Source organism: Triticum aestivum, chromosome 4B (assembly GCF_018294505.1).
Source record: "Triticum aestivum cultivar Chinese Spring chromosome 4B, IWGSC CS RefSeq v2.1, whole genome shotgun sequence".
NCBI lineage: Eukaryota > Viridiplantae > Streptophyta > Magnoliopsida > Poales > Poaceae > Triticum > Triticum aestivum.
Window position 1 is genome coordinate 355482621 of NC_057804.1, and position 72089 is coordinate 355554709.

Consider the following 72089-nt stretch of genomic DNA (forward strand, 5'->3'; position numbering starts at 1 on the left):
ATTCTTCTTCTTCCTTGACCTTCTCCCTAGATGGGAGAAGGGTTTACCCTCTGGTCCTTGGCTCCCATGGCTTGGAAGGGGCGAGAGCCCCTCTGAGATTGGATCTATCTCTCTGTTTCTGCGTTCCCAAATTTAGCCCCTTCACCGTTTCTTTCATATCCGGAGATCCCTAACTCCGATTGGATTGAAACCTTCGCCCAGATCGTTTTACAAAAAATAGGTTTCTTGCGGCCAAAGAAGGGCATCAACTGCCTTACGGCTGGCCCAGGAGAGTGCCAGGCACGGACAGGGGGGTGGGCATGCCCCTATCTCCTGGCCAAAATAATTCTCCGTCCGTTTTTATCCTGTTTGGATTCCGTTTGATATTGGGTTTCTGCAAAACATAAAACATGCAACACACAGGAACTGGCACTGGGCACCGGATCAATATGTTAGTCCCAAAAAAAGTATAAAAAGTTGCCAAAAGTATATCAAAGTTAAATAATATTGGCATGGAGCAATAAAAAATTATAGATACGACGGAGACGTATCAGTTGCCCTGACTGTGCACAGACACGAGAACAAGATTATGGCACCATGCCATGCTAGAAAACAAGAGAACAAGGTCTTTAAAGGACCTGCCTGAAGAACAAGAGGACCAAGATCAAGCCACAGGAGCAAGGCACCACCAGAAGAAAGCAACCAGCATGTCCCGGCAGGGCCTCCCAGGACTCATGGAGGCAAGAAACACCTCATCACCCACTTCCCCACAACCCTTGTAGTGGATCAGTGTGGTGTCAAGCCCGGAAAGTGATTAAGTGGAAACCATTCGCCACTTGGAAGCCTCTTTCTATAGGAAAACCTATACAGGACACCCATCCCGCGACGTGTCGAACAAGCCGACGTGGAGCTGGCAGAATAAGCCCGGCAAGGCTTGCCAAGCGAGCAACGATGTGATGTTGAGCAGTGCATTTAATGCGCCCTATCAACCTGCAGAGTTAGGTATGATAGCACTGTTTGCTATCTTATCAGTGCATAATGACTGATTTTCCATTGTGGTGACCCCTTAATCTATAAAAGGAGGCCCATGGCAACCGTGGAAAGGGTTGGTAAGGCTGGAAAGTTAGACGCCCATACACGCGTAGCCACTGCCGCCCATGCCGGGTAAGTGTACTATGCTCCACCACCATTCTTCCACCATCAAGCCACCAAAGCAGGAGTAGGGTTTTATGCCTTGTGGCAGCCCGAACCTGGATAAAATTGGTCGTGTGATCCCTACCATGCTACCCCACGCTCCTTTGCTCTCTGTGGAACGCGACATCCCGCCTGCCGAACCAGCAAGGAGCCCCTTGGTACCATATGTGGCTGTGGTTTCCCGCGACAAGGGGGAATCATGGCTTAGGGATGCGCTTGTCTGAAATGTGGGGTATGTTACGAAAGTTCCCCCACCGATTTGAACTAGGCGGTTCTTTCGGTTTAGGTGTATAACAGGAATCTCGTGTGTCGGGATTTCACAAGTGGTGGGATTTTCTGCACACATTGTAATTTTGGGATAGCAAGGCGTGGGTTGAGGTGGAGGGAGTTTTCGGAGCACAATGAGACAAAGAGATATCTTATAATTTTGGGATAACAAGGCATGAGTTGAAATTTCAGGACAAGCCTAACGTGTATCGTACCAAATCAATTCACACTTCCCTCAACAAAAAAAAACAAAAAAAATCAATTCGCACCACACAAGAGAGTCTAGTCTCATTTTACGGTATGAGTTACTACAAATGCCATTCAAAACTTTGAATCCATGTTATGTTCAGTTAAAATATTTCCTTAGTAGGTGTATAATGTATGTAACCTACTACTCAAATGAACATTTTAGTGCATTCCAAACTTCTATACTACCACTTCAATATGAACTAAATTTAAATTTGTTTCTCTATTTGAATAAGATCTACAATCATGGTTGTTATCAAGTTAAACCATCGTCTGTATATTATCTTAACAACACATCACATGACTACTGTCGAGTTAGATAAGAACTATGTGAACCCGAATGCGAATTTTGCAATCCACTTTATGCTGATTACAAATCATAGTACATTTCAAGCTCTAGCTAGATCTACATAATCTAAACCATGTCTCATATGTACAATGTGTTTATCACATAATATATGGTGCCCGCCCCCTATGCCTACCAGTATTTACCTGTGAGCTACAAATGCCACACATTATCACAAATTCAAATAAAATTTGAGATTGTTTGATATATAGTATGGTTTAAACTATTTGATATTTAGTTGTGAGCTACAAATGCCACACATTATCACATTATAGTATAGCATGTCCAAAACCATACCACGCGTATCACCACTATATTCATGCATGCATAGGTTTAAAACACTATGATCTCTTATTCAAATATATGAATCAATTTTATAACGAATTATGATCTCCGTTAGTCTTTAAGACCCACACAATCCTCTTATCTTTGTAGCTAGAACTAACTTTCTCTCATGCATGAACACGCCCTCCTCGCCCTCCCGCTCTCTCAGCATTCTATCGATCGCACACATTTGTTTATTCTCTTTAGATCATTCTCCTGCGGTCTCCACAACTCCTTCTTTCCGACACACATCGATTGATAAACCTCTCTAGCCAGGTCTGCTTATCGCATACACAAACACTTTGCATCTCCTTTCCTCGTCCATGCCCCATGTCTCTCATACAGTCCCACACACGTGTAAACTCTTGCCCCTCTTTTCATCAATCTTGCAATCGCAGACTCCTCCCCCTGTCTAGTAGGCCTCTCGCACCACCTCCTAGTTCTAACCCTCTCTCTCTATCCATCTCTTTGGTCCTTATTTGCCTATAACAAATGGATTTACACTGACCGATCTCCCTCTATACATTTAGCTAGCTAGGTCATCTATAACTCGTTTTCCCAACCTTCCAATCGATCTACCTCATTAGTTTGTCGCTCCCTTCCACACATAACAATTGATCTCTTAATCTAGTTAGGTATGCTTACCAAACACATATGGTTCGCCGTTCGTCATCCATGCATGCCTCCCAACATGTCTATCACGCACATGCACACGCTAACACAAAAATAAATCCCCTCTCTTCTTGATATTGCAGTTGTACCCTCCATTCGTCTAGTAGGCCTCTCCAACCATCCCCGAGAAGCATCTCTACCACCAGCCCACCGGCACACTACCTCTCTCTCTCTCTCTCTATCTATCTATCTTTCTCTCTCTGGCAACCTATTTCCCGTCCTACACTTATGTATGGTTTTCGATCGGTATCCCTCAAGACATAGCTAGGTCTGTCCTTGTCCACACATATACGAGTCAGTCTACCTCTCTAGTTAGGTCTCTGCCTCCCCCACTCCACACACACCGATAGATCGAGCGCTCTAGTCATGTCTCCCTGTCACACACAAACTTTCCCTCTCCCCTTTGCGTTTCGGTAGGTCAGTTGCCCTATATCTTTGACGTGCGTACATACAATTTTGCTGGCTTTCTTCATTGTTCTCACAGTCACACACTTTCTCCTCTCTTCATCTATCGATATCTCACAGCGATGATCCCTCCTTCTCTTCTCGTGGATCACCCCCTCTCTTCTCGTTGATCACCCCCTCTATATATGATATAGCTAGACCTCTATTTCACACACATTGCATGTGTCACATTTTTTGAGGTATCATCGACACATATTCCCACAAATGCACTAGCAAAATCACCCCCAAAAAACACTAACGAACGCACACGCCATCTCTCTGTATGTTTGTATCTCTCTCACATAGAACCCACATAGGTTGGGTACGTGCATGAAGAGAAGAGGTGCACGCACGACGTGCGTACTCCTTTCTCTTTCCCAAGCACACCCGCGCGGTTACATGGTGGAGCTCATTGTTGTACTAAAAGGTAGCCAACACAGTAATTTTACACATGTAGCGGTTGTCCACTTGATGGAGGATCATGTACCACACATGAACAAACAAATTGCGAATAGACGGGTTGGCGCCTTATTTTAAAAAAGGCTATTCCTCAATGGCGCGTGTACAAAATATAAACCGATTGTTATGGAGAGAAAAAAGAAAATTGCTCCACTATACTATACTATAATATAGGCAGGATCCTCAATGCTTGCTTGCTGGGGTCAGTCTCTTCTACTCTCTCACACAAGATGGCGGTGTCCACTCTCTATCTCTCACCGCTGGTCCCTGCTCCAGTGTAATCCAATCCGCCGGCGGAAAGGGAGATTGTGCAACATTGCTCTAGTCGCAGGCGTCGACATAGGAAACCCATTGCCGGTGCATCTTGGTCTGTGGTACCCTTCGTTTTCTCTATGCAAGCTTCGTTGTGGTAGTTCCTTCGTCCCTTGCTCTTTGTCGCAGTATGGGCAGATCCCGCCCGCCACCGCCCTCTTGGTTACATCCAGATGACCCTCGGGTACATCTTCCTCTGGAACCGGCCTTGCTCCATCGCCCATCTTCCCACATTGCTGCATGTGGATCTTCACTAGTTCTTTACCTAAAATGTATTGTAGCTCGTCCGGCATACTTTCCATGTTTCATCAACAGTGCGACTATTATTGAAATCACACTTATTCAATATCCTTGTCAACAGGGATGCTCAGCTCCATTTTAGTGCAACTGAACAAAATGATGGGATGGTGCATGCATCTAACTACTACATGTCTTGTCAGGCATCAACAAGTCGTGTAAAAGTGGATACCAACATTTCCACCATGACACGGAAATGAAAGCATGCTTAGGGACCTGATCGATCATTTTTTTGCTTTCTTTGTGCACCTTCTCACAACTTTGTCTTAAGTTGTGAAGTAAATATTGGGTCTGTTAAGTGAATCATTGATATGCTTTAGCATGCATGTTACTTTCCTTCGTATTTGATGGAATGTTGTAACAAGATGACCTTCAAGGCAAGATGCATGAAAGAAAAGCTGAAAGCTTCGTAGCATTGTACTAGTATAATTTTATCTCGCAGAGAAATTACATTTACTAGCACTGTATATAGAAACAAATGTTGAAAGGTCGATAGCATTGCGTGAAACCATTCGAGGAGCACATAACTTCCTTTCCTCAACATGTGGGACATCCAGCATCCGGGTGTGGCACCCCGGCTCAGAGAAAACCGGAACGCCCCGTATTGCAACCCAGAGATCGATATGAAGTCTTCTGGAATACGACACTGCTTAGCATAGAACAAACCAGCTCTTTCTTACAATCTATTTGGGTACAAAGGTTACATCGGCACGGTGACACTATGCCTGCCATGGTTGCTCTATGCAAGAAGCAGAACAACAAGATGCAGCGGAAGAACTCTAGCAGCGGAAAAACGACGACGGTGGTGAACTCCACTCCATAGGTACTCTGGCTGGAATGCTTATCCTAGCTCGCACGAACGGAAACCATGACAAGCAAGCAATCAAATCCAGCATGACCTGCAAACTGGCATGACACGCCAGGTGAATACATTGAATGTACTTGCAAGCTCATAATAACCAGAAGCATTCAAGACAAACAACATCATGGCAATTGTAGGTTAAGCAGGGATTATCATGATATCATCATAGCAATATAGCATAAACAAGATGAACATGATATGGCTAACACAACATGAACATATTAATCCGACAATACTAGCATGCAACATGATGACACTATATGCATCATTTATTCTGCTCGGGTTACCTTGTAACCAACACATGCATCACTTACCAAGCTCTGACATCACACGATCATCTCAGGATCAAATCAAGCTTGGTATAAACAATACCGTAGTAATCATTAAATGACCACAAGGAGCTTGACTTTTACCCACGACTCTCGCACAACATCACGATTATACAACAACTAGGTATCCTCAATACCATCGTGATCCTTATGGCGGTCACGACCACGACCAACACTTGGTCTCAAACCGTGATCCTTACGGCGATCACAACCCGACCAATAAATGGCCTATGATCCTTACAGCAATCACAACCCGACGAACACTTGGCCCGTGATCCTTACGATGATCACAACCAAACAAATAAATGGCCAGTGATCCTTACGGTGATCACAACCCGACCAATAAATGGCCCGTGATCCTTACGGAGATCACAACCACGGGTTGTCATTAATCAAGTTATTCTTATTACTGTTGACTCATGGTGTACCCTACTTTCGACCTGGGCCCTTATTTGCGGGCGCGGCTATCGATAGATTTAATATACACTCTGCGGAGGTTAGCACACGGTACCCACACTACGGAACCCATGGCCTCGCACTCCCATTCGGGTGGACCAACGGTGTTCCAACAAAACCGATCTACTGCCATGACACTCCCCCGGCCACTCCGACTCACTCCCCACTAGGCTAAGTCATGGGTGGCCCCCTGTCTACCTCAAGACACCTCAAACAACCGTCATGGCCCAAAACAATAAACCATCCCAAACAGGGACATGTGCACATAACAACAACAACGGGCACACAAGGATTATGTCCGCCTGTCTGATCTGGGTAGCGCGCGCCCATAACCTTCCCTCGTTGGAGGCACCAGTGAGAGGCACGACAATAGACCCAGTTAGGACCGTCCCATACCGGTAAGCATGGTTGCACTGGTCAGCATTGTTTCAGCGGCACCATGACTCAGCCAACTGTTGTTCAAGTTCAATATAATCCGGTTAACTTGAATGCATATATGCTGAGCCATGATAAAATGCATGAACATGATATCAACATAATCATGAGGGTATCACATAACTATCAGCCATATCAACAATAAATCATATCCACTGAGCATGGCATACTGACTAGCATGACCATCACCAACATCAACATGTACTACTAGCAAGCATAAACATATGAAAGGAAATACTAGCAGGTAGAACATGCTAACAGAGTACAAAACAACATAGCACAAAAGTGAACATGCAAATCTCAACATCACCAGAACAACGATAACCATCTTTCCAACAAGAAAACATTTAATAAAGATTGAAGTTGAAAACCATGGCTACTTCATGACTATCATGCAAGTGGATATTGTGGCTTGCTTGGGGAGGAAGAAATCACCGGGAGAAAGTGCGAGAAACTCGCGGAACGAATCACCGGAAAACATACTCTCTCGGAGGGGGCTGAATAAGGGCAAGGGCACAATTGTCATTTTCACAGTTTCAAACCATAGTGAAAGCATGACCAACAGAACGGGCTCGACAAAACAAAGAAGTGAGCATTGGAATCACCTCATTTGGAGCTACAGATAAAAAGTTATGGATGTTTTTCTACCAGGGACCTATCTGCAATGAAAAGATTTTCAAATAGGGGCCTGGACAAAAAAATGGAAAGCGTATTTTGGAAACTACGTTTCCACTTATGCTAACATGGCGGGGCAGGGTCAAAGTAGGGCCGGCTTGGTCAACACGTGAGGCTGACGCACGGGACCCACTGGCAGGGGAGGGGGGTCAGCGCTCATCTCTTCTTCCTCCCGTGCTCGTTCACGAGCGGAACATCGGAGGCAGGGGGCGGCCAAGGCAGGGGAGGAACGGCTAGGAGGCCGGCCAGCTCTGGCCATCCCCGGCCAGGGTGAAGCCACCGGCGGGCACGGCCCGGTGCGTTGCTCCCATCCCCGACCAGAGGGAGGCCAGGAACGGCGATGGGATGCGGTGGCAGAAGGGCACGGATGATGGTGGCCTCGGTGATGTAGGGTACTCCGAGAAGGGCAAGAGGGTTGGGGCGGCTCGTGGAGACATGGGGAGGACGATGGACAACACCAGAACATGAGAGGGAGGCTAGGACGCCAGAAACGAGGAGGAACCGAGGCGGCCGTGGCGGTCAGAGGCGAACTCCGGCCAGATGTCATTGCTCCGGTGGACTACGAGGGACGAGGAGGGGCTTTGGAGTTGCGGGAGAGTCTAGGGGTCCTTATATTCACCGAGAGGAGGCTTCTGGAGCTCACGGGCGAGCTCTCGACCAAGCATTAATGGAGGGCATAGGCTGGGCATGGCACGGGCATGGCATTTGCGATGCATTCATGGCGAACCATGATGAAGCAGCGACGCAGGGCGATGCAGAGGCTCGCGGGGCAGCTACTACAAATGGTTGGGGGTCAAGACGAGGAGGGAGGAGACGAGAATAGTGGCAAGAACTAGCCAGAGCATGAAATGTGCGTGACACCATCGTGATCACCACAGGCTCTGGTGCAAATGGCGCGTTCTGGCCGGGCCGACCATGTACAGTGGAATGACCTTAGTGACCTAAGTATAAATGAGGAAACAAATCGTTCCAGGGGAAAGAAGAGATTTGCACTTAGCTCCAAAGTAAATCAGCAGCCTAGTGTTTCAGCTGTGAAGTGGGGACTTTCATCCTGGAGGTTTTGAGGGTAAATGGATCAAGTTTTACTACAGTTGCTTCACAACTAACCAAAATGGTCCAGAAACTAGATCATGATGGTGCACTCACATGGAGTGTCAACTTGGGCTAATATTGGGCAAGGCTTGATCATTTGGTCATATGAAGATGATGTATAAAGCTCATGCCAAATGGACAAGCCAAAATGGCACTTGCTTCACAAACATCATTTCTGTCCAGAAACTTGGAATAATTATGGTGATCAAATGGATCAATGAAATGATCCCAAATTGGGTGGAGAGATGTTTTATGGCTATTAGAATGATCTCATAATTTATCAGAATTTTTGAAGCAATACAAAATGCAGTTGCTTCACAACCTGAAAATATTGCCAGAATCAAAGATTTGCTCATGTGCTCACATAGATAATTGGATGGGGCTGAAAATGGGTGGAGGGGTTTAATATGAGCACATTAAGGAGTGTGCAAAAGTTCAACTCATTTGGATACTCCTAGCTAGTACTTCCTTCACAAAGTCTTCTGTTTGACAGAAATTTTGAAAATTCACTGAGGAAGATTGTCTAGGCAAATAAAATTGAACTTGTGCATGAGGAAATTATTTGGACATAGAAACATGACCAAAAAGGTGGGGAGCCCCTAGGAAAAATATGAATGACACTTCCTTCTCAAATTGCCATTCGGGGCAGAATAGAAAAAGGAATATTGGGGAATTATTTTTGAACATGGCAATGAAAAGTTTTGCCATATTTGATCAGGATATGACCCAAAAAATTTATGAGAATTATTTGGGGATTTTAGGAGTGATGGAAATATAGGTTGCTTCACAACCTAGGGTAATTTGAGTTATTCCTTTAATAGAAAAGGAATATTCTCAATAAAAAGAATATTGGGATTTGGGCAAGGATGAAAATGACAGGGTCTAGGGAAAGATTTGGGAATGACAAGCCACTCAGGAAGCAAAGAAGAGGGCATCTTCTTCAGTTTCCAGACCACAAAGCCCCGGAAAAAGAAATCTCAGGAAAAAACCTCGGAAAACGAAAGAAAAAGAAAGGGCCAAAAATCAGGCTGTCACAAACCTTACCCCCTTAAAGAAATCTCGTCCTCGAGATTTGGTTGCTCAGGGAACAAGTATGAATGTTCTGACTTAAGGAAACCGTTTCCAACTCGGGTATCCTTTTTCCTTTATTGTTGTTCCCACTAAATCTTTATCTGACTGGCCCTGGGTGGTTTGCTTTACTGTATCCACATTCTGACAGATCTTACCTGGCTTGCTCATGCTTATATAGGCTCCAATTTCTTTTTAGATCTGCTGACTAGCTCAGTGTGATTTAATTATCACGACTGAAATATATGTCTGTCTCACAAATCCAAAAGTGATTTCCGCTGGATGTGCCACCCGGCACTGACAACCTTTCATAAAGTGATGATCAGATTTTTCTAATGAACACACCAGCTCTGACTCATTGCATTGGGTTTGTCCACTAAATGCAGGTCCTTTGGGTTCCAACCAGTGAGTTGAAACATAACCATTTCCTGACAGATTTTGACTCATCGCAGAAGTTTTTGAATCATCTTAACCGGTTCCACTATCGTGAGTAGCGGATCCGTACCAAATATTTGATTGTCTCCTGTCGCAGCCAGCATAAAGGGTTTGGCCTACAGACTTGGCTGACGGTGGTTCTGACGGAAATTTTTTGTTCACGACAGGCTATCCATGATGATTCATATAAGTGAGGACTCGGGTAACAGACTATTATTCCTCATGCCGATTACTCATGCTGTAGGAATATCCATGTGGATCAATACTGACTTAGACTGTCCGAGGATCTGCATCGTGGGGGCCGTGCAACAATTTTCATACCTGCCTCACTGGTCTTGCTCCTTCGTTATTGTTTCCTTGGTCTGGATCTTTGGCTGAAAGAGTCGGGCCATATTGTTTCTTCGTATGACCATAGGTACTGTCGGTGCACTTTTTCGGCAATTGTAGTTTATCCTCATTTTTCTGATAGGGTAACCTATAAAATGGCAGGTTCAACACCTCTCAAGTTCTGATCGTTGGGAAATGATCATCCGAAACCGTTGCAAGAAATCGAAAAATAAATCAGTAGCCACCAGAACAGTCTTTACAACTCAGATCTGGGACATTACTGGAATAACTCAACCACGACTCAGGACGGCCGAAAAGCAGCTCAAAGCATGCGACTGGGTCGATAAGAAGTAGGTGGCAGCTCCCTAAAATAGCCAAAAAGTAGCTATAGGGCTACTATCACAAAAGAAATTCAACAGTTGTACGAGACGGCCGAAAAGCAGCTCGGAACTCGTGACAGTCGTTGAGGAGAGAAACAAAAATCGGCATCCACCTCGTATAGCTAGAAACAGCTCAGATCACAGGCATGGTGCCGTCATAGGAGAAAAAGGGCACAAGGGCTCATCAGGACCATTTTCCAGGTTCACGGGTACTTGTATTGAGCTCATTGATGTCATCAATCCTCATAATCCTTTGTCACACTGCAGTGTATACTGGCTTTCTTCTCTTAATCTTCCTCGCATGGTTATCAGATCCTCATCTGAGTGACTTGTAAGATCTTGATGGTATGCTCATTGCATATATATGAGGACCTGATTCCAAGACAGGCGTGTATTCTGACTGATTCTTGATTCTGACCAAAATGTTGCGTATCTGATTCTTGGGATTCACTGCCATATGCTGTCAATTCACAGGGTACTACCTTGTACCAATGTATTACTGAGGAATATTTGCTGGCTTGTTCCTGAAACTTTCATCGGACAGCTTGCTGAAGAAGACTGGGTATCGTGCTTCAGAAGCTTACCCCCTTAAAGACTTCTCTGGGAAAAGAGTCACTACCTTATGCCGAAAGTCTTCACGGTTGCTTACTGAAGAAGACAGGGTACCTTGCACGGGAAATCATCCACGTATCATACTGGGGAAGACAGATGAATCTAGCCTTGGAAACTTCTCTGGTATTTTGCGAGGGAAGATTAGGTTACTTACACGAGAAGCTTCTTATTGTGATATGCGGACTGATTTCCACATATACATACCATTTTAATATTTCTGAGGTTGATTTCTTGTATGAAAAATGGTTTTACTTGACTATCTTCCTTTCTGAGTATATGCCATATGTTTTCTTGCTTTCAGGTACATCGAGTTCCAAAATCATCCTCGATGAAAAATTAAACTTGTATCTGAGCCATACCTTTGATAATATTCTGTCAACCTTGCACACAATTTATCTTCTTGCTGATTCAATCATTTTGTTGTGATGGGTGCATGCTAATGCAAACTTGATACTGACTGTCCACCCAGGATTTATTTTGCATTCAAACGAGATATACCAATTTTCATTGCAGTGTGCTGATAATTCCATTTTGTTTAGCTGAATTTCCAAATATATGCATTTCTTGCTGACTCTTCGGGTCCGGTGTCGGCTGATGAGCAACTTTAATAGGGTAAAAACTTTGTAACACCAAAGGCCCAAAGAAAGGAACAAAAGAAACGACTAAAACAAGAGCACACAAGCATACTACTAAGAAAATTAATCAAGCAATCATCACGTATTACTGCTATTCACACAATAATATGCATGCACACCTAAGCACACAAATCTCGCGGAAACTCCGGTATTGCGGTCTAATATGTTGTGGCAGCATGCACGAAAATTATATCCATGTTTGGATGGCGTTGGCATAACCGAAACTACACCAGGCACTAGCTGAACATTGGCTTGATCTGGATGGATACACATGTGAGAACGGACTTCACGATCAAGTAGCAAGACAAAAAATTCACGACTACCTCATCATCAAGCATACGAAGGGAATTGTACCCGTCCAAAGAATGAAATGACAAGGCAAGATAACAGTGGAAGACTGGGTCTAATGGCATCGCCCTTTTCTGTTAAAAAAGGTCAACATGGGTTGCCAAAAGAACGAGATGGAGGGCATGGATGATGATGTGGTCGCATCACACCGAACAGCAGCCATGATAAGAAGGAGGGCGTAGGTAGTGGATTAGAACCGATACCACCTACACTCACAAGATTAACTGGAAGAGACTAAATAATAATCTATATGCATGTTATGCGACAAAAAAATGCAGCAATCAAGTGCAACAAACAAACTGGGGTCTATACTACTGCTTTCTAACGTTCGCGTGGTCTAGGGCATCCTACAGCCAGACCTGCTCTGATACCAAGCATGTGCCACCCCGGCTTAGAGAAAACCGGAACGCCTTGTATTCCAGCCTAGAGATCGAGATGAAGTCTTCTGGAATACGGCACTACTTAGCATAGAACAAACTAGCTCTTTATTACAATCTATTTCGGTACAAAGGTTACATCGGCACAGCGACACTACGCCTGCCACAGTTGCTCTATGCAAGCAGCAGAACAACACGATGCAGCGGAATTACACTAGCAGCGGAACAACGATGACTGTGGTGAACTCCACTCTGCAGGGACTCTGGCTGGAACACTTATCCTAGCTCGCATGAATGGAAACCATGACAAGCAAGCAATCAAATCCGGCATGACCTGCAAACTGGCATGACACGCCAGGTTAGTACATTGAATGTACTTGCAAGCTCACAATAACCAGAAGCATTCAAGACAAACAACATCATGGCAATTATAGGTTAAGAAGTTATTATCATGATATCATCATAGCAATACAACATAAACAAGATGAACATGATACTACTAACACAACATGAACATATTAATCCTACAATACTAGCATGCAACATGATGACACTATATGCACCATGTATTCTGCTCGGGTTACCTTGTAACCAACACATGCATCACTTACCAAGCTCGGACATCACACGATCATCTCAGGATCAAATCAATCTTGGTATAAACAATACCGTAGTAATCAGTAAATGACCACAAGGAGCTTGACTTTTACCCACGACTCTCACACAACATCACGAATATACAACAACTCGGTATCCTCGATACCAGCATGATCCTTATGACAATCACAACCATGACCAACACTTGGTCTCAAACCATGATCCTTATGGCAATCACAACCTGACCAATAATAGGCCCGTGATCCTTATGGCGATCACAACCCGACCAACACTTGGCCCGTGATCGTTACGGCAATCACAACCCGACCAATAAATGGCCTCTGATCCTTACGGCGATCACAACCCGACTAGTAAATAGCCCATGATCCTTACGGCGATCACAACCATGGGTTATCATTAATCAAGCTATTCTTATTACTGTTGACTCATGGTGTACCCTAATTTCGACCTGTGCCCTTATCCGCAGGTGCGGCTATCGATAGATTTAATATACACTCTGCAGAGGTTAGCACACTGTACCCACACTACGGAACCCATGGCCTCGCACTCCCATTCGGGTGGACCAACGGCGTTCCGACAAAACCGATCTACTACCATGACACTCTCCCGGCCACTCCGACTCACTCCCCACTGGGCTAAGTCAAGGGTGTCCTCGTGTCTCCCTCAAGACACCTCTAAGCACCGTCGTGGCCCAAAACAATAAACCGTCCCAAATAGGGACATGTGCACATAACAACAACAATGGGCACACAAGGCTTATGTCCGCCTACCTGATCAGGGTAGCGCGCGCCCATAACCGTCCCTCGTTGGAGGCACCGACGAGAGGCACGACAATAGACCTAGTTAGGACCGTCCCATACCGGTAAGCGTGGTTGCACTGGTCAGCATCGTTTTAGCGGCACCATGACTCAGCCAAAAGTTGTTCAAGTTCAATTTAATCTGGTTAACTTGAATGCAAATATGATGAGTGTCAGGACCCCGACTCAATGCCACATCGATCTAGCATGTAACACCTCATATCACTTTGCGGCCTCACGCACGGTATTCCCACTGGTGTCGCCTTACCTTTGCCCGGGACCGCTTGCGCCTTTTGGCACACGTATATGACAGTGTCGCTAGCATCCATATGATAAGGAGCCCGGGCTGACATGGCTAGTCGTAAACCCAAAGTGGCACAGACTTACAGGGACAGGCATCCATGACCCAACATCGAACGTGTCGGTCATCAGCGAGTGAATCCAGGCTGTAGCACTGGGCTAGCAGGACTCCGGTGAACCGGGCTGTAGCGGGCTAACAGGACTCCGGTATTCATCGCGTGACATTTCCCCGAAGGGACAGACACAGGAACGAAGAAGGACACATGCCGGCCAGCCTAAGTGTTCCGGAGCAGTAGCAAGCTACCATGGCTCAGTGGAAACACTAGGAGACATTTCCCGGTAAGAGAGGCTACTAAGGATAAACAACTAGATAGTCAGATCCCACACATACCAAGCATTTCAATAACATACACACAATATGCTCGATATGTGCAAATACAACATGGCATCACAACATGACTCTACGACTCAAGTATTTATTCAATAGGCTCCGAGGAGCGAGATATTACAAACATGGGTCTCATGACCCAACAATCAGAGCATACAAGTCAAAGCACATGCGGAAGCTTAACATGTCTGAGTACAGACAACTATAAATGAAAAAGGCTGAGAAGCCTGACTATCTACCAGATCCTGCCGAGGGCACAAGATCGTAGCTGAGGTAACAAGCTAAACGTCGAAGTCCACGTGGAACTACTAGTGAGACTGAAGTCTCTCTGCAAAAACATAAATTAAGCAACGTGAATACAAATGTACCCAGCAAGACTTACATCAGAACTAACTACATATGCATCATTATCAACAAAGGGGATGGTGGGGTTTAACTGCAGCAAGCCAGCTTTGACTCGGTGGCTATCCTAAACTACGACTGCAAATAACTCTTTTGAGGTGGCGCACACGAGTCCACATATTCACCATATCAATACACCACTATGGATCCACTCCCGTCTCCCTACGAGAACGCCATCCATAGCACTCACGCTTATCTTGCGTATTTTAGGGTATCCACTTTCACTTGTCTATGAACTGTACAAGGGGTCCAAGTTTCCATATCCGAGGAATCCGGCTATTCGAATAGATAATGATAACCCTGCAGGGGTGTACTTCTTCACACACGCTTTCGCCACTTATCGCCCTGTACACGTCATGTACCTCGGCAACCTTCAAGCGGAAGCCGGGCGAGGGAGTCGGCCACGACCTGACTAACCGAACAAGTCTCTAGTCCAGGTTTATCGCCTATTCGGGTTCCATCCGCAAGGAGATCCGGCCGGGGTGTCGCTCACGGCCCCAAACGATGTGAGCAGGGTTCCCAAGCCCACCATCCGGGTGCCACTTGGTACACCGTGCCACTGTGCCTAGTCTGTCCCAAGCCCACCTATACCGGGTGCCACTTGGTAGACTACTAACACTACCTACAAACACCAGAAACTAGTTGCGACTCCTGGACAGAGATCAAGTTGATTAATAAGTCGAGAGGGCTTGGAGCGCCCGGAGCCCAATGTGTGGTAGTAACTGATCATGGATCACAAACACAGAACTCAGTTCCTGAGGACGGCTGCAATGAGACAACCCACCATGTACTCCTACATGGCCTCTCACCGCTACCTTTACCAAATCGTGTTCACACACTTAGCTCTCAACAGTAGGACATGTTTTACACACCTCCGATTCATTCCCGATGAATCAGACCTGACTCAACTCTAAGCAGTAGCAGGCACGACAAACAAGCATGAATGAGTAGGCACATCAGGGCTCAAACAACTCCTACTCATGCTAGTGGGTTTCATCTATTTACTGTGGCAATGACAGGTCATGCAAAGGATAAAGGGGTTCAGCTACCGCAGCAAGTAACAAATATGTCGTTGTTGTCCTAATGCAGTAAAAGAGAGCAGGAGCGAGAGAGTGGGATTTTATCGGAATGAACAAGGGGGTTTTGCTTGCCTGGCACTTCTGAAGATAATATAGCTCTTCATCGGTGTCATCGATCACATCGTCGGTATCACGTCTATCGAGAGGGGGCAATCACCGGCAACTAAGGAAAAACACAATCAATGCAATGCACAATATGATGCATGAATGAGATATGGCAATATGCTGTGGTTTGTGCTAATGCAACTAAAACCAAATTAAATGAAGTTGGTTTGAATCCAAGATTCAAACTCAAACTCCATATGTGGATATTTAAATGCCATTAGTATGATTTGTGCTAAACAGCATCTATAAGTTGTTCTAACATGCATGAAAATGGTACAGATGGATTCCTTGAATTTTTCTGATAATTTTTCATATATGATTTATTTAATTTGGAGTTACGGTTGAATTTCTATGAATTTTAGAAGTTTATACAATTTTCTGGAATTTCGTGAATTATTTTAATTCCAGAAAATATATATTGCGCCAGCATGACGTCAGCACGACGTCAGCAGTCAACTGCGGCTGACTGGGGTCAAACCTGACGGCTGGGACCCACATGTCAGTGTAACAACTAACTAACAGAGTTAGTTAGCGTTAGGTTAGCACTAACCTAGGTTAATTAGGGCCTGGGCCCACTAATCAGTGAGTCAACTAATTAACTAAGTTAATTAGTGCTAATTAAACTCACACTTAAACTAAATAGGGGCATGGCCCACGCGTCAGTGACCCTGGGGTCAAACTGGGCCCACATGGTCAGTAGTCAACGGGGTCAAACCCCTGGTCAGTAGGGTCAATCCCGCCGGCGTCTCGACGCCGGCGAGGCCCAGGACGGTGGCGGCCGTCGGAAACACGCTACAGGGCACGGGCGAGGCCGTGCTTGGGCTCGTTGGAGAGCCCTTGCTCCCGCGCGTCGAACGGTGCGGGTGCTGGGTCGTGGGGAGGCCAGAGCTGACGATGGCGAGCTCCAAAGCGGCAGCCGGAGTTCGGGCAATCTCGGGGTGGCGTTACAGAGCATGGGAGGAGGCGTTGTGGGTGTCTACGGGTTCATGCGATCGTGCTGAGCACGATGGTGGGCTCGGGAACGGGCTGCGGTGGCTGTGGCCACGGCTACACCATGGCCGGCGGCGAGATGCTTCGGTCATGGTTGGGGATCGGGGCTAGAGCTTGCGAAGGACGACGAGGGAAGGGGGAATCGGGTCAAAGGCTCACCGCGGAGCTGCAGGGATGGTTAGTGGGCTCGGGGGCGCGCCAGAGTGGCCGAATCGACGGAGAAGGCGCCGGAGCCGAAGCTCGTAGACGATGACGATGGTGGCTGCTCGGGGCCCTTCTGGTCGCGTGAGACGAGAGGAGGACGAGGGCGGAACGGCGGAGCTTGCAGACTGCACGGGGAGGCGAGAGGAGCATGGTGGGCGTGGTGGCAGCGAACGACGGCGGCGGCTCTCTGATCGGGCGAAGAACGAAGAGGGAGAGGGGAAGGAGAGCAGCGAGTGAGGGAGAGGAGAGAGGGCCACCAGGGGGGGTTCGTGGCATCGCGGTGGCGTGAGGGGGAGGCTCGGGAACGCCTCGGTGGAAGCAGGAGGTGGCCACGGCGAGCGCGCGCGCGGGCGACACGCCTCTGTCCTTCTGGCGAGGGAGGAAGACGACAGGGGGGGACGCCTGGTGGGCTGGGCCGCACCGGTGGGCTGCCAGCACAGGAGCTGGGCCGGTTGCTGGCGCCAGGTAAGTGCTCTCTGCTCTGTTTTATTGTTCTGTTTTCTTTTATTAATATCTTTTGCCATTGTTTTGAATTTAAACAAATTCAAACAATGCCAAAAACTCCTCTGAATATTTTTATTTTGCTAGATGGACTTTTCCAAAAGCTCATAAAATATTTCAGGGGTATTTGAAATTATATTCTAATTATATGAATATAATTCAAATTCAAATAGCTAATGATTTAAATTCAAAGTCCCAAAAATAAATCCTTTTAAAATGTTCATTATTTTTGGTTTGGATCAAAACCCTTGCCAAAAATATTAAACATCTAAGAAGAGCATTTTGGAACAATGAATGAGATTTTAGGGTTTTTGCCCTTCTTTTATTTAGGGTTTTGAGGCTTCCAAATTTCCTCAGTTCAAGTTTCAAAATTTAAACATGATGCGAACACTAGGCAGCACTAGAAGCTAGGGATGTGATAACTCACCCCCACTAAACAAGAATCTCGTCTCGAGATTCAAGCGTAGGGTAAGATGAAGGGGAAACGCAAACTAGTATAATCTTCACGATCTAGAGTGCACTTCATAAAAGCATTGATTCGATCACCATCTTTGTCCCGTCGTCTTGCTCTGAGAACTCCAACTAGCATGACGAGAAGAGGAAAGGAAAACTCTAGAAGAATCTATCTTCTCGAAGACCGAACAACTCAAGATCAACTCATGGGATGAGACATTGTCACATCTCTCGAGCTGAGACACGAATCACACATCTAGAGGAATGGAGTGAGCTAGATGACGAGGGTTCACTAGGTAGACAACAATTCTACCCTTAAGAGGGTGGTGAATGGTTGTCATCGTAGCGAGGAGTTGAGTTGCCATGATACCACGACGAAACATCCTGGAGGAGGGTGATTCGTAGATTATTACCTTAAGTGGCAAAAAGAATTACCTTTGATATAGAGATCATTGAGACTCTCTATATCAGCCTAAGGCAAATCACAGCAATCGATTGGCGGGGGTCGGTAAAATGGCATACTCGGACTTGGATGATGTGGATTACCTTGTTGAAGACAACGTAATGGATGAGTTTGCTTATCACCGGAAATGGAAGAGACCCATGGTGGAATGGCACATTGGCGGTGCAAGCTGGAAACAAAATGCAAATGCTGGGAATGATTCTGGTAACTGGGGAAGAACCCAACAATAGAGAGTGAATTCACTGTTTGAAAAGGTCATAGCATTGCCGAGGAAACTGAGAGGAATCCCAGTTAGTGCCGATGATAACACGTAGCACTTGTGCGTGCTCTCAAAAACTTGAGCCATTTCCACAATCATCAAGGTTTTACCAATATCCGTGTCAAGGATCCTGGCAACACAACTTACTACCATGATGAATACCGATGGAAGATGCAGATGCAAAGGAAGATGACACCTTCTCAGATTTCACCTTAGCGAGGCCAAGGAAACAAAATCTGGATGATCGACCGAGAGACATTTAGCACTCCGCTTCTAATGCTCTCCTTAATGTGCTAGCGCAACCCATTTATCGAACTGGGTTGATATCTAGGACATCAAGTAAAGGTCGGACTTCGGGAACACAAAAATCATAAGGCACAACTAGGGAGTAAATCCTACGAAGTCCTTATGGGAAGGTGGCCAACTTCTTCAATCAAGATACTACAATAATAGGTCTTTCGGCTGGGTGGTGCTGGCCACGACATCCACTTTACCAGTTATCGAGGGACCAATATTATAGTTCTTGGGGAAATGTTCCAACCATCATATCTGCCTGAGATTCAGATCTGGTTGGTGTCAGGATATTCCAGACTCATCGAGTCTAGGAAGAAAAATGAAAGTTTGCAACACAAATCGACGAAATGACGTTGCGAGATTCTCGGGAAATGAACTACGATAGCAAGCTCCAAAACATGAGCTGGTTCTGCTACACATGTGTGAACACGCTGTCTCAGACAAACATGATCACATGGTAGTCTTACAATAGAACACTACCGAGTTCTGGTAGGGAACCATCATTGAGGATATAGGAATCTTGTGCATGAACTAGTATTTGCACAGCAACTCCTTTTCCTTGAACAAATCAATCAGTGGCTTGGTGTGCTAGGGAATACATATGGAGTGGAGGTAATTAATCTACCAAACCATAGAATACATTTGCACATGCATAATTGACTTGAGATGGTACCAGAGGAAATAAAACAATCTTTCTCAAACTCATGGCGGCAACTTGCACCAAATGCACATGAATTCGAGGAAGTCACTTCTTCCATCCAACATATGCTTCATGAACGGAACATGAAGATAATGCTTATAGAAGTTTCCAACACCAGCTGGATGTTCAACATGAATCATGGGGGAGACAAAATGCTGCTGATGGGCTCAACAACAACTCATCAGAATTTCCATATCACTGGAATTCCGCCATTATGTGAACAAGGTGATAGTATTGGTCAGACCAAAAGATATAATGGTGTATGCTCGAGGGACAGCCACGAGTAAGACAACATTACGAATATCGTTGGTTCTGATTTGGTTTGACGATAACCCGTACTCAAATCAAAGTTTTTATAAGGCAATAGGTCCAATAACTGATCACAGGGACCAATCGCTGAAGATATCATCTTTCTTCAACTCACACAAACACAAGATATCCCTTTGGAACGAACTAAGTCAGGCAAGCTTTTATCTTCCAACTCTCCAAGTTGTTGTCTAGCTTAACCAACTAGCTCAGGGATATCTAACACCGATTCTTGGAGAGAGGGTGGTTCACAAGAAACCAACTTGATCACGAGCTCAACATAACAGTCAGGGGACAACCTGGTAATACTTCCGAGAAGATATTCGGAAAATCACGAACCACCGGTATGTTACTAAGCTCGAGAACAATCTCGCTTTTGAGGGCAAGACGATATGATCAAATGAGTGAGGACTTGACAAGATCCTAACTCATCAATCGAAGGGTGCACCGAAATAAGGACTAGGTAGCACGATCAGTCTTAGAAGGATGATTCAAAAACCAACACGCTAAGAATGAAATTATTGTCCTTTAACTACCAAGCAACGAGGTTGCTAGGAGTATTGATTTCACACATCACAATTCTTTTGTCGGTATTCCGGTTGCATCAACACGAAGACCGAGGAATGACTAATGATGGTGAGAAGTATCACTACGTCAAAATTCATGAGAGTTGGTGCAGTTCTCATGACAATTCTGACATAAAGGGGGTAATACTCCAAGGTAGAACAGAACCAAAAGCTGGATTGGCATTTGATCTGCGGAATACAACTGTTAAGACCCAATCCTGGGTATGGATGAGGTACTGGAGTTTGTTTCTCCTAGTCATTCCGGAATAGAATGGCTTGACGGACCACAAGAGTAATAGGAATCGATGAACGATTGCACGCATACTCTTGACTATCAATTGATAGAAGAGGGTCGGAAGACAACTAAGAGGGACAACTCAAAGGAACATATATCTTTCTGAGTCGTGGATGCATAGATTAGTATGTCGAGCAAAGCTCAACATTTCTTCCGGATAACCCATGCAGAAAGGTTGAGCTGGCAGAGTCACAATATAGCATGGAGAACTCATCGAGAGCACTCTTGTTGTCATCTTTTGGTTCAGAAGAACTCCTGCCAAGAATGGTTCATGGTAATTGGAAGAAGGATGTACCACGAACCTCGAGGACTATCGCAAAGGTTACTAATATCCTAAAGGAACTAGCAACACTATCAACATGATGTAAGTAGGGTGAATCTCGGGTTCAAAACCCAGAAGTGAAATGCCTACTGACTAAGTGGCATCACGGGATGCTTACGAGAATGATGGCCAGAATCATCACACTGGGACACAAATCATGGCTAAATTACTAGATGATCCCCTAAGACACCTAGGGTCATAATACCAGCTCCAACATATATGTCAAGGCAATAAAGTACCTCAACTCACTGATTAGTGTGATTAATCTGACCAAAGGCACATCGGAAACAGGAGGAAGGGATTTGCAAATGCATCCGACTATTTAGAAACCTGGGATGACTCGGACAGCGTAACGGCTGTAAAAGCTCAAAAGGATTGGAGACATGCTACAAAAATGGTGGCATAACCACTCAGAAGCACAATATCAAGGTTTGGAGATCTACAATTAACATACGGAAATAGTAGGAACTGACTGAGATTAGATCCATCAACCCTACAAATCTACGGATTAGTAACACGTCATCCTGATAGATAGAGGAGAAAGCCTAGTTCCTTAACCCCGTAGGAAAGATAAGATGACTCAGATCAGAAGGGCATAAGGTATAAGGAGTAAAAGAGCCTTACGTTCCATCCCACAATCAATTCCCTTATATAACTAAAGAATTTCTAGACTCAACTTCGACCAGTTTGGCTTGGTAATCCTACAGGCAGTCAAGCTCTGATACCAACGCTGTCAGGACCCCGACTCAATGCCACATCGATCTAGCATGTAACACCTCATATCACTTTGCGGCCTCACGCACGGTATTCCCACGGGTGTCGCCTTACCTTTGCCCGGGACCGTTTGCGCCTTTTGGCACACGTATATGACAGTGTCGCTAGCATCCATATGATAAGGAGCCCGGGCTGACATGGCTAGTCGTAAACCCAAAGTGGCACAGACTTACAGGGACAGGCATCCATGACCCAGCATCGAACGTGTCGGTCATCAGCGAGTGAATCCAGGCTGTAGCACTGGGCTAGCAGGACTCCGGTGAACCGGGCTGTAGCGGGCTAACAGGACTCCGGTATTCATCGCGTGACATTTCCCCGAAGGGACAGACACAGGAACGAAGAAGGACACATGCCGGCCAGCCTAAGTGTTCCGGAGCAGTAGCAAGCTACCATGGCTCAGTGGAAACACTAGGAGACATTTCCCGGTAAGAGAGGCTACTAAGGATAAACAACTAGATAGTCAGATCCCACACATACCAAGCATTTCAATAACATACACACAATATGCTCGATATGTGCAAATACAACATGGCATCACAACATGACTCTACGACTCAAGTATTTATTCAATAGGCTCCGAGGAGCGAGATATTACAAACATGGGTCTCATGACCCAACAATCAGAGCATACAAGTCAAAGCACATGCGGAAGCTTAACATGTCTGAGTACAGACAACTATAAATGAAAAAGGCTGAGAAGCCTGACTATCTACCAGATCCTGCCGAGGGCACAAGATCGTAGCTGAGGTAACAAGCTAAACGTCGAAGTCCACGTGGAACTACTAGTGAGACTGAAGTCTCTCTGCAAAAACATAAATTAAGCAACGTGAATACAAATGTACCCAGCAAGACTTACATCAGAACTAACTACATATGCATCATTATCAACAAAGGGGATGGTGGGGTTTAACTGCAGCAAGCCAGCTTTGACTCGGTGGCTATCCTAAACTACGACTGCAAATAACTCTTTTGAGGTGGCGCACACGAGTCCACATATTCACCATATCAATACACCACTATGGATCCACTCCCGTCTCCCTACGAGAACGCCATCCATAGCACTCACGCTTATCTTGCGTATTTTAGGGTATCCACTTTCACTTGTCTATGAACTGTACAAGGGGTCCAAGTTTCCATATCCGAGGAATCCGGCTATTCGAATAGATAATGATAACCCTGCAGGGGTGTACTTCTTCACACACGCTTTCGCCACTTATCGCCCTGTACACGTCATGTACCTCGGCAACCTTCAAGCGGAAGCCGGGCGAGGGAGTCGGCCACGACCTGACTAACCGAACAAGTCTCTAGTCCAGGTTTATCGCCTATTCGGGTTCCATCCGCAAGGAGATCCGGCCGGGGTGTCGCTCACGGCCCCAAACGATGTGAGCAGGGTTCCCAAGCCCACCATCCGGGTGCCACTTGGTACACCGTGCCACTGTGCCTAGTCTGTCCCAAGCCCACCTATACCGGGTGCCACTTGGTAGACTACTAACACTACCTACAAACACCAGAAACTAGTTGCGACTCCTGGACAGAGATCAAGTTGATTAATAAGTCGAGAGGGCTTGGAGCGCCCGGAGCCCAATGTGTGGTAGTAACTGATCATGGATCACAAACACAGAACTCAGTTCCTGAGGACGGCTGCAATGAGACAACCCACCATGTACTCCTACATGGCCTCTCACCGCTACCTTTACCAAATCGTGTTCACACACTTAGCTCTCAACAGTAGGACATGTTTTACACACCTCCGATTCATTCCCGATGAATCAGACCTGACTCAACTCTAAGCAGTAGCAGGCACGACAAACAAGCATGAATGAGTAGGCACATCAGGGCTCAAACAACTCCTACTCATGCTAGTGGGTTTCATCTATTTACTGTGGCAATGACAGGTCATGCAAAGGATAAAGGGGTTCAGCTACCGCAGCAAGTAACAAATATGTCGTTGTTGTCCTAATGCAGTAAAAGAGAGCAGGAGCGAGAGAGTGGGATTTTATCGGAATGAACAAGGGGGTTTTGCTTGCCTGGCACTTCTGAAGATAATATAGCTCTTCATCGGTGTCATCGATCACATCGTCGGTATCACGTCTATCGAGAGGGGGCAATCACCGGCAACTAAGGAAAAACACAATCAATGCAATGCACAATATGATGCATGAATGAGATATGGCAATATGCTGTGGTTTGTGCTAATGCAACTAAAACCAAATTAAATGAAGTTGGTTTGAATCCAAGATTCAAACTCAAACTCCATATGTGGATATTTAAATGCCATTAGTATGATTTGTGCTAAACAGCATCTATAAGTTGTTCTAACATGCATGAAAATGGTACAGATGGATTCCTTGAATTTTTCTGATAATTTTTCATATATGATTTATTTAATTTGGAGTTACGGTTGAATTTCTATAAATTTTAGAAGTTTATACAATTTTCTGGAATTTCCTGAATTATTTTAATTCCAGAAAATATATATTGCGCCAGCATGACGTCAGCACGACGTCAGCAGTCAACTGCGGCTGACTGGGGTCAAACCTGACGGCTGGGACCCACATGTCAGTGTAACAACTAACTAACAGAGTTAGTTAGCGTTAGGTTAGCACTAACCTAGGTTAATTAGGGCCTGGGCCCACTACTCAGTGAGTCAACTAATTAACTTATTAACTAAGTTAATTAGTGCTAATTAAACTCACACTTAAACTAAATAGGGGCATGGCCCACGCGTCAGTGACCCTGGGGTCAAACTGGGCCCACATGGTCAGTAGTCAACGGGGTCAAACCCCTGGTCAGTAGGGTCAATCCCGCCGGCGTCTCGACGCCGGCGAGGCCCGGGACGGTGGCGGCCGTCGGAAACACGCTACAGGGCACGGGCGAGGCCGTGCTTGGGCTCGTTGGAGAGCCCTTGCTCCCGCGCGTCGAACGGTGCGGGTGCTGGGTCGTGGGGAGGCCAGAGCTGACGACGGCGAGCTCCAAAGCGGCGGCCGGAGTTCGGGCAATCTCGGGGTGGCGTTACAGAGCATGGGAGGAGGCGTTGTGGGTGTCTACGGGTTCATGCGATCGTGCTGAGCACGATGGTGGGCTCGGGAACGGGCTGCGGTGGCTGTGGCCACGGCTACACCATGGCCGGCGGCGAGATGCTTCGGTCATGGTTGGGGATCGGGGCTAGAGCTCGCGAAGGACGACGAGGGAAGGGGGAATCGGGTCAAAGGCTCACCGCGGAGCTGCAGGGATGGTTAGTGGGCTCGGGGGCGCGCCAGAGTGGCCGAATCGACGGAGAAGGCGCCGGAGCCGAAGCTCGTAGACGATGACGATGGTGGCTGCTCGGGGCCCTTCTGGTCGCGTGAGACGAGAGGAGGACGAGGGCGGAACGGCGGAGCTTGCAGACTGCACGGGGAGGCGAGAGGAGCATGGTGGGCGTGGTGGCAGCGAACGACGGCGGCGGCTCTCTGATCGGGCGAAGAACGAAGAGGGAGAGGGGAAGGAGAGCAGCGAGTGAGGGAGAGGAGAGAGGGCCACCAGGGGGGTTCGTGGCATCGCGGTGGCGTGAGGGGGAGGCTCGGGAACGCCTCGGTGGAAGCAGGAGGTGGCCACGGCGAGCGCGCGCGCGGGCGACACGCCTCTGTCCTTCTGGCGAGGGAGGAAGACGACAGGGGGGGGACGCCTGGTGGGCTGGGCCGCACCGGTGGGCTGCCAGCACAGGAGCTGGGCCGGTTGCTGGCGCCAGGTAAGTGCTCTCTGCTCTGTTTTATTGTTCTGTTTTCTTTTATTAATATCTTTTGCCATTGTTTTGAATTTAAACAAATTCAAACAATGCCAAAAACTCCTCTGAATATTTTTATTTTGCTAGATGGACTTTTTCAAAAGCTCATAAAATATTTCAGGGGTATTTGAAATTATATTCTAATTATATGAATATAATTCAAATTCAAATAACTAATGATTTAAATTCAAAGTCCCAAAAATAAATCCTTTTAAAATGTTCATTATTTTTGGTTTGTATCAAAACCCTTGCCAAAAATATTAAACATCTAAGAAGAGCATTTTGGAACAATGAATGAGATTTTAGGGTTTTTGCCCTTCTTTTATTTAGGGTTTTGAGGCTTCCAAATTTCCTCAGTTCAAGTTTAAAAAATTTAAACATGATGCGAACACTAGGCAGCACCAGAAGCTAGGGATGTGACAATGAGCCATGATAAAATGCATGAACATGATATCAACATAATCATGAGGGTATCACATAACTATCCACCATATCAACAATAAATCATATCCACTTGGCATGGCATACTGACTAGCATGACCATCACCAACGTCAACATGTACTACTAGCGAGCATAAACATATGAAAGGAAATACTAGCAGGTAGAACATGATAACAGAGTACAAAAGAACATAGCACAAAAGTGAACATGCAAATCTCAACATCACCGAAACAACGATAACAATCTTTTCAACAAGCAAACATTTAATAAAGATTCAAGATGAAAACCATGGCTCCTGCATGACTATCATGCAAGTGGGTATTGTGGCTTGCCTGGGGATGAAGAAATCACCGGGAGAAAGTGCGAGAAACGCGCGGAACGAGTCGCTGGAAAACATACTCTCTCAGAGGGGGCTGAATAAGGGTAAGGGCATAATGGTCATTTTCACAGTGGCAAACCATAGTGAAAGCATGACCAACAGAATAGGCTCGACGAAACAAAAAAGTTAGCATTGGAATGACCTCATTTGGAGCTACGAATAAAAAGTTATGGATGTTTTTCTGCCAGGGACCTATATGCAATGAAAAGATTTTCAAGCAGGGGCCTGGACAGAAAAACGGAAAGCGTATTTTGGAAACTATGTTTCCACTTACGCTGACGTGGCGGGGCAGAATCAAAGCAGGGCCGACCTGGTCAACGCGTGGGGCTGATGCACAGGACCCACTGGCAGGGGAGGGGGGGGTCAGCGCTCCTGTCTTCTTCCTCCCGTGCTCGTTTACGAGCGGAACAGAGGAGGCAAGGGGCGGCCGAGGCAGGGGAGGAGCGGCGAGGGGGCCGGCCAACACCGGCCATCCCCGGCCAGGGCAAAGCCACTGGCGGGCGCAGCCCAGCGCAGCGCTACCATCCCCGACCAGAGGGAGGCGCGGGGAGGCCAGGAACGGCGATGGGAGGCGGCGGCAGGAGGGCACGGACGGTGGTAGCCTCGGCGATGCAAGGCACTCTGGGGAGGGCAAGAGGGTTCAGGCGGATCGTGGATACATGGGGAGGATGGTGGTCAACACCAGAGCAGGAGAGGGAGGCTAGGCTCGCCGGAAACGAGGAGGAACCGTGGCGGCCATGGTGGTCAGAGGCGAACTCCGACGAGATGTCGTTGCTCCGGTGGACTAGGAGGGACAAGGAGGGGCTTGGGAGCTGCGGGAGAGTCTAGGGGTCCTTATATAGGCCGAGGGGAGGCTTCTGGAGCTCACGGGCAAGCTCCTGACCAAGCATTAATGGAGGGCAGTGGCTGGTCATGGCACGTGCATGGCATTTGCGACGCATTCATTGCGAACCAGGACAAAGCAGCAACACAGGGCGATGCAGAGGCTCACGGGGTAGCTACTAGACATGGTTGGGGGTCAAGACGAGGAGGGAGGAGACGAGAACAGTGGTAAGAACCAGCCAGAGCATGAAATGTGCGTGACGCCATCGTGATCACCACGGGCTCTGGTGCAAATGGCGCCTTCTGGCCGGGCCGTCCATGTCCAGTGGAATGACCCTAGTGACCTAAGTATAAATGAGGAAACAAATCGTTCCAGGGGCAAAGAAGAGATTTGCACTTAGCTCCAAAGTAAGTCAGCAGCCTAGTGTTTGTGCTGTGTAGTGGGGACACCAGCTAGGTAACTCAGTAAATAGCTTGTCTGGGAGGTTTATCTATCGAAGGACTTTCATCCTGGAGGTTTTGATGGTAAATGGATCAAGTTTTACTAAAGTTGCTTCAGAACTGACCAAAATGGTCCAGAGACTAGATCATGATGGTGTACTCACATAGAGTGTCAACTTGCGCTAATATTGGGCAAGGCTTGATCATTTGGTCATATGAAGATGATGTAAAAAGCTCATGCCAAATGAACAAGCCAAAATGACACTTGCTTCACAAACATCATTTCTATCCAGAAACTTGGAACAATTATGGTGATCAAATGGATCCATGAAATGATGCCAAATTGGGTGGAGAGGTGTTTTATGGGTATAAGAATGATCTGGTAATTTATCAGGATTTTTGAAGCAATACAAAATGCACTTGCTTCACAACCTGAAAATATTGCCAGAATCAAAGATTTGCTCCTGTGCTCACATAGATAATTGGATGGGTCTGCAAATGGGTGGAGGTGCTTAATATGAGCACATTAAGGAGTGTGCAAAAGTTCAACTCATTTGGATACTCCTAGCTAGTACTTCCTTCACAAAGTCTTCTGTTTGACAGAAATTTGAAAATTCACTAAGGAAGATTGGCTAGGAAAATAAAATTGAACTTGTGCATGAGGCAATTATTTGGACATAGAAACATGACCAAAAAGGTGGGGAGCCACTAGGAAGAATATAAATGACACTTCCTTCTCAAAGTGCCATTCAGGGCAGAATAGAAAAAGGAATATTGGGGAATTAATTTTGAACATGGCAATGAAAAGTTTTGCCATATTTGATCAAGATATAACCCAAACAATTTATGAGAATTATTTGGGAATTTTTGGAGTGATGGAAATATAGGTTGCTTCAGAACCTAGGGCAATTTGAGTTATTCCTTTAATAGAAAAGGAATTGGGCTAGGATGAAATTGACAAGGTCTAGTTAAAGATATGGGAATGAAAAGCCCCTCAGGAAGCAAGGAAGAGGGCATCTTCTTCAGTTTCCAGACCACAAAGCCACGGAAAAAGAAAACTCAGGCAAAAACCTCGGAAAAACAAAAGAAAAAGAAAGGGCCAAAAATCAGGCTCTCACACCGGTCCACGTGCCATGTAGCAAATTATGAGTGCACAACCGCAAGGAATACTACTAATGAGCCATCAAATCTCGAAGCCACACCTTTCCAATAGTAAGTTAGACACACGAACAACACATCATTTCACACATCGTAGAATCATCTCATAATAATTTTCCAACAAAAACACCACATGTCAAGATTGGACAACACTGTTGCAACAATTCATATAACCCTTCTCCAAGACATCAAGTATGGCCATATGGGGATTGTTCCAGAAAATAATATTCCCTCCTTTCCGGTTTGTGGGCCTCAATTCCAAATCTAAACCAAGCAATGAACTAGTACTAGTAGATAGTGATTGTTTACTACTGTATCATGTATGTAATAATTGCAATGCATGCATGTGTTAGCATTACAATGACCACAAACGAATTTGATGGTATGATTTGTGTAAGTTGCATGTCATGTTATTGCTCTAACATGTGGTCAAAGTTGGCCTTGAATACGGAGTTTAGACCCTATATGGATTGAAGGATTACATGCATTGCCGAGTTTTCTCTTAATCCTTGCATGCAACATATTTATTGATGTTTGAAATGTGAATATGTGAATGGGAGGGACTACTACAACCCTTCTAAAAGAACTGCAATACTAATGGTGTCATACTACCTCTGTTCGCCATCACATCTTTAGTACTTTTGCGAAATATGGTAGTAACAAATTTATTCCCCACTTAGCAACTATTTTGGTTAGAGAGATTTCAATTTGAGCCATATAGACCGGAACGTTGGCACTTATGTATTGCTTTTGATGTGTCCTGTCAACTCGTAGAACGAGGAGAAGATTGCTTAGTACTCCCTCTCCGCCGCCCACGGGCGCGGTGGCTCGCAGAGTCACGGGATGAGGAGAAGCTTGATTACTATGCCTATGCCCTCTCTTTCGCCGACGCGCGCGATGGCTCACAGGATGAGGAGTAGATTTAAGTACTCCCTCCGTTAGACATATACTACTTGTCCCTACCTTGGTTAGAGAGATTATCATACTGCTTGAAATATACATCTTTTAGCAGATTTCAATATGAACTACATACTCCAAGTACTGATGTATATAGACGTATTTTAGAGTGTAGATTCACTCATTTGGTCCGTATGTAGTCCATATTGAAACAGACATAGTAGTATGCACTCTCCCTCGCCCCTCGCCCACGTGGTGGACGTGCAACAATTCATTTGGTGTTAGATAGCTAGAGCATATACTGTAGTACCATCATTGTTCAACTTCCCAAAGAGGTGAAGAGCCAAGCACAAGGTTAATATTTTTTAGATGCCAAGTGCAAGGTTTATAGGAGAACAAGTAGTAGTACTAATAGTAGAACAATATGTGGAAGAACGCAACAAGAATGTAAGTTTTGCATGATAATTTCTTCTTAAAGGACGTGCTAGACCTAGTCGACCTCATTGTTGCAATGGGAGTATCATACTAGTATGTATCATAGATGGCACGATTCAGAGTGGTGGACAACAGGTATAATATTGAGAGCTACTCAGTCTTAAACCCCATAAAGAAGTCCCATCGAAAGGAATAGCCATCCTCTACACTTGCTCCTATGTAAAATGAGTAAATGAGAGAACAAGAGAAAGAGACAAAGTAAAAGAATTCACCAGCCTTAGAGCCAGCTATCGGCGTTCTGGGAATGGGGGTCCCCAGACTTGCCTGCATGCGGCCTATAGCGTGCCTCAAGCAGTGGCCCAGTACGGCTCGTCTTCATCGACCCAAGTTCAAGACCCTCGCGAGGGGCTAAGATTCGCGGGGCGGACGACACAAGGCCTCCTCGGGGGCGGCCTCACCGGGCAGGCTCGCGAGGAGGCGGAGAGATCAAGGCAAGGGATACCTCACGACGTGCTCGTGACGCAAGCCATCACGATCAAGACCAGGTGGGCACCATCCTGAACGGTGTCCTCGTTTCCTCTTTGGTGCAAAGGGGGCAAGCGCAGGCGCGGAGTACCAAGGCATCAAGCAAAGGTTTCCATTTCGGTGCAAGGAGACCAAGACCAGTAGAGCGGCAGGACGGTGGTCACCATGGAGTCCAGACGGTGTCATCACCAGTGCTTTTGGTAGTCCAAGACCACCTTTAGTCAGGATAGCTTGTACTAGCTGTCCCCTTTCAAAATGGCCGTTGTTGGCTCCCTTCCCGCTCAATATTTGGGAAGAGGACCAGGGCCTCTATAAATAGAGATAGGCACAACAGTAGGGGGGAATCGGATCCTTCCCTAGTAGAACACCGCACCAGCTCAAGAACACCCCTCGCGAGGTTGTTCTTCCTCTGTACTGTTCATCATCATCCCAAGAGGCAATCCACCATACCTCACAAAGGAGTAGGGTACTACACCACAACGGTGGCCCGAACCTGTATAAATCTTGTGTCTCTTGTGTTATTCATCACAGTAGCTTAGATCCGCGGTGAAGTTTTGGGGCGTGAATCGGTAGGGAGAAGATCTTCGTGCGCATCCCAGAGTTCAAACCTTAAGGGTTTTGCCGGAACCCGACATCCCACATTTGGCGCGCCAGGTAGGGGTGCGTCGGAATCTTCTTTCCGGTGTTCTGTGTCGCGTCGCTTCGTCGCATCCATGGAAGACGCTCGCCGAGCTCAGGCCGAGCGCCAGGCTGCTCTCGTCGCCCGCGTCACCCAGACGGCTCCCGTTAGTGGGCCTCCTCGTCATTCTCCGTTGCCTGCCGCCCACGCCGCCACCAGCCCGGCGGGGAACGAGTAGCAAGCATCTTCGCTGCACGCGTCGGTGCGGCGGGAAGGCCGCACTGCCACACCATCACTGACTCCAGCTGGTTCATCGTCTCACGCTCGTCGCGCCCCCATGGACGCGCAGGATGCATTGCTCCTGGCATGTGAGGTCCTGCACTACCGCCCCGTCGACGACCTCTATGAGGAGTGGCTCGCGCGCATCACCGAGCTCGTCAGCGCAGCGGGGGGCTCTCCTGTGCCGTGCCTCTCGCTGCCTCGCCCTCCGTCCTGCATGGGTGATGCGGCTCAGGGGGTGCCTTGGCCACCTCCTCCCCAAGAAGGCACCCTGGCTCCAAGGCGCGCGGCCCCTGGGCGTGACCCACCGCGTCCGGTGCCCGCACGGCAAGAAAGAAGCTGCCAAGAAATCCCTCAGCCTCAAGAAGGCGCACATGTGCTCCCCGCTCCAGCACGTCAAGACCGCATCCGTGCGCCAGCATGCCAAGACCCCGCGCTGCCCCTGGCAGTGGCACGCGGGAACCATCAAGAGCAAGCACCGCGTCTGCAAAAAGCTCCGGTGGCAACCGCAGGTTATCGTGCCTTCACCACCTAGTACACAGCGTCGCCTGGCCGGGCAAGTTTATGCCGGATCAGCTTCCTCGCTAAGACGGCACTGCCAACCCTGTGGAGTTCCTGTAGCTCTACGAGCTGGGAATCGAGGCGGCCAATGGGGACGAAAAGATCATGGTGAACTGGTTTCCCATGGTGCTCAAGGATGGTGCCCGCACTTGGCTCCTGAACATGCCTCCTGGCTCGATCTCCTCTTGGGACGAGATGCGCAGCCGTTTCATTGCCAACTTCCAGGGCACTCGCGACCGCCCTCCGGCCGTGGGTGACCTGCGCCGCATCAAGCAGCAGCCTAGAGAGACCCTGCATAAGTACATACAGCATTTCAATAGCGCTCGCCTCAGGATTCCCAAGGTGACTGAGGAGGCCATCATCTCAGCGTTCTCCGATGGCATCCGCGACATCAAGATGAAGGAGGAGCTCGCTATCCATGAGAACCTGTGCACATCTCTGGAGCTGTTCAAACTGGCAACAAAGTGCGCAAGAGCTGAGGAGGGATGTCTCTCCCTCCTCGAGCTTCCAGCTGCTGACCCAGAAGAGAAGAAGGCCAAGGCCAGGGACGTGAAGCGTAAAGGAGCAGCCGCACTCGCAGCATTACTGGACATGAAGCGCGGCAGGGACCGGCCAGAGTCGTCCAGGGGTAACAGATTCTGCGCCTACCACAACCTCTAGACCCACAACACCAACAAATGCTCGGAGCTCAGAGCCGTTCGAGAATGATGCATCGGTCGACGCCCCGAGCGCAACGACCGGGGCTACGACCGAGGAGGAGGAAGAGGTGGAGGGCGATAGGACGATCGAGGCCCTCGCTAGGAGTGGCCTGACCGACCTCGCAAGGATCACTAGCAGGACCAGCCTCGCGAGGGAGCTTAGAGGGATCAGCCTCGCGAGGATCGCCCACAGGGCAACGTAGGCCTTCCTCCTCTGCCACCACAGCCAAGAAGGAATGATGACCACCACCAGGACGAGGGAGCTGGGGGCTTCCAGGAGCCACGTGCTATCGCTTGCATCTTGGGCGGCGCCCAGGCCCCAGCCTCTCAGTGCATCTTCAAGCAGTTTGCTCGCGAGGTGAATGCAGTCCTCCCCAAGCTCGAGGCCACGCGCCCACCCAGATGGTCCACGTGCGCCATCACTTTCAGCTCAACGGATCAACTCAAGTGTGCAGCCACAGCTGGCGTCCTCCCAATGCAAGTTACCAGGACCCTCATCGATGGCGGTGCAAGGCTCAACGTTCTGTCTGTCGAAATGTTCAACAACCTTCAAGTGCCATATGATCAACTTCAGCCTACCAAGCCTTTATCAGGAGTTACTGACGGCTCCACCACCCCGATAGGGCAGGTCCGCCTCCCTATCACTTTCGAGCAGCGCAACAATTACCGTACCGAGCTCATCGACTTTGACGTCGCCCACATTCTCTTGCCATACAATGCCATCCTCGGGTATCCAGCCCTGGCCAAGATCATGGATGTGACCCATTATGGTTACAACATCATCAAGATGTGAGGAAGCGGCAGAATCATCACAGTTCCTGGTGAAGAGAAGGATACGGTGTGCTCCCTCGAGCATGCCTTCCAAGTAGCATCAATCGAGGACCCAGACAGCAAGAGCGAGAACCCTCCTGGGGAAGTTCCCAAGAAGAAGAAGACATCGCCCAGCTCAAGGCCTCAGGAGGATGGCATCGCAGGAGGTGTCGCATCAGGATCCTCGCCCGTGAAAGGGGTGCCTCCCTCCATCACCTAGGAAGGCGCGCCTGGCACCCTCCACGGGCAGGGCTCAGGGGATCTCTTCTAGAGAGCCTCAGACTTTGCCAAGATCACGAGGGAGGTGCTCGGGCACCACTTTGAGGCGTGCTTCGCAACATGTTTCCCTCAGGAAGGCATGGGGCAAGGAAGGCCCAACCCTCACGAGCTTCAGGAATCAAGAGTCATATGCGGCGATCGCCGCCCGCGTGGCGTAGCTCCCCATCCAGGTGAGGATGGCGGCCTGCGCATCTCCATCGACTGCCCAGGGCTCAACCAAGCCGCGCTTCAGGAGCGCCTCTGGCCTTCGCGCGTGGGATGTTGCGAGAGTCAGCCGCACAACTACATTCGCATGCCTTTCGGCCTGCCGAACGCGGCTGCTACTCACCAGTGCCATCTGTGGAGTATTCTGGTGGCTCAGGAGGCCAGGCATCACGCGGTCCTGGCGGAGATGGAAATGGTCCTCGAGCAACCGCCCGGACCCTTAGAGCCTCCCGAGGCTCAGCGCTCCGGCGGCTCGTGAGGGTCGGCCTCATCACCGCGCACCTTCAGCTACTCCAACACCCCCTCTACAATGGTACCAGGTGACATCTTTCGAGTTCATTTCAGCTGGGAGCACCCTAAGGGCTGCATCATTCCCAGGCCGCACGGGTCCATCCCTGTGGCATGTATCCCTTTTGCTGATGTCTTTAGTTTAACTTATTGGGGGCACCCCTCGGGCTGCATCATCCCCAAGCCGCTCAGGCCTGACCCAGTGGTGTGTATCCCTCCTGCATTTGTCTAAGTTGATTTGCTTCTCATCTTAACCCGCCTGTGATAATCGCCTGCTCGATTGACACCTACCTTTGGAGCCGCTCGCGCTGGCATGGTGCTTGCGCATGGGTCCGTCCCTGCAACGTCGACAAATCTGAGTGGCCGAGCTCTGACCCGTGGCAACCCCGCAAGCGTCACCTCACCAGGCCCTCAGTGCCCTTACCCCTCTCTCTCGGAGCAACCATTGGCCGGCCGTTAATCATAATGTCAACCCCTACTCTTGTTGGATTGCAGGAAACTCCCGAGGTCTACAACGGATGGCACCACGAGCTCTCTCTTTCTTTCCCGCTCGATTTGCTTGCACGATAAAAGGGGGGCTCCTGAGCATCGCGACTCAGGAGCTCTTACTAGCTATCCAGCCTTCACCCCCTGGCCATGTCCACGGCATCGTGACCTGGCATACTAGCGGCGGCTGAGCTCGCTCGGGGGCCGGGACCTGAGGACGTAGAGCACTAAGGAGAGTGTGGGGAACAGGGGAAGCTCGCGAGGGCCTAACCCAGCTACATCCCACCTGCTGGCGCGCAAGTCCGGCTCCTCGCGAAGGAACGACTCCATGCTTTTGAGATAAGTTTTGCGCCTGGAATAGCTAATCGACGCGGCCCCAAATCTCCACTTAATGCGGCTCTGTGACGGCGACATTGCTTTCCTTTCTTGCCTTTTGGTGGCTGCTTGAGCGCTAAAGGGGACCTCCTGAGCATCGCGCCTCAGGGGCTCTTACTGGACCTCGGGTCGCTCACCTCCTGGCCTTGACCACGATATCGCGACCTGGCATACCAGCGATGGCTGAAGCCTGCCTAGGGACCGGGACCTGTCAGTGTAGAGCACCAAGTCGTCGCGAACCAAGCCGGGATAGGACGAGCATGTGCACCACTTCATAATAAGGATAGTATCGACAAAAGACATTGCAGACCCTTTTATATGCCCCCACGGGGTGTTTTCTCGATTCGTCGCAGGGAACAAAAGACGCAAATCCTAAGGAGCCCTAACTACACGTGCCTCCATGGCCGACGCTATCATCAATAGTGGGCCACGGGAGGCTGGCGCCAACCCCATCCAGATCAGCTGCGCCAGCAGCGTGGCGCAGCCGCCTTGCTCCGGGCACGACGCGAGATCGCGGGCACATAGCTGTCGTTGCTCGTTTCCGGAGTCACGAAGAGCTTGGGAGAGTCGCTGGAATCCCAAGCATCACCACTGCTGCCACAGGAGCCGTTGGGGAAGCGGGCGGCAGGCCTAGCCCTTGCCACGTTGATGTCCTGGCTGCCTCCTCTGGGGCAGCACTACAGCCGGCGGCCTTCTGTGTTGAAGACCTTGAAGAGCATCAAGGAGGCGCCATCCTATTCAAAATAAATCACGAGGGCACCTCCTCTTCGGGAGACCCGGGAGATCTCGCCCCAGCCTCAGGTCATGAAGACCTTGCCCGGAGCGACGACTTCAACCTCCGCCCTGGTTGCCGGGGCGCCGCAGTCGGTGTTCTGCAGCCAAAGCTTGAGAGGCCCCCTTGGCGGCAACTCGAAGGCAAAGAATGGAGGGAAGCGGATGCAGGTGCTTGGAGGCATCGCGGCATGGAGCATGAGCTCACGAGAGGAGTCCGCGGTGTGGACTCCAGGAGCAATGGCGCGCACTGCCAGAGCACGTCGGCCTCACCGGTGGCACGGACGGCGTCGCTTGCCGTCTCCTTCTCCAGGGCCCTCGGCCCGGGCATACAGGGATAGCGGGAACCCTGGAGGTGGCCACTTGCACCATGGGCTCGTCGTCTCTGGCCTCGCAACCTAGTCGAGGCGGTGCGGGACCGGCCGTTTCTTCAGCGGGAGCCTGTCAGGACCCTATCGGGGAGCCATTCCTTTCTCTTCGGCCGAGAACTGGCGGATTGGTGCCATTGGCGTCAAGAATGGAGGCGGAGCAAGGGAGAAGAAGCAGGCGGAGCGAGAAGAGATGGAAAACGGGGGCTCACGCCTCTCCATACTTATAGTGCAGAGGAGGCCAACCATCGGCCTCCATGATCACAGGTAATGATGACTCTTTTTGCATGCAAAAGTGACTCGTCAAATCAGGAAGTTGTCGAGGCAGCATGGGGAAGCGGATACCCCCATGTCCAATCAACCGCCACGCGGTGACCAAGGCCGCAGGCTGTTGGGGCCCGCGACACTCCGCACTTTCCCTTTGGCTTCGCTGCTAAGTCAAGTCTGAGCGCGCCTTGGGCTCGGGGGCTACTGTCGGCATTCTGGGAACGGGGGTCCCTAGGCTTGCCTGCCTGTGGCCTGCAGCGTGGCTCAAGTAGTGGCCCAGTACGACACATCTTGATCAACCCAAGTTCAAGACCCTTTCCAGGGGCCAAGCCTCGCGGGGCGGACGGCACAAGGCCTCCTCGGGGGCGGCCTCACCGGGCATGCTCGCGAGGAGGCGGAGAGATCAAGGCAAGGGGTACCTCGTGAGGTGCTCGTGACGCAAGCCATGACGATCAAGACCAGGCGGGTGCTAGGCGGGCGCCATCCTGCACGGTGTCCTCATTTCGTCTTTCGTGCAAAGGGGGAAAGCGCAGGCGCGGAGTACCGAGGCATCAAGCAAAGGTTTCCATATTGGTGCAACGAGACCAAGACCAGCAGAGCGGCAGGATGGAGGTCACCATGGAGCCCAAGACGGCGTCATCACCAATGCCTTTGGCAGTCGAAGACTACCTCTAGTCAGGATAGATTGTAATAGTTGTCTCCTTTCAAAATGGCCGTTGTTGGCTCCCTTCACGCTCAATATTTGGGAAGAGGACCAGGGCCTCTATAAATAGAGATAGCCACCACAGTAGGGGGAATCGGATCCTTCCCTAGTAGAACACCGCACCAGCTCAAGAACACCCCTCGCAGGGTTGTTCTTCCTCATCAGCCCAAGAGGCAATCCACCACACCTCACACAGGACTAGGGTATTACACCACAACGGTGGCCCGAACCTATATAAATTTTGTGTCTCTTGTGTTGTTCATTGCGCTAGCTTAGATTCTCGGTGAGGTTTTGGGGCGTGAATCAGTAGGGAGAAGATCTTCGTGCACACCCCAGAGTTTGAACCTTAAGGGTTTTGCCAGAAACCGACATCCGACACCAGCCCTGTTGTATCATTTAATGATATTTCTACGTCGTGATTGACATGACTATATTATTAACCATGTTGCGGAGGTAGCAGCGGATTTTTAGTTTTTTTTGTGGAGGTAGCAGCAGATGGATATTCAACGAGGAGTGAAATGATGGCTGCTTCCTCTGTCAAACTTAGGTAAAGGTGGGTCTCGTGATTTGACGGCTCATTAGTCATTATTACTACCTATACTCTTTGCCCATTTAATAACCACTTGGTCGAGAAGTTGGATATACTTTTAATAACCATGCTCGAAGAGAAGAGGTGCACGCACCCACGCACGTACTACTCTTTGCGTATTCACCAACCACACACGTGTGGCTACAGGTGGAGCTCATTTCTGTACGAATATGCATCCCACGTGATAATTTGACTCGTGTAGTAGTTACTCACTTAATGGAAGGTCGGGAACCGCACAAGAATGGTGCCACGTTATTTATAACTAAAGTTTTTTCAGTTGGATGTACGTAATATAAATAGGTTCATATGGAGAGAAAAAGAAACCACTCCACTATATACATAGCCAGGAGCCTACGCGGTTGCTTGCTAGGTTTCCTATCTTCACACTCTCTCGCACAAAATGGTTGTAGCCACATCTTTAGTCACACATCTTGGCAGATTACGTCCGCTGGGGGGAGGGGAGGATGTTTGTGTAGATGCGGTCATGGTCGACGAGGGTAAAAACCCACTGTTGGCGCATCCCGATCAAGGGTCCTCTCCTTCTCTCTCACAAAGCCAGCGACATTGCCTTCATTCCTTGCTCACTGTCGTGGCATGGGCAGATGTTGCCTCCCACTGTCCACCTAGCTACATCCCGACATCCCTCAGGTACAACTTCCTTTACAGCTGACTTGCACCACTGCCCCAACTCCCCACATCGCTCCATGTGGATATTTCTCTACGTCTTTGCCCCGCACATACCTCTACTGGCTTCTACTATATTTTGATGAGTTTATGTTTCATCAACAAGTGCCACTAGTCTTATTCTAATCACACTTCTTCAATTTCTTTTCCTACAGGGATGCTCAACTCAATTTCAGTGAAACTGCACAAATTGATCCGATGGTCAAAGTGTTGCAAACTTCATTCCTTCAGAAGGTTCAACCTCGCTAGCAAATTAAAACCTGGTTAGGGTTTAGGGTTCAAGGCCTAGGGACTGGATGGATCATTCTTTTCTTTAGTTGTCTTTGTTCCAAAATAATTGTCTCAACTATGGTACAACTTTGTACTAAAGTTTGAAAACTTGGTATAAAGGTGAGACACTTATTTAGAACGGAGGGAGTACATATTGGCTACGATCTATGAATCATCGAGATGCAATAGCATGCATGTTAGTCTCCTTTGTATTTCATGGAATGTTGCAACGGGGCAACCTTGGACGCAAGATACATGAAACAGAAGCTGAAAGCTTCATAGCATTGTACAATTTTATCTTGCTGAGAAATTACAATATTGTGTACTAAAGAGCTACGTGTCGCACGATGTCCAAAAAATATGGTGGTAGCGTGAGGTAGGCCATGTAATCAATTAGTTGTCGTGTTTTCACTACTTTCGCACTCCTCTGCTGTAAGAGTGGAGAATATTGTAGTTTCATCCCATAATAGAAAAATTGAAAAGAGTGGAGATGCTCTACCTGCTTTCGCGGGAATGTGGGACATCCAGCATCCGGTGCACGTGCCATGCAGCAAAGTAAAGTGTGTAGTACAACTGAGACTCAACACGGTCGTACCACCTTAGTAATAATGACCAATGAGCCATGAAATCACATAGACCTGGCAGTAAGTTGGACGGACGAAGCAACCATCACCCTTTGTTGAATTGGCTTCTCCCTTCAACATAGGCGCTAGTGAAGGTTGCGTCCGCTCTGCCTGGGCATGAATGCGGCACCGATTCTCTGGAGCGGCGCTGACCATTTGGGCGGGGCATGCGCACGGGCGACGGAGGGGTTTCGGTTGGCCAGGGCAGTCAGGAGCGGGTGTGGCAGCTGTCTGTACTAGATGCCCGGAAACGAGAGGATGCACCGACTCTCGTGGCTAAATCGTACTACTACTCCGTCTCACAATGTAAGACATTTGGAAAACATCTTACATTATGGGACGGAGGGAGTAGTACACACCATCTCTCTATAGGTAGATGTTTTGCTCTCTCTAACACACACACACACACACTATTAAAAACACACACGCGTGGAGGCACAGGCACACACAGATTCATAGAATAGGAATACTATAGGAGTGGGAAACCAAAGGAAGTGAGATAAATGGAGTACGTACAAGAGGATAAGAGGTACACGCACGTCCATCGGGGACATAGTTGCTGCCTTGCACTATAGCCTAGCCGACCACAACACGATGGTTGGATCTGTGCCTCTCTCATCCCGGCGCCAGCGGTCAACCGCTATGTACGCATCCACGGGATTTGACGCACATAGCTGCCAGATTTGGCACATTCCACGGGATTTGTACTGGGTCGCACAACAAAGCCAATGCCTCCACGTCGCGTGCAGGTACCGAATCCTCCTCTAGCCGCTCGGGTCTATCCCATCAGTGGTTCACAGGCAAAGACACGGCTGACCACTATCCGGGCTAGGCCCTGGCCCAACAGCTAGTAGGTTCACCATTGCCACTCATAAATGCGATTTATGCCCACCGAAGGTTGTCCACCATGTTTTGACCACGCCGGAACATCCCGGATGGGTGTTCATTAAGTGCAAAAAAGATAATGTGTGTAGTACTTCTTTTGATTTGGCTGCACTCCCTTATTCGGCGCATGTTTGCCATCTTATACTCAAACTTGTCTGTAGGATGGATGCAAGTTTTTGTTTTGGGAAGAAGAATACATCGATCTATTGATAGCACAAAATTTAGTAGATGCTCATGCACTCATTGCTAGAATTGAGGCTAGAGATGATATTATATGTGATGCAACATCTAGTTCTTTAGAATCGAAGAAGAAAGAAGTGTGCAGGCTCGAGAAGCCATAGATCAACAATTAGGACATAGAGAATATATTAATATAATTAGTGGGAGCAATTATGGAAATTGGATATCTTTTAAAATGTCTAATTGTGGTACTTGTTTCATTGGTCTTGATCTCCTAGCAAAGAATTGGTGAATGTACTTCCATGTATCAAAATGTTGTTGATGAAATAAAGAAATGTGCTGGAAAATAAATGTGCACATACAGCCAGTGGAGGTATTAGTTATCTTGATTTTGAAATTTTGCCACTAGTTAATTATGTTGGCAAACTTTGAATATATTTTTTGTTGGCATGTATTAGTAGCTTACTACTCCCTCCTTTCCGGTTTATTGGGATCATCTCTTTTTCTTGGTTTTACCATATTATATGTCTTATTTTCACTTCTTTCCACCACATGTTGAAGTTCCAAGGTGCGTTAAATTGATGCATGCATGGGTTAAAAGAAACCAACCAATGCATGTAGCCATTCCTACTCATTTAGTTGTCATCCGCGCTTATATTGTAACTAATGCAAATTAACATTTGAGTAATTTTTTAAACTACGAGATACATTTCTCCACTCATCATCTGCCTTAGTTGGTGAGATTTCAAATTTAAGCCCTATAAACCGGAAATGAGGGAGTAGTCTAAAATTGTGGTCAAACTTTGATAAAAAATATATGGTGTGGCATAAAAACTTACACGGAGGTAGTAGTACGAGACATGATGGCAGACTTACTTAGGCCAAATACAAGTGCCCAAAATTATTGGAAGAGAGCAAAGTGTACATACAAAATAATTAAAATTGAATTTCTCAAAAATATTTAAATTTGCAGGATGGTGCAGCCCACCTTTCCGATATTTTGACCGTGTGTGGTTTAGTTGTTGTTCACTTCGAAGGGTCATGCACCACACATGAACGATATCAGAAGGAGCAGTTGAAAGATGGTTACATGAATGCCCACAAGACAAAACTAACTTCAGCTTAGATGGACTTACAGACCTCCATCTTTGTAGTTGTGATGGGAAAGTACAATTTTGTTTTAGGATTCTTTCTGGTGAGTTCCATTTTTTTAAATGTGTGCTCTGCATGGATCATGTAGGTGCATGTTTAAACTATAATTCATAATACATTTTTCTTCATACTAATCACTTCTTTTATGTTTATGCAAACATGGCTGCTCAGCTTGATTTCAGTGGGAACTACACAAAATGTTCGTGTCCTCCATAATACTTCATCATGCACAATACAACGAATGTTCTCAAATCATTCATTTTCACCTTCAGCCACAAAATTAACTACAAGAAAGGAGGTGCCGATGTTGTTCAAGGTGTTGCAACATATAAAGGCGAAATCCTACAAGCTAAGCACTAAGATGGTTCATTTTAGTGGACCTGCACAAAAAGATTAACTAGTTTATTTAGCACGAGGTGACATGTCAATGTGCAAACTGATGGCAAACTCCGCCCATTCCACAATCATAGGCATTTGATATTTTGGAATGGGAAAACCTTCTCAAAGTATGCTCATTGATGTTCACAAAAAGACACGTATTTGTTATTTTGCAATGGGACCACCTTGTCAAATTTTGCTCAATGTTGTCAGCAAGAAGACATTTGTTTGATATTTTGTAATGGGACACCCTTTGTCGTCATCAACATCAATCAGTTTTTCTTTATTTGTGAAGTAAGTATTGTCTCTAACGTGTGAATCATTGAGATGCATAATCATTGATTGGTTTGTGAATGTTTTCTATGATTTTCCAGGCCTGTGACTTTGATTGCAATGTAGAGGCATGCTAAAAAGCTACTCAAACTTTTTTATGTGTGATACTGCAGCAAACGAGGTGACCGCCGTGTGTCCAGAGAATAATGCTACTAGGTATTGTTTTGCATGTTCATTTAACGCCACTGATACAAGAATTCAAACTAATCAGACTAAATTCATTCATACACGACCGGATTTCATATAAACAAGCCGGATTTCATTACATTTCAGATATTCTTCAACTAAAAAGTGCTGCTCTAGAGGTATAGTTAATTAACATAATCTATGATCTCTAGCGCCCATCGCCGTCCCGCTTGAGCCCCAAGAACTGAAGCTTCTTATCCATCTTCACCTCGCCGCTCTCTTGCTCGACCTCCAGATCCACAGGAAGTGAAGTTGTTCGACTCCATGTTGCCACCAAACAACTAATTTGTCGTCGATGTTCAACCCACCATGATTGGCTTCCACCGGAGTGTAGGAGCGGCGGCCTTACTTGGAGCCGAGTGGTGGTGACCTACCGTCTTCTACTCTTCCTTGTTTTCTGTCTGGCATGGCTGAGGGAGTCCTGGACTAGGGGGTGTCCGGATAGCCGAACTATCATCATCGGCCGGACTCCAAGACTATGAAGATACAAGATTGAAGACTTCGTCCCGTGTCCGGATGGGACTTTCCTTGGCGTGGAAGGCAAGCTTGGCAATGCGGATATGTAGATCTCCTACCATTGTAACCGACTCTGTGTGACCCTAGCCCTCTCCGGTGTCTATATAAACCGGATGGCTTTAGTCCATAGGACGAAAAACAATCATACCATAGGCTAGCTTCTAGGGTTTAGCCTCCTTGATCTCGTGGTAGATCTACTCTTGTAATACCCACATCATCAATATCAATCAAGCAGGACGTAGGGTTTTACCTCCATCAAGAGGGCCCGAACCTGGGTAAAACATCGTGTCCCTTGTCTCCTGTTACCATCCGCCTAGACGCACAGTTCGGGACCCCCTACCCGAGATCCGCCGGTTTTGACACCGACATTGGTGCTTTCATTGAGAGTTCCTCTGTGTCGTCACCGATAGGCTCGATGGCTTCTTCGATCATCAACAACGACGCAGTCCAGGGTGAGACCTTTCTCCCTGGACAGATCTTCGTATTCAGCGGCTTTGCACTGCGGGCCAATTCGCTTGGCCATCTGGAGCAGATCGAAAGCTACGCCCCTGGCCGTCAGGTCAGATTTGGAAGTTTGAACTTCATGGCTGACATCCGCGGGGACTTGATCTTCGATGGATTCGAGCCACAGCCGAGCGCGCCGCACTGTCATGATGGGCATGATTTAGCTCTGCAGCCGGACAGTACCCTGGAGGCCGCACACGAGTCCGCTCCGATCTTCAATTCGGAGCCGGCTGCGCAGATCGAGGACGGGTGGCTAGACACCGCCTCGGGGGGTGCAACCTCTACGGCGATAGAGCCGAACACTGACCTTGTCCCTCATGAAGCTCGTGACTCCGAGGTGCCGGACTCCTCGCCGGACTCCGAACCTCCCGCGCCCCCTCCAATTGAATCCGATTGGGCGCCGATCATGGAGTTCACCGCTGCGGACATCTTTCAACACTCACCTTTCGGCGACATCTTGAGTTCGCTAAAGTATCTCTCGTTATCAGGAGAGCCCTGGCCGGACTGCGGTCAGGACGGTTGGGATGCGGACGACGAAGAAATTCAAAGCCCACCCACCACCCACTTAGTAGCCACTGTCGACGATCTAACCGACATGCTAGACTTCGACTCCGAAGACATCGACGGTATGGACGACGATACCGGAGACGACCAAGAACCAGCGCCTACTGGGCACTGGAAAGCCACCTCATCATATGACATATACATGGTGGATATCCCAAAGGATGGGAATGGCGAAGGAACAGCGGAGGATGACCCCTCCAAGAAACAGCCCAAGCGCCGGCGTCAGCGGCGCCGCTCTAAATCCCGCCACAGCAAGAATGGAGATTCCGGCACCGGAGATAATAACACCCCAGACAGTGCCGACGACAACCCCCTCCAGCAATATTCAGCACAGGAGGACGGAGATGCCAGCCCTCATGAGAGAACGACAGACGAAGATGTAGAGGATTACATGCCTCCCTCCGGAGATGAGGCAAGCCTCGACGACGACGAATTCGTCATGCCTGAGGATCCCGTCGAACAAGAGCGTTTTAAACGCAGGCTTATGGCCACGGCAAACAGCCTCAAGAAAAAGCAGCAGCAGCTTAGAGCTGATCAAGATCTGCTAGCCGACAGATGGACTGAAGTCCTCGCGACCGAAGAGCATGAGCTCGAACGCCCCTCCGAAAGCTACCCTAAATGCAAGCTGCTCCCCCGATTAGAGGAGGAGCCATATGAACCTGCATCACCAGCAGACAATACGGCTGACCGACCACCCCGTGGCCGTGACAGAGAGGCCTGTAGGCCCTCGACTAGAACCGTACCCCGGCATCGCTCGAAAAGCACAAGGCCATAGGGGAACGCTCTGGACTTGTGAGATATATTGGAGGATAAGGCAAGACAATCAAGATCGATCTATGGATCGCATGGGCGCCCCATGATACATCACGACAACCGTCGCGCCGGACACAGTAAGTCCGGCCGGGCCGAACACAGTAGAAAAAGCTCTCTTAAACTTCGTCGTGATATCGCCCAATACAGAGGCGCCGCACACCCGCTATGCTTCATAGATGAAGTAATGGATCATCAAATCCCCGAAGGGTTTAAACCCGTGAACATTGAATCTTATGATGGCACAACAGACCCCGCGGTTTGGATCGAGGACTATCTCCTTCATATCCACATGGCCCGCGGTGATGATCTCCACGCCATCAAATACCTCCCACTCAAGCTTAAAGGACCAACCCGTCATTGGCTTAACAGCTTGCCAGCAGAGTCAATTGGGAGTTGGGAAGACCTGGAAGCCGCATTCCTCGATAACTTCCAAGGCACGTACGTGCGACCACCAGACACTGACGACCTTAGACATATAATTCAGCAGTCAGACGAATCGGCCAGACAATTCTGGACGCGGTTCCTAACTAAGAAAAATCAAATTGTCGACTGTCCCGATGCGGAGGCCCTCGCGGCCTTCAAACATAACATCTGCGACGAGTGGCTTGCCCGGCACCTGGGACAGGAAAAGCCGAAATCCATGGCAGCCCTCACATCACTCATGACCCGCTTCTGTGCGGGTGAGGACAGCTGGCTAGCACGCAGCAACAACCTCAGCAAAAATTCTGGCAGTCCGGATATCAAGGACCGCAATGGCAGGTCGCGTCACAACAAAAACAAACACCGCATTAATGGCGACAATAGTGAGGATACGACAGTCACTGCCGGATTCAGAGGCTCTAAACCCGGTCAGCGGAAAAAGCCATTCAAAAGAACTACTCCAGGTCCGTCCAATTTGGACCGAATACTCGACCGCTCGTGCCAGATACACGGCACCCCCGAAAAGCCAGCTAACCACACCAACAGGGACTGTTGGGTATTCAAGCAGGCAGGCAAGTTAATTGCCGAAAACAACGACAAGGGGCTGCATAGCGATGACGAGGAAGAGACCCGACCGCCGAACAATAGAGGACAGAAGGGTTTCCCCCCACAAGTGCGGACGGTGAACATGATATACGCAACCCACATACCCAAAAGGGAGCGGAAGCGTGCACTCAGGGATGTATACGCGATGGAGCCAGTTGCCCCGAAGTTCAATCCATGGTCCTCCTGCCCGATCACTTTTGACCGAAGGGACCACCCCACCAGCATCCGCCACGGCGGATTCGCCGCATTGGTTTTAGACCCAATCGTCGATGGATTTCACCTCACCAGAGTCCTGATGGACGGCGGCAGCAGCCTTAACCTGCTGTATCAGGATACAGTGCGCAAAATGGGCATAGACCCCTCAAGGATTAAACCTACCAAGACGACCTTTAAAGGCGTCATACCAGGTGTAGAAGCCAATTGTACAGGCTCAGTTACACTGGCAGTGGTCTTCGGATCCCCGGATAACTTCTGAAGCGAGGAGTTAATCTTTGACATAGTTCCGTTCCGCAGCGGCTATCATGCTCTTCTCGGACGTATCGCGTTTGCAAATTTCAACGCGGTGCCGCACTACGCATACCTCAAGCTCAAGATGACAGGCCCTCGAGGACTCATCACGGTCAACGAAACACTGAACACTCTCTCCGAACGGAGGAACATACAGCGGCTCTCGCGGCAGAAGTACAGTGCAGCCTCCTAAGGCAATTCTCGAGTCCGGCCGTTAAGCGACCGGACACGGCTAAACACGCCCGGAGTAACCTACAACAAGACCACCTGGCACGTTCCGAGCACGCGTAGCAGTGCGGCCCCAACCCCAGCCCCTGCAAAATTTCAAGATAGGTCCTTCGCATACATCATTACGCTCTGGAGATACCATGGGTATGGGGGGAGGGGCACGACCACGATAGGTTCAGAATGCGGCTTAACCACACCAGGTTTTCTGAAGTGTGTCGTTCTTTTTTTTCTTTCTCTCTTTTTCTTATTTTTACCCACAGGACTCCGTTCATCAGAGGCCCTGTCCGGCAGCAGACCTGCCGAACTCACGATGCAACAACTAGGGAAGGAGAAAGGCTACGACAAATATCCAGGTGGTCTCCATTACGAGCATTAAATCTGTTTTATACACCATTCCGCAGCCTACCCCTGGAGGGGGACATGTTTAATAGTCCCATCCCTTGCTTATCGCACCATTTGTATCATTCTGCATTCACAGCAGTATTTCTTGAATAAACAATGCAGCACCTTTTTGCTCATAATTGCATTTCTTTCTTATACATATGTTCATTTATGACATGTTGCATCCGTACACTTTGGTACGGCTAAATACACCAGGGGCTTATGTTTCCGCATCATGGTGTGATAAGTCCGAACACTTTCACAAGTGCGGCACCCCGAACTTATAGCATTATATGCATCGGCTCCGAATCATGTCTTGGGTCAATAGTTGGGTTTGCCCGGCTCCCATGTTTTGGTACCTTATGTTCCGTTGTATCGGCTAAGGTAGCACTAGGAGAACCACTGCGATTGCGCCCCAGTTGAGCTGGGCGAGCGCCTCAGTGGAGAAAGCTAAAACTGACCGTCATGATGAGGCGAGAGCCGGTCGCTGTTCGAGAGGTTTTTTGCGAGTCCCTAAAGACTTATGCCGCTTAGAGCGAGGAGCCGGCTTTGTCCGGCCCAGGCGTGGATAGCGCCCCAAATTCGGCCTTCCGAACACTAGGGGCTTCGCCGAAATTTAAAATTATAGAATTCTATGGCTAAGTGAGAGTGTTCAAGCATTATAAGTCCGGTTGCCTTGTTCGTTGTGTTGAGCGCCTCCCTAGATGGACCCAAAAATGGGAACAAGAGTGCTCAAATTTATCCCGAACACCCCAGCACTCGTGGCATGGGGGCTGAAGCCGACGACTTGCCATCTCTCAGATTTGATAAACAGCCGCACAGAAGGTAATATTTTAAATTAACAAGCGTTGCTTAGCGCATATGAACAAAGTTTTCAGCGCACAGGATAACAAAATGCGAGTCTACTCAAATATTACATCTTTGGAGCACTCACCCGCAATAATGTGGGCACCCTTCAGGACACTCTTATAATACATCTCGGGCGTGTGATACTCCTTGCCCAGCGGTGGCGCGTCTGTCACAAGCTTCTGAGCATCCATCTTGCCCCAGTGCACCGCGTGGGCAAGGTCCTGACGGGCACCTTCAATGCAGGCAGAGTGCTTGATGACTTCAACCCATGGACACGCATCCACCAGCCGCCGCACCAGGCCGAAGTAGCTCCTAGGCATGGCCTCCTTAGGCCACAGCCGAACTATGAGGCCCTTCATGGCCTGTTCGGCCACCTTGTGGAGCTCGACCAGCTGCTTCAGCTGGTCGCTAAGGGGCACCGGATGTCCGGCCTCAGCATACTGAGACCAGAAGACCTTCTCCGTCGAGCTCCCCTCCTCGGCCCTATAGAAAGCAGCAGCATCGGACACGCTGCGGGGCAGATCTGCGAACGCTCCTGGAGAGCTCCGAATTTGGGTAAGTGATAGGTAATTCACACGAACATGCTTACTTTGCATGAAAAATGCCCTACCCGCTGCTATTTTCTTCAACGCCTCGATTTCTTGGAGGGCCTTGTAGGCTTCGGCCTCAGCAGCTTTGGCACTCTCAAGAGCCGATGCAAGCTCGGACTCTCGAGTCTTCGAGTCGCGCTCCAGACTCTCATGTTTTTCCACGAGAGCCTGGAGCTCTTGCTGTACCTCTGCCACCCGCGCCTCCTGCTTCTCCCACTTGGTGCGCTCCGCGGCTGCATTACGGTCGGCAGCGGACACCGCCTCCTTCAGGGTCGCCACCTCGTTCGTGGCCCCTGCAATACCCATGTTATCCTTGTCATTCTTCTTGCAACCAAATCCTTTTCTGTAAGGTACAATTTTAATAAGGTGTTACTCACCTTCCTTGTCCTCGAGCTGCTTCTTGGGACGACCGAGCTCGTTCTCGGACCGCTCGAGGCTTTGCTTCAAAGTATTGACCTCCGCAGTCAGTGCGGCAGAGGTCAGCAGCACAGCCTGCAATCCCATATTGACATATTTTTTATGACTCCTGCGTATATCTTTTTAGATCCTCAGTCCGGCTTTTCTTTCCAAATACCGAACCGAGCATCAGGGGCTACTATCTATGCGGTACTATTTTACATATATCAAAATTCTTACCTCAAAGCCTGTTAGAAGGCTGCTACAAGCTTCGGTCAGCCCGCTCTTGGCAAGCTAAACCTTCTGAATCACCACACTCATGACGGTGCGGTGTTCCTCTTTGATGGAGGCGCCCTCGAGCGCCTCCAGCAAGCTATCCGGCGCCTCCGGTTGGACGGAGCCTGCCGGCGTCATGGTCTTGCCCTTCTTACGAAGGGGCCGCCCGCCGGACTCCGGAGCCACTACGGGTTCCGGAGCTGAGTCCGGTGCAAAGTCTGGGAGGTTGCCCTGCGGCACCTCTGGGGCCTCCTCCTCCTGGCGGGTCCCTTCCCGGGATCCAACCTCGGCATCATCCGTATCACGGGGGGTGGAGGCGGTCGGAAGGGAATCCATATCCGACGCACCCAAGGACCCGCTCGATGAAGCGGGAAAGTCATCCTTGGGCAGACTGCAGGGTTGTATGCGGCATTAGAAGGACACCGTACCATGTGACGAAAAAGAAAAATCATAAAGTTATTCGGGAATCCGGATACTTACGATCTCGCCAGGGGCTTGGCCCTTGGGGGCCAATCCTCGTCGTCATCGCCGGCATTGGTAGAGCAGTCCGGGGGAAGAATCCTTCCCTTCTTGGACCCTTCGGCCTCCCTCGTTGGGGAGGCCTTCCTTTTCTTCCCTCCCCCCGCTGGGGGAGAGGCCTTCTTCTCCTCCTCGCCTTTGTGGGAGGAGTCTTCCTCGGAGTCATCATCCGATGACACCTGAAAACGGGAACTCTTCCGAGTGCCCGTGGCCTTCTTCTTGGCCTTCTTCTCCGGCACCACGTGGGGTGCCGGAGCCAGCAGCCCCGTTAAGCGGGCGTCCACTAGGTCCTCTGGCAATGGGGCTGGACAGATAGTCTATTCAGCCTTCTTCAGCCAGTCCTGTCAAAGGAGGGGGAGTTTAGATCCCGCATAGAGTCAAACTATGGAAAACAAGTGTCCCGTAAAGGGCAAAATCGCTTACCTCGCTAGCCGGACGCTGCGAGCTGAATCCGCGATCTTCGGTAGCGGATGCGGGGGCCTCCGCGCCCTTAAACGGCACCCTCCAGGCATCTTCGTACGTAGTGTCGAAGAGCCCGCTCAAAGTCTGGTGCTGCGCCGAATCGAACTCCCACATATTGAAGCCCCGTCGTTGGCACGGGAGAATCCAGCGGATGAGCATGACCTGGACTATGTTCACAAGCTTGAGCTTCTTGCTCACTAGCTTTTGGATGCAGGCTTGGAGTCCGGTTAGCTCGTCCGAATCACCTCATGTACGGCCGCTCTCTTTCCAGGAGGTGAGCCGTATGGGGATGCTAGATCTGAATTCGGGGGTAGCTTCCCATTCAGGGTCACGTGGCTCGGTGATGTAGAACCACCCCGATTGCCACCCCTTAATGGTTTCCACGAAAGTGCCCTCAAGCCAAGTAACGTTGGGCATCTTGCCCACCATGGAACCTCCGCATTCCGCTTGGCTGCCCTTCACAACCTTCGGCTTGATACTGAAGGTCTTGAACCACAAGTCGAAGTGGGGCTGGATGCAGAGGAAGGCCTCACACACGAAGATAAACACCGAGATGTTGAGAATGAAATTCGGGGCTAGATCATGGAAATCCAGGCCGTAGTAGAACATGAGCCCCCAGACAAAGGGGTGGATTGGGAAGCCCAGTCCGCGGAGGAAATGGGAAAGAAATACTACCCTCTCATGGGGCCTGGGGGTGGGGATGAGCTCCCCCTCGTCGGGGAGCCGGTGCGCAATGTCGCTGGACAGATATCCGGCGCTGCACAGCTTCTGGATGTGCCCCTCCGTAGGCTAGCTTCTAGGGTTTAGCCTCCTTGATCTCATGGTAGATCTACTCTTGTAATACCCACATCATCAATATAAATCAAGCAGGACGTAGGGTTTTACCTCCATCAAGAGGGCTCGAACATGGGTAAAACATCGTGTCCCTTGTCTCCTATTACCATCTGCCTAGACGCACAGTTCGGGACCCCCTACCCGAGATCCACCGGTTTTGACACCAACAATGGCCTTGTTATCGGCGGGGCAGGGCCTCAACGGATCCAGCAATGTCATCTGCCTCGCTGTTGGTGGGGCGGCGCCTTGGTAGGGCAGGGGAAATCCCCCCCCCCTCGTTGTCGGCAAGGCAGGGCCTCGACGGAGCCTGTGATGTCGTTGTCGGCGGGGCGGACTCTCAGTGGAGTAGGGCCTTACCATAGCCGGCGAGGTCCTTCGCCTTGGTGCCAGCGGGGCGGGGCCTCGACAGAGTCGGCAGTGTCCTCTGCCTCGTAGTCGGTCTCGCCAAACAGCGCCTCGCCCACTTCATCGCCCTCTTTATGGGAAGACACAACCTCCGCCACCCGGATGCGGTACCGCCAGCGTGCGAGGCGGCTTTCGCGGGTAGAGTGGTACGACTCGAGTAACACCTCCTACTACGCCCACTCTACGATGATCTGCTCCTTGATACGTCTCCAACTTATCTATAATTTTTTATTGTTCCATGCTATGATATTATCTGTTTTGGATGTTTTATATGCATTAATATGCTATTTTATATTTTTTTTGGGACTAACCTATTAATCTAGAGCCCAGTGCCAGTTCCTGTTTTTTGCATGTTTTTTAGTTTAGTGGAAAAGGAATACCAAATGGAGTCCAAACAGAATTAAACTTTCGCGATGATCTTTCTAGGACCAGAAGCCAACCAGGGGACTTTGAGATGAAGTCGTAGGATCCATGAGGCGGCCACAAGGGTGGAGTGCATAACCAAGGGGGTAGGGTGCGCCCCTGTATTGTGGGCCCCTCGTGGGTCTCCTAACCTAATCCTTTCGCCCATATATACTCTTATACCCCAAAACCATCAGAGGGAGCCATGGAAAAAGTGTTTACACCACCGCAACCTTCTGTACCCGTGAGATCCCATCTAGGGACCTTTTCTGACGTCTTGCCGGAGGGGGATTCGATCACGAACGGTTTCTACATCAACACCATTACCCTTCCGATGAAGCGTGAGTAGTTTACCACAGACCTGCGGGTCTATAGCTAGTAGCTAGATGGCTTCTTCTCTCTCTTTGATTCTCAATACCATGTTCTCCCCGATGTTCTTGGAGACCTATACGATGTAATACTCTCTGGTGGTGTGTTTGCCGAGATCCGATGAATTGTGGTTTTGTGATCAGATTATCTATGGATATTATTTGAATCTTCTCTGAATTCTTTTATGCATGATTTGATATCTTTGCAAGTCTCTTCGAGTTAACGGTTTAGTTTGGCCTACTAGATTGGTTTTTCTTGCAGTGGGAGAAGTGCTTAGCTTTAGGTTCAATCATGTTTGTCCTTTCCCAGTGACAGTAGGGGCAGCAAGGCACATATTGTATTGTTGCCATCAAGGATAAAAATATGGGGTTTTCATCATATTACTTGAGTTAATTCTACATCATGTCATCTTACTTAATGCATTACTCCATTCTTTATGAACTCAATACTCTAGACGCATGTTGGATAGCGGTCGATGTGTGGAGTAATAGTAGTAGATGCAGAATCGTTTCGGTCTCCTTGACACGGACGTGATGCCTATGTTCATGATCATTTCCTTACATATCATCATAATTATGCGCTCTTCTATCAGTTGCTCGGCAGTAATTTGTTCACCCACTGTATTATTTGCTATCTTGAGAGAATCCATTAGTGAAACCTATGGCCCCCGGGTCTCTTTTCCATCATCTAAGTTCTCTTTTCCATCGTATAAGTTTCTGATCTAATATTTTGCAATCTTTTACTTTCCAATCTATAAACCAGAATACCAACAATATTTACTTTACCGTTTATCTATGTCTATCAGATCTAACTTTTGCAAGTAAACCTAAAGGGATTGACAACCCCTTTATCGCTTTGGGTGCAAGTTTGTTTGATTGTTTGTGCAGGTATTCGGTGACTTGTGCCTTATGTCCTACTGGACTGATACCTTGGTTCTCAAACTGATGGAAATACTTACTCTACTTTGCTGCATCACCCTTTGCTCTTCAAGGGAAAAACCAACGCAAGATCAGGAGGTACCAGGAAGAATTTATGGCACCATTGCCGGGAAGGTCTATGCCAAGTCAAGGCATACCAAGTACCCATCATAAACTCTCATCTCTTGCATTACTTTATTCAGCATTCACCTCTCGCTTTCCTCTCCCCCACCTCTAAAACGATTTTTGAAAAGATTCACCTTTTCTTCGCCCCTCTTACGTTCGTCTTCTTCACTTGCTTTTTCTGTGCTCGTGCATCGGATTGCTTTCTTTATCATGATGGCTCAAGATAATAGCAAATTGTGTGACTTTTCCAACACCAATAACAATGATTTTATTAGTACTCTGATTGCTCCCGCTACTAATGCGAAATCTTGTGAAATTAATGCCACTTTGCTGAATCTTGTTATGTAAGATCAATTTTCTGGCCTTCCTAGTGAAGATGTCGCATCCCATCTAAGCAGTTTTGTTGATTTTTGTGATATGCAAAAGAAGAAAGATGTGGACAATGGTATTGTTAAATTGAAGCTATTTCTATTTTCACTTAGAGATCATGCTAAAACTTGGTTTTCATCTTTGCCTAAAAGTAGTATTGATTCATGGAACAAGTGTAAAGTTGCTTTCATCTCTAAGTATTTTCCTCCCGCTAAGATCATCTCCCTTAGTAACGATATTATGAATTTTAAGCAACTTGATCATGAGCATGTTGTGCAATCTTGGGAGAGGATGAAATTGATGATAAGAAATTGACCTACTCATGGTTTGAACTTGTGGATGATTATAGAATTTTTTTATGTTGGATTGGAATTTGATTCTAGAAATCTTTTAGATTTGGCCGCGGGAGGTACTTTTCTGGAAATCACTTTAGGAGAAGCTACTAAACTCCTAGATAATATTATGGCCAATTATTCTCAATGGCACACCGAAAGATCCACTAGTAAAAAAGTGCATGCGATTGAAGAGATTAATGTTTTGAGTGGAAACATAGATGAACATATGAAATTATTTGTTAGTAAGAGTACTTCTTTTGATCCTAATGATATTCCTTTATCTGCTTTGATTGAGAATAGTAATGAATCTATGGATATGAATTTTGTTGCTAGGAACAATTTTGGTGATAACGTGTATAGAGGTAATTTTAATCTGAGGCCGTTACCTAGTAATTCCTCTAATAACTATGGTAATTCCTACAACAATCTTATGGAAATTTCAATAAGATGCCCTCTGATTTTGAGGTTAGTGCTAAAGAATTTATGAGTTCACGAAAGAATTTCAATGCTTCTATTTATGAAAAAAAATTCAAGATTGATGATTTGGCTAGGAACATGGATAGAATTTCTCTTGATGTTGATTCTTTGAAACTTAGATCTATTCCACCTAAGCATGATATCAATGAGTCTCTCAAAGCCTTGAGAATTTACATTGTTGAGTGCAAAGAAAGAACCGCTAAGATGCGTGCTAAAAAGGATCGGTCTATAAAATCGTGTTCTTCTAGTTTTCATGAAAATAATGATGAAGATCTAAAAGTGATTGATGTGACTGCTATTGAATCTTTGTTTTCCAATATAAATCTTGATAAAGATGGGGCTGGAGATGAGTCAACTTTAGTTAAAAGGCGTCCAATGATCTAGAGTTTTTAGATCTAGATGCAAAAATTGATAAAAGTGGGATTGGAGTGGTTAAGACTTTAAGTAGCAATGAACCCACTCTTATGAATTTCAAGGAATTTAATTATGATAAGTGTTCTTTAATAGATTGTATTTCCTTGTTGCGATCCATGTTGAACTCTCCTCATTCCTATAATCAAAACAAAGCTTTTACTAAACATATCGTTGATGCTATGATGCAATCTTTTGAAGAAAAGCTTGAATTGGAAGTTTCTATCCCTAGAAAACTTTATGATGAGTGGGAACCCACTATTAAGATTAAAATTAACTATTATGGCTGCCATACTTGGTGTGATTTTGGTGCTAGCGTTTCCATGATTCCAAAAACTTTATGTGATGTGTTAGGTTTCCATGAGTTTGATGATTGTTCTTTAAATTTTGTATTGCGGATTCCCCTATTAAGAAACCTATGGGAAGGATTCATGATGTTCTTATTGTTGAAAATAGGAATTATGTGCTCGTAGATTTCCTTGTTCTTGATATAGATTGCAATCCTACATGTCGTATTATTCTTGGTAGTCCTTTCCTTAGAACGATTGGTGCGATTATTGATATGAAAGAAGGAAACATTAGATTCCAATTTCCGTTAAGGAAGGGCATGGAACACTTTCCTAGAAAGAAAATTACATTGCCTTATGAATCTATTATGAGAGCCACTTATGGATTGCATCCCAAAGATGACAATACCTAGAGCTATTCATGTTTTATGCCTAGCTAAGGGCGTTAAACAATAGCGCTTGTTGGGAGGTAACCCAATTTTATTTTTGTTCTTTACTTTTTGTTCATGTTTAGTAATAATATTCATATAGCCTCTGGTTAGATGTGGTTTTTGTTTTAATTAGTGTTTGTGCCAACTTAAACCTGTAGGATATCCTACGGTCATAGTTGTGTTAATACTGCTAAAAAACAAAAACTTTTGCGCCCGGTAAATAATTTCTAGGATTTTACTGAAACATGATTTTGATCTGATTATTTTTTCTCTGCATTGGTGCATAAATTACCCTAGTCTTCCTAATTTTTAGAATTTTTTGAGTTACAGAAGTATTCGAGAGTTACAGATTATTACAGACTGTGCTGTTTTGACAGATTCTGTTTTCTATGTGTTGTTTGTTTATTTTGATGAATCTATGGGTAATATCGAGGGATATGAACCATGGAAAAGTTGGAATACAGTAGATATTACACCAATATAAATAAATAATGAGTTGACAACAGTACCTTAAAGTGGTGATTTGTTTTCTTATACTAACGGAGCTTATGAGATTTTCTGTTGAGTTTTGTGTTGTGAAGTTTTCAAGTTTTGGGTAAGGATTTGATGAACTATGGAATAAGGAGTGGAAAGAGACTAAGCTTGGGGATGCCCAAGGCACCCCCAAGGTAATATTCAAGCACAACCAAGAGCCTAACCTCGGGGATGCCCAGAAGGCATCCGCTATTTCATCTTCGTCTATCGGTAACTTTACTTGAGGCTATATTTTTATTCATCACATGATATGTGTTTTGCTTAGAGCATCTTGTAAGATTTGAGTCTTTTATTTTTATATTGCCACAATCATCCTTGCTGTACTCACCTTTTGAGAGACACACACATGAATCGTGATTTATTATAATACTCTATGTGCTTCACTTATATCTTTTGAGCTAGGCAATTCTGCTCTAGTGCTTCAATTATATGTTTTTAGAGCACGGTGGTGGATTTATTTTATAGAAATTGATGAACTCTCCTGCTTCACTTATATTATTTTGAGAGTCTTTAGAACAACATGGTAATTTTCTTTGGTACAAATTTAGTCCTAATATGGTAGGTCGATGGTACGTGTCAGTTCTATACAAACGGTTTAAAACCCCTTTCCGCGACGGCATTTGGAACCATCACCTAGTGATTGTGGGTAATTAGGGGGTCCTTTCCACATGACCCAGAAACCGTCAGGGATAGGGACCCTACAGTACTCCTTTTCATTTGTGGTCGCATTGCCATCACAGTCGGTATTATGTGGTGCCACGTTTACGATGCCCGGCCCATCACAAACGGTTCACTATTTGAGAACGTGCATGATAAGCATACAATCACACATATTCTCTTTTCCCAAACCGTATGCGATAACTAAGTAAGAAGATTAGCTAATCATCGTACGAGTGTCGGATAGGATTACGAAACATCGTACCATTGTAACATCATCGTACACGACAACTATCGCACACACTATTCTGTGGTGCAACATTTACAATGCATACTTCATTAGAAATAGTTTATGGTTGAGAATTGTGTACGATAAGGCAACTATCGCACACGCTATTCTGTGGTGCAACATTTACGATGCATACTTCAACAGAAACAGTTCATGGTTGCGAATCGTGTATGATAAGGCAACTATCACAAACGGTTAGTTTTCCAGCACCATTTGTGATATTGTCTGACATCGCATACGCTTTGCAAAAGGCAACTATGTGCGCTTGCACACGTTTCCTCTCTATGAACCGTCTCAGATTATGGTGTATATCGCAAACGTTTGTATTTTACCAAACATGTGTGCTGTAACAACCTGAAGAGTGTAATTTCACTTTAGTTTAATTGCTGCTATATCAAATTGAAATTGAATGTATGCTATAGCTTTATTCATATCCATCAGGTTTAGACAACCAATGAATTATTCAATTCATAGGTACACATCAAGAATTATGTAAGAACCAAATACATAATGATGAACCACAGTTGTATACTTGTACTATTAAAGACGGTAAAGAAAGATGCGAAATACATTCTGGCTGTTGCACAAGGTGAAGCGGAATGCCCATATCGTGCCCTCCACCATGTAGAAGGCATGCACGACTCTAGTCCAACCCCTTGTGATGGCCGACCGCCCACCCTTTGTCGGTTTACCGGTTCCACAAACCCTTGAAAGGTTCGAACTCTGGGGTGCGTGTGGAGATATCAACTTGCCCAGCCTGCCTAATCGCGATCCTCCTAATCCTAGCGCGCCGGGCTCGAAAAGACAAGGGGACACAACAGTTTATCCTGGTTCAGGCCACCTTGCGATGTAATACCCTACTCCAGCGTTTTCGTGGATTGCCTCGAAGGGCTGATGATGAACTAGTACAGTGGATGAACAGGCCTCGGGAGGTGAGGTGTTATTGAGCTCCAGAGAGCTGGTGAGCTGGTGGGGTGAGAGTGGATCCGATCCCTTGCTCTCCACTCGATTTGATCCGATCCTTTGCTATGGTGGTGGCTAAGTCCTATTTATAGTGGTTGTGGTCCTCTTCCCAAATGTTGGCGGGAAGGGATCCCACAACTACCGGATTTGAAAGGAGACAAGTAGTATAGCTTATCCTGACTAAAGTGGTCTTCACCTGCGAAAAGCCCTTAGTCGTGATGCTGCGGTGGGCTCGGTGATGACCTACGTCCTGGTGGTCTTGGTCTAGTTGCACCAGAATGGAAACCTTTGGCTGATTCCTCGGGACTCCGCGCCTGCGGCTTGCCTCCCTTGCACCAAAGAGGAAACTAGCGCTCTGCGCCTGCTGGCGCCCGCCTGGCCTTGGTCGTCATGGCTCACGTCAGTTGAACCTCGTGAGGTACACCTTACATAGAACTCTCTGCCCCTCGGTAGCCAGCTTGAAGAGGCCGATCCCCTCGGGGGTCTTGGTGTCATCCTCCTAGCGAGGGTATTGAGTCATTGATGCTGAAGCTGGGCCGTACCAGGCCATCGGCGGAGCCATGCCATGGGCCATAGGCAGGCAAGTCTAGATACCCCCATCTCCAGAATGTCGACAAAAGCCCCCGGGCACAAGGCGCGCTCGGACTTGGCTTCCAAGCGAAGCCAAAGGGCAAGTGTAGAGCGTCATGGGCCCTAACCTCCTGTGGCCTTGATGACGCTTTGCGATTGATGGGACGTGGGCGTATCCACTTCCCCATGCTTCCTGGGCCACTGTTTAACTTGCCTAAATGATGTGGCATGCAGAAGATCATCATGGCACGAGGTCGTGGAGGCCAGCGGTTGGCCTTCCTTGGCTATAAATGTGGGGGAGGGGCGGAGCCCCCTCACTCATCTCTCCTTCGTCTTCTTGTCGCCCGCTTCTTCTCCTTCTTCGTCTTGCTTCCATGGCGCCGATCAGGAGGTTCTCGGCGGCCGAAAAAGGTAAGGCCCCTAGGGAGGGGCCTGATCCTCTCCCACCGAAGAAGCGACTCCGCCTCCCTCATGACGCCAGCGCGGGGCGAGAGCTGACCCGGCCTTGGCAATCGAGGCCTCAGCCTGGCTTCCCCCTTCCCATGTACGCCCACGCTCGGGATGAAGATGTGCGCCAACTAGCGGCCCCCAGCGATGGAGGACGGGCCAATATTGCCTTGCCGACTGTGCCATGGAATCACACCAAGGGCAGCTCGCGAAAGTTTGTGGTGTGGGTGGGATGCTGCACGATTCATGGAACTGGCTCCCGAGGTTCTTCACCAGTGAGCTGCCTCTAAGGGGGCCACTTGAGTTGTGGATGCAGCACACCAAGTGTTGCAGCTTGGCCACCAGAGCTGAGGTCAAGGTGGTGCCCCCCGGAGACGTCTTCATGACCCGCGGATGGGGTGAGGTCGCCCGAGCCTTCCGTGCTGAGGGATCCCGAGCGATTCACTTCGAGTACGATGTCGCATCCACCTTTTTCTTCAAGGTCTTCGACGAGGAGGGCCAACGGCTGGAGTGCTGCCTCGGAGGAAGCAGCCCGCAGGGTGCAGCCGTGGGTGCTGGACCTGCTTCCATCCCCTTTGGCGCCTCTTCCAGCAGCAGCGACGACTCCTGGGAATCCAACGACTCTCCTGAGCACAGAGAGTCTCCGGAGTCTAGAGATGACAACTACGTGCCGCCAAGCTCCTGCCGTGGTTGGAGCGCAGTAGCAGCTACCGCCCGGCATCACCGGTGATGCCCGATGGCTCGGTAGCAGCTTTCTTTTGCTTTCCCTGTGCAGAATGAAAACCATCCCCTGTGGGGTTTATAAGGACCGAAGTGTATTTAATAGCAACAATGCTTTCTTGGTTCTGTGACGCGTATCCCAGTTCGGCTCGACTCCCTACTTTTCTTTCCTTTAGACAACGTGACGCTCTACGCCGATGGGACCCAGTCCCCTGGCAGGCTTCAGCCATCGCTAGTATGCTAGGTCGCAATGCCGTGGTCAAGGCTAGGAGGTGAGCGGACCGAGGTCCGGTCAGAGCTCATGAGATGCGATGCTCATGAGGTCCCCCTTGGCATGCAAGCAGCCGCCCAAGGAACGGAAAAGGGGAGTGAAGCCACTGGAGTGGGACTGTGAGGTTGGGGCGAGTGGGATGTGAGACCGGTATCATAACGCATGCGACTTATCTTTCAGTAGTCTTGCTGCGGTCTGTTGGGGGGTGGTGCCTACTTTTGCGTCTGTGGTGGTGTCATTAGGCGCGAACCGTAACAACCACCCTATCGCCTCGCTTGCCCAGGTGCTCTACATCATCAGGTCCCGGCCCTCGAGCGAGCTCAGCCGCCGCTGGTATGCCAGGTCGCAATGCCATGGTCAAGGCCAGGGGGTGAGGGCTGGAGAGCCAGTAGGAACTCCCGAGACGCAATGCTCGGGACCTCCCCCTTTAACATGCAAGCGACTCCCAAGGTAAGGTGGCGGTCGTCCCAACCGGCTCGTGAATCATCATTAGGTGAACCTGCATGTTAGATGACAGGAGAGGTCACGAACCCCTGTGGAGCAGGCTGTCCGCCCCAGGGCCCCTGGCGAAAGACGAAGGCACCAAGGACCTGGTGAGGTGGCATGCACGAGGTGGGGTCACAAGCGAGAGCTTGGTCCTCGGGTTTGTCAGTGCTGCAGGGACGGACCCGAGCACAAGCGCCGTGTCGACCTGAGTAGCCATGCAGCAAGGCGAGCGAGGGACAAGCTAGCAAATGTAGGGAGACCACAAGGTGGATAAGACTCGAGGCCGCAGAGTGACGATAATAGGTAAACTCATAGAAGATGGTTAGAAAATCCTAGTGAATTTAAAACGAATCCAGGTGAATGCAAAATGATACACGCTGCAGGGACGGACCCACATGGCTTGGGGGTGATGCTGCCCGAGGGGCGCTCCCAAACTGAATGAACTAGAGAAATGTCACCTGGTACCGTCGCTGAAGAGATGTTGGGGTAGCAGAAGACGCGCGCTGCTGGAGTCATTCTGAAAGGATCGAGAAAGAGGTGTCTAGAGGGGGGTGAATAGACCCTCAACACACAAAGTTTGCAGTTTTTAAGTTTTTCAAGTTGAGGTGGAGTTTAAACACAAGTTTAACCATTCATAATACATATCAAGAAAGCATGCAAAGAGTATATGGGCAGCGGAAATTAAAGCATACAACTTGCAAGAAAGTAAAGAGATGGGATTGGAGTGTGCAAACGCAATTGGAGACACGGATATTTTTGGCGTGGTTCCGATAGGTGGTGCTATCATACATCCACATTGATGGAGACTTCAACCCATGAAGGGTAACAGCTACACGAGTCCACGGAGGGCTCCACCCACGAAGGGTCCACGAAGAAGCAACCTTGTCTATCCCACCATGGCCATCGCCCATGAAGGACTTGCCTCTCTAGGGTAGATCTTCACTAAGTAGGCGATCTCCTTGCCCTTACAAACTCCTTGGTTCAACTCCACAATCTTGATGGAGACTCCCAAGTGACACCTAACCAATCTAGGAGACATCAATCTCCAAAAGGTAATATATGGTGTGTTGTTGATGAACTCCTTGCTCTTGTGCTTCAAATGATAGTCTCCCCAACACTCAACTCTCTCTCATAGGATTGGATTTGGTGGAAAGATGATTTGAGTGGAATGCAACTTGGGGAGGGCTAGAGATCAAGATTCATATGGTTCGATTGGAATATCTTGGCCTCAACACATGAGTAGGTGGTTCTCTCTCAGAAAATGAATGCTAGAAGTGTAGGCATGTTCTGATGGCTTTCCTCACGAATGAGGAGAGGGTGGAGGGGTATATATAGCCTCCACACAAAATCTAACAGTTACACACAATTTACCAAACTCGGTGGGACCGAATCATAAAACTCGGTCGGACCGATTTAGTTCATAATGTGACTGTTAGGCATTTCGGTGGGACCGATATGATCAAGTCGGTGGGACCGATGTGCAAGGGTTAGGGTAAAACCTCATCTCGGTTTGACCGATTACACAAACTCAGTGGGACAGATTTTGGTAATATGCAAAACAGTGAGTTGGTCAAGCAAACTCGGTGGGACCGATTGCACAGTGAGATCGAAAGTATTGAAATGGACAACAGAGAGATTTCAAGCCCATCTCGGTGAGACCGAGATCCCATCGGTGAGATCGAATCAAATAGGGTTTCTGGCAGTGGCTATGTCAAATGAACTCGGTGGCGCCGGATGGATCAAATCGGTGGGACCGAGTTTGACTTTTATTTTGGGACATATGTGGATATGAGAAAGTGGTTGAGGGCTTCGGAGCATATCAATAAGCACTTTGAGCAAGCAAGCCATTAAGCAACACCTCATCCCCTTTTAATAGTATTGGCTTTCCTATGGACTCAATATGATCTTGGATCACTGAAATAGAAAATGTAGTGTCCTGAGCTTTGAGCTTGAGCCAATCCTTAGTCCTTAGCATCTTGAAGGGGTTCCACATCATCTTGTCCATGCCACTCCACTGTTGGACTTGTCAAAAATACACTAGATAAAAGTATTAGTCCAACAAGAGATATGTTGACATTAATTACCAAAATCACCCAGGGGGCACTTGTGCTTTCAATCTCCCCCTTTTTGGTAATTGATGACAGCGTACATCAAAGCTTTAAATAAAGATATAGAGAAAGGCCGGTAAAGCTTTGGAAGGACATGTAACATGCATACGCCCCCCCTACTTGTATGCAATCATGTAAATATGGAACATAAGATCATGTGAGTGCATAATCATGACAGAGCAAGCAATGAGTTACATTTATCTTGTCTATATGCATCAGAGCGTATGGTGTGAATATAGGAAATGTACCTTCATGCTCATGAGTCCTTGCAAACAATATGTACATCAGGAAGAGATCCTCATGCACATGAGTGTGATGCATATACTTACCTTGTGGTCTTGAGATAGCTTTGGAAGGGATGAACCTGAGTAAACAACGTTAGACAACACAGAAACATCTACTAAACAGAGGAAGAGCTGCAAACCACAAGAGTACCAAGATTGGGATGACATGTATAGAGTGAGCACTAGGTACTCTATTTGAGTGTATACATGTCCCCGAAGGTAAAGATATGCAATTAATTCGAAAATTTTCCTCCCTTAGATGTCTTGCCTCCCCTAAATCTTGTGTGGGATACTGGGAGAAGATAAGGAAAAGAAAATCAGAGCAAAGCAAACACATAAACAATATGAACATGTCTTTCCCCTCTAAAGACATGTGACTTCTCTCGTCTTTAATTACCAAGCATTTAGGGTCTCTCTATGATGCGATTATTTATCTCTCTTTCCCCCTTTTCATATGATTAAGCTTTGATGTGAGCTTTCTCTCCCCCTTTGACATCAATTTCCAAGAAGGGAACTGTTGGAGTATGAGTAAAAATAGGTTTGGTCCTTGAGTCACATAGCAAAGTAGCAGGGAAAAACAGGGTGCTGGTAGAGGATAAGAATCATCGAGTGGAGCTGGAACAAAATGTGCAGGATGCAAATGAAAAAGTGTCTCCTCGGCATGTGAAATCGGTAACACCGAGTTATTATCTTCGGTGGAACCGAGATAATTCGGTTTGACCGAAACTGACAAACTGGTGTGTCCAAGTTCAGTACAGAGAAAAAGCACATGTCACCTCAGCTCACTAGGCAAATAAATTCTCACAAGGATTTGCAATGAATTGGATGCAGGAAATACAGAACAGAAATAAAACAAAATAGATCTAGATGAAGTTTTCTTTTGAAAAGGGAAACACATATTCATGAGACAAATGCAAGAACAAGGAGAAACACTAGAGAACTTCATCTAGAATTGGTCGGCGACAAAGTCACCTATGTTAGAGTATATTGACTTAGGAGTCAAGTGAAGACACTTGATACTAGATCATACTCATCATTTAAGCTCAAAATTGGGTTACCGTATTTCATTTAAGCACTTTGATGTATTCACATCTTGTAGCTGCTTTGACCCATGACTTGGGGTAAATCTTCTATAAGATGGAATAACATACCTTGGGTGGTGGTGTTAATCTTGATCATGTAGTTGAACTTGTGTGAGATGATCAAGGTTGATGTAGTTCACTTGGAGCACCTCTTGTAAGTGGAATTCTTCTACCTACATGAATTAGTTTTGCAAGGAATAGCACTAGTGTATCCAAAGTGACAATCATGAAATTTGATATATATATAAATTTTCAAAGCATATGTTTGAAGGGTTTCATGCTTCCTTGTCTTCAACCACTGTAATGTAGAGACTTGGTGATGTAGAGATTGCTCAATATGTGAGTTAGTTGCAATCTCATAGATTTAGATTCATCCAAGTACCAACAAGGGTTAAATAACATGCAAGGGTGCAAACGTGTCCAAGACATATGATTATCATCATAGGAGAAATATCAAGGATTTGTCATAGGCTCATGTCTTGCATGTATCCAAATGGAGTTCCTACTCAAAGTTTGAAGCATCAATGATGTTCAATTCACCTCTCAATCTCCAAAACACTTTCTCATCAAGTGTTTTAGTGAATATATCCGCCAATTGCTTGTTGGTACGAACATGCTTAAGGTTGATATCTCCCTTAGCAACATGATCTCGAATGAAATGATGACGAACTTCAACATGCTTAGTTCCAGAATGTTGCACAAGATTTTGAGCAATCTTAATAGCACTTTCATTGTCACAAAGCAATGGAACATGTTTCACATATATCCCATAATTTTTAAGAGTTTGGGTCATCCAAAGTAATTGGGCACAACATGAACCAGCGGCAATGTATTCCGCTTCGGTGGTGGATAAGGATACCGAGTTCTGTATCTTGGAGGACCAAGACACAAGAGATCTTCCAAGAAATTGACAAGTACCCATAGTGGACTTTCTATCAACCTTGTCACCGGCATAGTCCGAGTCGGAGTAGCCAACAAGATCAAAGGAACACCTCTTAGGATACACAATGCCAAAATTTGGTGTATGTATTAAGTATCTCACTATCCTTTTCACAGCCTTAGGATGACATTCTTTGGGGGCTGCTTGATATCGTGTGCACATGCACACACTTAGCATGATATCGGGATGAGAGGCACATAGATATAACAATGAACCAATCATATAGTGGTAAACTTTTTGATCAACGGGTTCACCATCTTTAGTCAAGTCAAGATTTCCACTAGTAGGCATTGGTGTACTCATACCTTTGCATTCTTGCATATTGAACTTCTAGAATAAGTCCTTGGTGTACTTCGTTTGAGAGACAAAGGTACCTTCCTTAGTTTGCTTGATTTGCAAACCAAGAAAGAACTTGAGTTCACTCATCATAGACATCTCAAACTTCTCCGACATAAGTTTTCCAAACTTCTCACTAAAATGAGGGTTAGTTGAACGAAATATAATATCATCAACATAAATTTGGCCTACAAATAATTCTCCATTAACCCTTTTAGTGAAAAGAGTAAAATCAATTTTTCCAATCTCGAAGCCTTTTTCAATATGGAACTTGGTCAAACATTTATACCACGCTCTAGGAGCTTGTTTAAGACCATAAAGAGCTTTGTGAAGTTTGTGACCATGATTGGGTTTCTTAGGATTAATGAAGCCGGGAGGTTGTCTAACATAAACTTCCTCCTAAATTTCACCATTTAGAAAAACCCTTTTAATGTCCACTTGGTACAATGTGATATCATAGTGATTAGCGTAGGGAAGTAAGATGCGAATGGACTCAAGTCTAGCAATGGGGGCATATGTCTCACAATAGTCCATACCTTTGACTTGAGTGTAGCCTTGGGTGACGAGACATGCTTTGTTGCGAACCACTTGTCCATCTTCATCTTGCTTGTTGTGAAACACCCGTTTGGTACCGATGATGTTGTGGTTGTTGTCAGGCTTTTCCACCAATGTCCACACTTGGTTTCTCTCAAAGTTGTGTAGATCTTAGTGCATAGCATTTATCCAATCCGGATCTTCCAATGCTTCTTCAACCTTCATGGGTTCAATGCTAGAGATGAATGAATAATGTTCAAAAAAGTTAGCCAAACGATATTTAGAGCGAGCAATTCTCCCGGTTTGGATACCATTATAGATTTTCTTGACGGGATGGTCTTTGTAGACTCTTGCTCGAACTCGTGAGACCTTTTGTTTTGGTCGGGGTGGAACATCTTCTTCATCATCTTTTTCCTCTTCTTGGCCTTCTTCATTGTTGATGTTGTTGTTCTCTTGTCATGGTGGTGAAGGAGGTTGATGAGGTTCATCTTGGTGTACTTCCTCGTTTTCTTCATCTTGGTGTGTCCCACTTGTGGATACTTCCATATCAACTATTGGTTCACCTTGTCGTGAGGTAGAAGCTTCTACTTGGACAGACGAGGTACTCTCCTTCACCTCCATTGGAATTCTTCTGAAGGGTATTTGTCTCCTACATCAATTGGCAATTGCTCTACATGCGAGCCGTTAGATTCATCAAACTTCACATATACCGTCTCTACAACCTTTCGGGTGAAATTGTTGTAGACATGGTAACTGTGAGAGTTTGAGCCATAACCAAGTAGGAAACCTTCATGAGATTTGGGAGCAAATTTACAACGATGATGCTTATCAAGAATGTAGCACTTTGAGCTAAATACTCGAAAGTATCCAACATGGGGTTTGTTACGGGTGAGGAGATCGTATGCCGTCTTGTCGAGTAGCTTGTGAAGATACAAGCGATTTGTTGCATGACAAGCTGTCTCAACCGCTTCCGCCCAAAAGTGTTTTGCCGTCTTGTATTCATCAAGCATGGTTCTTGCCATTTCGATGAGCATCTGGTTCTTCCTCTCAACAACTCCATTTTTTTAGGTGTCTACGTACTCAAGAACTCATGTGACATCCCTTCTTCGTCAAGAAAGGTGTCCATGTTGGCGTTTTTGAACTCTGTTTGGTTGTCGCTGCGAACCTTCTTGATCTTCACTTCACATTGATTTTGGGTGTTCCTAGCGAAGTTCTTGAAGATCTTTTGGACCTGCGATTTATCATCGAGAAAGAACACCCACATAAATCTTGAAAAATCATCAACTATAACTAGACGAAATGAGTTTCCACCGAGACTTTTGTAGGCATTGGGACCAAAGAGATCCATCTGAAGTAGCTCGAGCGGTCTTCTCGTGGTCATGATGTTCTTCATGGGGTGGCTTCCTCCAACCTGTTTTCCTTCTTGGCAAGCACTGCAAAGTCTATCCTTACCAAATATGACATCTTTCACACCAAGGATATGATCAACTTTAATAAGCATGTCAAGGTTTCGGATGCCCACATTACCTAACCGTCTCTGCCACAACCAGCCTTTGGAAGATTCAGCAATTAAGCAAGTTCTAGGTTGAGCCTTTTTAGTGAAATCAACAATATATAGATCACCTCTACGTATGCCAGTAAAGACCATTTTATGATTATCTCTATGAAACACTTGGCAATCTACTTTAGTAAATAGGACATTGAAACCAAAGTCAGCTAGTCTAGATACAGAAAGTAGATTATAGCCAAGAGATTCAACGAGCATAACATTTTATATGGAGCTATCATGTGAGATGGCCACCTTACCGAGGCCAACCACCTTACCCTTTGAGTTATCACCAAAAGTGACATACTTTTGAGGGCCGTCGTTTTCAGCAAGCTCACAAAACATGTCTTTATCTCCGGTCATGTGATCGGTACATCCACTATCAAGGACCCATTCCTTTCCTCCTGCCATGTAGCGAAGATTTGCCATAAGACCAAAGTGTCTCATTGCATCATCAAGATCATAGTCACTATCATCATCCTCATTATTGTATCCATGTTCAACATCGTCAGGTGATGGATCAATTCCTAAAGAGGGTGATTCATTAGATAAGTGATCATGACAATAATTATCTTTATGAAATCTAATGGCTTTGGAGATGATATTACTAATGATTCCAACATCTCCTTTGGCACGCAGAAGGTCACGAATCTCAAATAGACAACATCAAACTTAGGATCACTAGTACTCATTTTGTTCAAGGCAATTGACTTATGAAGAATCTCATCTAGATTTTGCAAGGAATAGTTTGGACATCTTACCTCGAGATATCTCCATATAGTATAAGCACACTTAAGAGTAGGCATGCGACCAATCAAATTTCTAGGCAATCCTCTAATGAGAATATTGATAGTTCTAAGATTGTGAATCATGTCAAGATCCTCATCGGGAGTGGGATGCAAGGAATCAACAATGGGCGCACAAGGGTTGGTAATGTACTTGTTCAAATGATATTCATTGAAAATCTCAAGCATCTCATTTTTCCACTCATAAAAGTACTCTCCATCAATTATAGGCACTCTATTCTAAGACTCCCCAACATAGACTCATCCATCTTCCTCCAATGGTGTTTAAACCAAAGCAATGGAGACCAAAGATCTGATACCAGTGGAAAGGATCAAGAAGAGGTGTCTAGAGGGGGGTGAATAGATCCTCAACACACAAAGTTTGCAGTTTTTAAGTTTTTCAAGCTAAGGTGGAGTTTAAACACAAGTTTAAACATTCACAATACATATCAAGCAAGCATGCAACGAGTATATGGGCAGTGGAAAGTAAAGCATGTAACTTGCAAGAAAGTAAAGGGATGGAATTAGAATGTGCAAATGCAATTGGAGACACGGATATTTTTGGCGTGGTTCCGATAGGTGGTGCTATCGTACATCCACGTAAATGGAGACTTCAATCCATGTAGGGTAACAACTGCGCGAGTCCACGGAGGGCTCCGCCCATGAAGGGTCCATGAAGAAGCAACCTTGTCTATCCCACCATGGCCATCTCCCAAGAAGGACTTGCCTCACTAGGGTAGATCTTCATGAAGTAGGCGATCTCCTTGCCCTTACAAACTCCTTGGTTCAACTCCACAATCTTGACGGAGGCTCCCAAGTGACACCTAACCAATCTAGGGGACACCACTCTCCAAAAGGTAATAGGTGGTGTGTTGTTGATGAACTCCTTGCTCTTGTGCTTTGAATGATAGTCTCCCCAACACTCAACTCCCTCTCATAGGATTGGATATGGTGGAAACATTATTTGAGTGGAAAGCAACTTGGGAATGGGTAGAGATCAAGATTCATATGGTTTGATTGGAATATCCTGGCCTCAACACATGAGTAGGTCGTTCTCTCTCAGAAAATGAATGCTGGAAGTGTAGGCATGTTCTGATGGCTTTCCTCATGAATAAGGAGAGGGTGGAGGGGTATATATAGCCTCCACACAAAATCTAACCGTTACACACAATCTACCAAACTCGGTGGGACTGAATCATAAAACTCGGTTGGACCAATTTAGTTCATAATGTGACTGTTAGGCGTTTCGGTGGGACCGATATGATCAACTCGGTGGCACCGATGTGAAAGGGTTAGGGTAAAACCTCATCTCGGTTTGACCAATTACATAAACTCGGTGGGACCAATTTTGGTAATAAGCAAAACAGTGAGTTGGTCAAGCAAACTCGGTGGGACCGATTGCATAATTTCGGTGAGACCAAAATTATTGTAATGGACAACAAAGAGATTGCAATCCCATCTCGATGAGACCGAATCAATTAGGATTTTTGGCAGTGGCTATGTAAAATTAACTCGGTGGCGCTGGATGGATCAAATCGGTTGGACCGAGTTTGACTTTTGGTTTGGGACATATGTGGATATGAGAAAGTGGTTGAGGGCTTTGGAGCATATCACTAAGCACTTTGAGCAAGCAAGCCATTAAGCAACACCTCGTCCCCTTTTAATAGTATTGGCTTTCCTATGGACTCAATGTGATCTTGGATCATAGAGATACAAAATGTAGAGTCCTAAGCTTTGAGCTTCAACCAATCCTTAGTCCTTAGCATCTTGAAGGGGTTCCACATCCTCTTGTCCATGCCACTCCACTATTGGACTTCTCTAAAATACACTAGATAAAAGTATTAGTCCAACAAGAGATATGTTGACATTAATTACCAAAATCACCCAGGGAGCACTTGTGCTTTCACGTTCTTCACGAGCCGCCCTGGCCCCGAGCCTCGAGAGGCCCAGGGGGGCCGGGAGGCTCCTGAAGATGCACCTCCATCTCCGCCAGGGTCACCTGGAGCATAGCCTCGCGAGCCACTAGGGTGTCCCTTGTGCAGCGCTGGAACGCCACAGCTGCGCCTGGTAGGCCGAAAGACATGAAGACATAGCTGCAGGGTGGACCCTCACATCGTCCGACACGAGACGGCCAGAAGAGCTGCCAAGATGCGGCCCTATTGAGCCCTGGGATGTTGCTGCTGACGCGGAACTCCTTACCCTCGCCCGGGCAGTGAGTCGCACCTCTCGGTAGGCGGTGATCGCCTTGCAGAACCCTTGCCTCTTGAATCTTCTTGATTGCCTTGCTAATGAACTCCTGAACGCCTGGCGCCTTCCGCCTGACGTCTTCTCCTTGGAAGCATGCGCTAAAGCACGCCTCCACATGGTGCCCGAGAGCCTCCCTCGTGACTCTGGGTAGGTCTGAGGCCCTCGTGAGGAGAGCCCCATAGCCCAGCCTGAGAGGGGCATTGTGCGCGCCTCCCTTTGCGATGGCTGAAGGTGCCCCATCCGGGGACGCGAGGCTCAGTGCGGGTTCCTCGGGCGATGCTTCCTCATGAGATCCCTGACCCAGATGCAGCTTCCTTGTCTTGGGGGCGACCTCAGGAGGGAGGGGACCACTCTCATCTTCAGGGTTCTCGACTGCTGTAGCCAGGTAGGCGTGCTCTAGGGAGCACACATGATCCTTTTCCTGGCATGCGACCACGCCGCTGCTTCCTAGCATCTTGAGGACGTTGTAGCCGTGGTGCATTGCTACCATGAACTTGGCCAGTGCTGGGGTACCCTAGGATGGCGTTGTACGACAAGTCGATCCCGGCGATGTCAAAGTCGATGAGCTCGGTGCGATAGTTGTCGTGGGTCCCGAAGGTAACAAGGAGATGGATTTTCCCCAAAGGGCGGGTGAAGCCACCACCGACCCCGAAGAAGGGCTTGGTGTGGCGGAGCCGGCTAGGAGGCACGTGCAGCAGGCCGAACGCCTCCGCGGAGATCATGTTGAGGCCGGATCCGCCGTCGACGAGGGTCCTGGTGATCGCTACGTTGCAGATGGTGGGTGTGCAGAGCATTGCGAGCGCTCTTGATCCGACCGTGTTCGCTGCATGGTCTTCTAGGCCGAAGGCGAGGTCGGCCTTCGGCGCTGCCCAGCCCAGGGGAGCCCCTGAGCTCATTTGGGCAACACTTAATTCCTAGTAGAATTGCTTGATATGCCAATCAGAAGGTGGAGCCTACGAGCCGCCTAAGAGGGCCGCAACGATAGGAGGCGTTGGCGCCGCGAAGCGTGCAATGAAGAGGCTACACAGCTCCTCCCAAGAGGCCACACAGAACTCCGGC